The 69,634-nt window shown below is 52.8% G+C and overlaps 2 protein-coding genes and 2 long non-coding RNA genes across 9 annotated transcripts in view; 3 read left to right on the top strand and 1 right to left on the bottom strand.

Moving 5' to 3' along the window:
- TBKBP1 (TBK1 binding protein 1) overlaps window positions 1-12,822 on the top strand; it is a 17,671-nt gene extending 4,849 nt beyond the window's left edge. For 5 of the 6 annotated variants that reach the window (XM_023243525.2, XM_023243524.2, XM_045044456.1 and 2 more), the window contains 5 exons: window positions 136-311; window positions 476-537; window positions 9,195-9,313; window positions 9,562-10,289; window positions 11,229-12,822. In XM_023243525.2, the coding sequence (XP_023099293.1) occupies window positions 136-311; window positions 476-537; window positions 9,195-9,313; window positions 9,562-10,289; window positions 11,229-11,357 (1,214 nt within the window). In that variant the 3' untranslated portion in view covers window positions 11,358-12,822. The remainder of the gene's footprint in view (window positions 1-135; window positions 312-475; window positions 538-9,194; window positions 9,314-9,561; window positions 10,290-11,228) is intronic. The other variant, XM_023243522.2, reaches the window with a different exon arrangement.
- Window positions 12,823-28,685: 15,863 nt separating this feature from the next.
- Window positions 28,686-33,427, top strand: LOC123382030. Its single transcript, XR_006589786.1, has 4 exons — window positions 28,686-28,768; window positions 30,759-30,849; window positions 31,368-31,552; window positions 31,694-33,427. It is a non-coding gene; the product is annotated as an uncharacterized LOC123382030 (long non-coding RNA).
- Window positions 33,428-33,643: 216 nt separating this feature from the next.
- TBX21 (T-box transcription factor 21) lies at window positions 33,644-44,562 on the top strand. The gene is given in 7 exon segments (XM_023244122.2): window positions 33,644-34,236; window positions 41,521-41,675; window positions 42,027-42,148; window positions 42,693-42,851; window positions 42,989-43,050; window positions 43,288-43,460; window positions 43,463-44,562. Coding segments are annotated over 7 exon segments (1,605 nt in total). The 5' UTR covers window positions 33,644-33,745; the 3' UTR covers window positions 43,906-44,562.
- Window positions 41,299-43,682, bottom strand: LOC123381973. Its single transcript, XR_006589661.1, has 3 exons — window positions 43,545-43,682; window positions 43,076-43,146; window positions 41,299-42,484 (listed from the first exon to the last, which is right to left on the bottom strand). It is a non-coding gene; the product is annotated as an uncharacterized LOC123381973 (long non-coding RNA).
- Window positions 44,563-69,634: the final 25,072 nt, after the last annotated feature.

Raw genomic sequence — 69,634 nt, 5'->3', positions numbered from 1 at the left:
GGGGTATTTGTCCTCTGGCTATCTTCTGGATCTCTGATGGGGCGGTCCTCACCGGTTTCAGCCTTTGCTGACCTGGGAGTCGGTGGGGGGCGCCAGCAGCTGGACCCAACCTGACATTATCCTCTCTCCTGCCAGCAGGCTGGCCGGGCCCCACACCCAGTGTGAGTGAGCTGGAGCGACGGCGTTTGGAAGAGGCTCTGGAGGCTGCCCAGGGTGAGGCCCGGGGGGCTCAGCTTCGGGAAGAGCAGCTCCAGGCCGAGTGCGAGCGGCTGCAGGGAGAGCTGAAGCAGCTGCAGGAGAGCCGGGCCCAGGTAAAGGACCCCGCCCAGCGCTCCCCGAAGGTCTGAGAGCTGCTGGAAATAGCCGTTAGAGTCCCCGGACGTCCTTCCTGGGTTTCGACTGGCTGTGGGAATGGTAAAGAGGGGGGTCTGGGCAAGGTGACATCGGCGTCTGACCTCCCGGTCTTCCTCCCTAGGATCTCGCCTCCAACCAGTCGGAGCGGGACATGGCGTGGGTGAAGAGAGTCGGGGATGATCAGTAAGTCGCATCTGAAATCCTCTCCATCTTAACCTCTGTGCCCTGAGGGTGGCATTTCCCAGGTCCCCGCTTTGGGTCAGTTCTCCCCTCTGTTGTTTGGAGGGCCCCTCTTCCAGCATCAGGCCTGTGGGGTTTGGCTTGCTTGTGTGGCTCTTCATCCTTCACAGGAAGGAGGCGAGGTTCTGGGATGTGCCCCCCGCTTTCTTCTGACACCCAAGCTCGTGTCTCCTTGAGGTGTCAGGGGTTGAGGCATTTCCTCAGCTGCTTTGCTGCTATGTTCTGGGTCCCCTGGTGAGTTTCTGGGCCTCTCTGAAGCCCCATTTTTTCTGTGCCAGTAACAAGGCCAGTTAGTTGGGTTAACTGCCCCCTCACTGATGAGGAGGAAGGAGGTGGCGTCTTTCAGGGTCTGTGCTTTGTTTCCCACCTCAGGAGAAAGCTGAGGCCGAGAAGAGGGGCTTACCTGAGTTCTACAGCAGCCGAGGGGGGAGTTAGGACAGGCTCCACTGGGTGGCCCCTGTAGAATCTTGCTGAGAAAGAAGGGCAGCAGGAAGGAGGGAGGGAGCTATGTCAGTGGGGAGTCTAATGGCAGTGGCCTCTGGGGCAGCACTGGGCAGCAAGGGAGAGGGTGAGCGGCAGCCTGACATCAGTGAGCCTGATGCTTTTCACATCCGCACCCTGAACTCCTCCTCTCCCACTTTCTGAGAAATAGAGAGCAAACCTCCTTCCGCCTAAGCCCTCTCCCCTGAGACCAGTTGTGTGGCACAGACTCCCTACTTTCGTTGGAGGGGAAGCATGAGGCCCAGAGAGGGACAGGAACTAACCCTGTATCACACAGTATGCCCAGCTATGGGACCCCAGGGTCCTCCTTCCAGCAGGCTTCCTTCTCACCTTCCTCCCAGCTTCTGGCTACTTGGGGATACCCCTCACCTCCCTCTGCACCCTGGGGCGAGGGCCTGGGTGGAGCTGTGATAGTTGGGGTGGGGGGCGGTGAGAACCAGTTTGTGGGAGTGGTGGGTGGGATCCCTCAGCTAGGCTGCTGGGGAGTGTTGAGGGCTCCTGTGGAGAGGGTCTGCCTTAGCTCGTGGCTGAGGCTCGGAGCCCATCCTAGCCCATGTGCCCAGACCCAGAACACACACACACACACACACACACACACACACACACACACACACACACACACATTCTAGAACCCTAGTTTGCCTCAGAAGTTATACTGTAGGGCTCTTTATGGGTCACTGAGTCCAGCCCCCTCTTAGCAGACCGGCAGTGAAGGCTCCCTCCAACCGGTTGAACCCAGAGAGAGGACTTTTTTGGCAGGGCTGGAATCTGAACAGCCAGACTTTGAATCCTTCCAGGGATGCAGACTGGCTTTGCTTTAATGACTTCACCTCTGTGGCCCCAGGTATCCTTCACGGGCTCAGAGGTCAGTCATTAATGAGAGGTGTGAGAGGAAGGCGTAGGGGGTGGGGGGCCAGAGAAGGAGTGGAGGACCCCAAGGGACCAAAGCTGTATGTGAGTGAGTGAAGGAGAACTCCCATAAGGTGCCTTTGGAGGTTGGATCATCCACGCTGCCGTTGGGGCCAGAACAGCCTCTTTCCCTTCCCACCCCCAGGGCACCTGCTCCACCCAGTTCCTTTGGCCACAGTGGCTTTGCCCAGGGGCTGGCCAGACCACTCTTACCAAAGGTGACCTCCAGCTCCTCCCCTCCGTCCTCACCGTTGGGACTCTGCATGGGTGCCTCCTGGACCTCTCTCCCCGGTGCGAGTCAGGCTCTGCCTGCCCCGCCTCACACTTTTCAGGCGGAGCATCTCTGGACAGCCCCAGCTTGGCAAGAGTTAATTCTCAGAGGAAGTCCTCACTCCCCCGGCAGTTTTATTTTCTTATAAACTCAGCTCCTTTTGGTAATTGCTTCCCGAGTGTTCCCTCCCCTGTCCTCCCACCTGAGGCCTCAGTCACCTGCTCTCAGCTCACTTTCCCCCACCAGCCCCTCCTCTTTCTTCGACTTGGTCCATACCCTCCAGGCGAGTGAGAATTTTACCTGTGGGCTTTCCCAGGAGAGGAGTGCAGGGCTGGGTTATCCAGATCGGGGTAAGAAAGCTGAAGAGGGGGTCAGAGAAATTCCTGAATCCAGGCCACCCCTAATGTGGGAGTCGTGCGTGTTCCTGAAAGTGCTTACCTGTCTCAGTCTGGACACCTCCAGGGCAGCCAGTTTTATTGTGGCAGTCCTGGCTGTTCAAAGGCCCCCCCTCGTAGTGCCCTTGCCCCTGTGAATCCCCACCCCACCGCACAGTGGTCCTACTGGTACTAAGTGGACAGGCCTGGGAGGCAGCCCTGGCCCCAAGGATTCCAGTCCCTTCCATCCCAGCCCCCAGCCCACCAGCTCCAGTCATGCGTGTTCCTCCGAAAGTGGGCACCCCGACCAGGCCACTCTGCCACCTTCCATGGCTGACCTCTGGGCAAGATTGCCCTGCTGTTTGCTCAGCCCAGCACCTGGTGGCTGGTGCCCAGGGGACAGACTGTCCCAGAAGAAGAGCTGCCGGAGGCCAGTCAGGGGCCAAAAGCAAGGATGAGGGAGGAGAGGCAGTGGAGACCAGCCTGCTCCTTAGGATGTGCAGGGAAGTAAGGACCCTGGGGGGGGGGGTCTCAGCCGAGGCGGGGGGGTGCAGAACCCACGGCCCCCTCCCTCCTGAGCCCAGCTCAGAGTCACAGGTCCTGAGTGTGGCCTTTCTGAGGGTGTGGCTAGTGCTGACGGTGGAGGGGAAATTGTGGAGAGGGGGTTCCTTAAGGGGGCTGAGGGCTCAGGCGGGCTGACTCAGTGAAGGGGGTGAGGGCCCAGTGAAGGAGGGGAGCCCCCCTGTGAGAAGACTGGGGCTTAGTATGAGTGATGAGGGAGAGAACGATAGGGCTTGCTTTTTTTCCCCAACGTGGGGGGCTCAGTGTTGCAGCCCTGGCCCTTTTCCGCCCCCCCCCCCACCCCTCTCTCCGCCCACAAGCCTCTGCGTGGGCTGCGGTTAGTGGTGGGGGAGAAGTGTGAACTCGGAGAGAGAGGATGGAAACTCTGCACAGAGGTCAAGGGCAGTGTGGGGTGGGTCAGGACGGAAGTCGGAGACCCCCGTGTACCCTGAGCTTAACTTCATGCCCCAGAACCAGCAGCCCCAGGGCCTCCCCCTTCACGCTTCTCACCCTCCCTACTTCCTTTCTTTCAAATTTCCTTCAGCCAAGGCAGGGGTGCTCACAGGAATTAACCCCTGAGCACTTGCAGCCTTGGGACTCCCCGCGGGTGGGGAGGGGCTCGGAAGGTGAGGCCCACCACTCCCACCTGATTGTGGTCTGAGGGATTGGTGGGCTTTGAATCGGCCTCTGCCTCTTCCTTTGCTAGGAAGGCAGAGAGCAGCTCTTACCCACACTGTCTCCCTAGAAGGGAAACTGCACATCCTCTCCTCCTCGTTCTTAAACCAAAGCCATTGAGCTGGTTGGCGTCTCCAAAGAAGGATCAAGGCGGGTTTCTTTCTTTCTCTTGGGCATATTCCCAACTCTTCGTCCATATGCCAGACACCACGGAAGGCGGTTCACCTACACCATCTCATTTCCTTCTCACAGAAGATGTGGTGACAGTTCTGTCCCCTTTTAGTGCTGAGCAAACTGAGGTACAAAGAAGTGAAGTACTTGGAGAAGTTCAGCGTGAAGTTAAGTGCGAATACCCCGCAGGCCCTCAGCAGATGGGGCGATAGTACCTCTGTGGGGTTTCTCTGGTTTAGGTTCTTCCTCAGGTAGGAGGGCCCTTCTGGGAGGGGTGACCAGTGAATTACTGGCCCAACCTGATCAATTTTGAAAGTGGAAATTTCAGTATGTTAAAATGTCAGAATCTTAGTAATTCTGCCAGGGCCGCTAGTGGGAGCCAGGACGGTCCGGGGCAAGTTGGGATGCCTGCCTCCTCCACCCCCCCGGCCCCCCACCTTGGTTCCCAGTCCCACTGTGAGCTGCTCAGCTTGGCTGTGTCTGGGGAGGCTTTCTTGACACTGTGAACTTTTAGCTGTGCTGGGAGCATGGCAGGGGCTGCCATGAAGAGCCGGGCTCTGGGGACCGCAAGTCATAGCTGGTCGAGGAGAGTGGAGGGGCTCAAGGCGCCTAAAAGGAAGTGGTACAGCAGTGGGTTGTTGCAGAGTGACTTCCTCCTCCCCTGGCCCGCAACCTCAAGTCCGCTCCACGGCCCGGTGCCTGTGGTTCCCTCCCCGAGGGTCGGGCGGGAAGGCTGCTGCTGGGTGTGCCCGTGGGTGGTGGAAAGTTTGGTCCCTAAATTCCCCCACGAGAGTGAGGTGGCCGGGGACAGCTGGGGACGGCAGTGGGCAAAGAGGGAAGAGCCGGGAATGCTGGATTTCTGTTTTCCTCCTGATTCTGAGTCAGCTGGTGATTCTGACCACATGACCAGCTCGGATGCTGACCCCAATCCTAACCCTAATGCCGATCCCACCCCCGAGACTTGAACCCTGCCCCTCATCCTGTCCCAAGCAGTGTCCACAATCCTGACAGAAAATGAACTACCAACCCCAGCCCTCATCTGACCCTGGCCCCAGCCTCGATCCTGACCTCAAGGCCATCCCTAGTTCTAATCCCGCGGCCCAACCACTGGCCCTCACTGTGGCCCAGCCCAGCACAGGCACCCAGTGAACTTCCCTGGGGAAGATGCCACAGGGCCTGTGTGCCTCACCGCTGGCTCGGGGTAGAAAGAGCCCCTTTCCAGAGCAGGGTGCTTCGGCCTCTAACCTTCCTCAGCTCAGTTGCTTTATCAATCACAGTGAAGATTATTGTTTCTAGATGAAAATTTGAGATCCCCGAATTATTCATGGAAAGAATGAATGAAAGGATAAGTCAATGAAGGGTGGAAAGCCTTGCAGTGGAGGGAGCCTTCCTTCCTGCCAGCTCTGCCATTTGCACTCTGGCTCCTCCGAAGGTGCCAGCTCAGCAGGCTGAGGTGCCAAAAGCAGGTTTGAATCTCCGCTCTGTGACCTTGAGCCAGCTTCTTAACAGCTCCGATCCCCCACATATGTCTGGCACCTTCCTCTCCCCTCCCAGGGCAAGGGTGGTGATGCCCAGGCTACTGTAAAGCTCCCCAGCTCCCTCTCCTCCTGCCCCTCCTCCTCCCCCTCCTTCGCCTCCTCCCCTTCCTCCTCCTCCTCCTCCCCTTCCTCCTCCTCCTCCTCCTCCTCCTCCTCCTCCTCCTCCTCCTCGTCTTTCCCTTCTGCTACCTTCCTGTCTCTCCTTCCTCCCTTTCCTGATCATCTTGGAAGGCAGCATATAGCCTAATGGTCAGTAGCCTGGACTTTACCGTCCAGGAGGCCAGGGCCCAGTTTCAGCAACTCCACTGCTCCTAGGCTTTATGGCTTTGCAAGCCTCAGGTCTCTTATCTAGAAAATGGAGATCATGGTGGCAACACTGCAGGGTTGTTGAGAAGATTCAGTAAAGTTCTTTAGCATAATGCCTGGCCTATGGTAAGCGCTCGTAAAGGCTATCTACCGTTCTTTTCTCTCTAGGTCTCTCCCAGGTTCTGAGAGACTCAGAACTTTCTCTCATAATGTAAGCAATCGAGAAGTGCCCAAATTTAGCCGTCTGCTGCCGTTCACCTGACCCTTCCCAGACAGTCTCGATGGTGGAAAATAGCACTCAGGTGTGGGCCAGGAAGCCAGGAAATGGAATGTGTGTTCAGGTGCATGTGCGCAACCCTTGGTTGTGTAGTGCAGTTGAGATTTTTTTCCATTGAATTGGCAGTGTTTTCTAATGTGAGTCATTCAGGTCGTTAGTGTATTTAGCACCCTGGGCCTGAGCATCTTGAGGTGGGAAGAGGCGCCTGACGAAGGGGGGAGGTCCTGAGGGGCCCCACCACCTGGCCCAGGGTCCTAGGGGTCTTTGTGAGGCTGCCTGGGGCTCCAGGGGGACAACAGTCACTTGCCCTCCCCCATCCCGCTCCCCCTGCCCCACACCTGGTCAAAGCGGGGGGAAGGTCTGGGCGGTCTGGGCCAGGGGCTTCTTCCTTCCATTTCCTGCTGTCCTGTTTTTCCGTGAGGAGGGTGCCAGGGGCAGGGCGGTAGAAACTGGGGTAGCTCCTGACAAGGGGAGGAAGGCATGTAGGGGAGAGATAGGGGCCTGGGAACTGAGTGTGGCAGGTGAGATCTCTAAGGCTGGGTGTGAAGGCGACGACCTGTATCTGTCACCTGAGATACAGCAGTGAAGGCGGATGGGGAGAGAAACTTGCAGCTGCTTGGCCAGAGAGGGCGCTCCATCAGTGCCCTAAGAGCCCCTCCTGCTCCCACCTCTCAGGGGTCAGTATGATGCTCTCAAGCCCCCAGTCTGATAGGGGAGACATAGCTCCTGCACTCAGTCTGAAGCGGGGAGCCTGTCACTGGAGAGTCCCCAGTTTCATGTGGGACACACAGGCTAGATCCTCCTGTCTGATGGGGAAGATGCCGTTTCTCCCCACAGACACATGAGATCAAAGTCGGGGAACACAGGACATGCAACACGAGGGCTGAGATGTGATGGGATTGAGGGCTGCAGCGTCTTGGCCAGAGTTCGTCCCCCGAGGGACTCCTTCCTCTCTGCTCCTGTCCATCCCTGTGCACCCTCGGATGGGTAATGAGTGCTCCCTCTCCCTGGGAAGTGAGCTTGCCCCCCAGAATCCCAGACTCTTTTGCAGTAATTTGGCTTTGGCCCAAATGAGTTAAAAATAGTTTTGTTGTGGGAGGGGCTGTTGTCTCCCCCATCACCCAGCTCACCCCAGGATTAGCAAGAATCAGCCAGTGAGCAGAGAGCGCAGAGCAAGGGAGCTCGGTCATTATCTACCCTCTGCACCTCGGCTTTTCCTGCCCTCTGAAGCCCTAACCTCATGACTTCCCCTGCTCTCCTCCAGGGTCTCTCTCTCTCTCTCTCTCTCTCTCTCTCACACACACACACACACACACACACACACACACACACACACTCTCTCTCTCTCTCTCTCTCTCTCTCCCTCCCCCTCTGTGTCTCTCTCTGTCTCTCTCACCCTCTAGCACACTGTTCCTCATGCTCCTACTGGCCTCGCTCTTACCTGCACTCCCTCCTGTCCACATGCATCCTCTCTCCCATGACCATTACCTCAGGATGGGGACAGGGCGCACAGGGTCTGGACACCTGCCCCTCCATTCATGCCCAGCACCCTACAGCTCCAAGAGCAAGAGCGCCTCCCCTGGGAGGAGATCCATCTAGAGTGGCTGAGTCTCTGCCTGCCACTCCCCTCCAGCTCAGCTCCAACTTCCACGAAGCTCTGGAGTCCCTTCTGGACTTGGTAAGGCGGTGGAGACATCAGAGGAAACAAAAACCCCTGTCTCCCAGGCTCTGTCCAAGCCCTGAACAGAGATGAAAGCAGTGACCCAAGGCGACGCAGAGCTGCCTGTGAGGTCTGGAAGGGCTCCCTGGAGGTATGCAGCCCAGGCTGGGAGAGGGGAGGGGCAGTGCAGAGAGAGATTACCTTCGGTAGTTCTGGGTCAGAGTGACCCACAGAGAAAGGAAGAGAAAAGGAAGTGGGTTAAGTCTTGGCTAAGTTCAGAGTCTGTTCCAGCTCCATGCAGGTGGGTGCCCAGGAGGAAGTGGGAGGAAGAAAGGGAAGCAGAAAGGCGCATGGATTGGGAGGTTCAATTCATTCTTCACTTCCTGAACATCTACTGGGTACCAGGCCTGGGCAAGGCGCTGGGAATATAAATACAGCCACATAATGCACCCTTTCGAAGAACTCCCAGGGCAGTTCCAGAACAAGACAACTTCTGTAAGTGCTTATTGTGGGTGGCGCCCTCTGGAGGTGTGCAGTACACGGCACCTGTTCACAAAGATCTCCACCTAAAGGGCTCCCTGGAGGCCCTGGGAGGTGCAAGACTGAACACTCAGAGGCAGCTCTGAGGTGAAAGCAAGGGCAGTGGACCTGAAACTTGGCTGACTTGGGTTCAAGTTTACCAGTTGGTTCCTCTGCCAAACCAGAAGGCTGTGTCTTCACTTATGGAACGGGGGCTCCTCTTAGGCTGTAGGACACTGGTCCCCCGTCTTTCCAAGGTGAGGACTCCTCATGGATCCCCTGCCCCCAACAACACAGATTGCACTTAACTTTTACTGGTTGCTCTTTGAGAAAATTCACAGTAACTAAAGCTACTATAAATTCGGCGCAGTTTTTTTTTTTTTGATGAATCTGTGTTTTATTCGTCACCACAGCTTCTGGACAGATTAGAAAAACGTTCACACATCCCTGAATCAGATGTGCTCAGGCCATAGACTATGCTTGATGAACACATGGATTCAGGGACCCCCCTGGAATCACTGAGCTCCCCAGCCTCAGCCTTATAGTCTGGGAGCCACTGCCCTAGCCCCAGGTAAGGTTCACTGGGAAGAGAGGCGAGGATCCCTGGAAGAGGTAGTGTTGGAGGTAGAACTTAAGGCCAAAGGGAATTCTGCAGCTGGGGTAGGAGAGCCCTGGAGGGAAGGGAGAGCCAGCTGCTCGGGCACAGCCAGTTCTCCCTCCACGCGGTGACAGTAAGCCCCCTTCCTTTCTCCTCTTCTTCACCCGCTGCCTTCTGACCTCAGGGTCAGGGCAGGCTGGCGTCCAGCCTTGACTGGGCGGGGGCTGGGGTGTCCTTCAGGGTGAATTTGGCGCTGGCTTACACGGAGCTGACAGAGGAGCTGGGCCGGCTTCGGGAGTTGAGTTCCCTGCAGGGGAGGATCTTGAGGACTCTGCTGCAGGAGCAGGCCCGGAGTGGCGGTGAGAGGGGGCCTGGAAGGGGCGGCCCGGAGCTGAGTCCCAAGGTGGGGGGGTGGGTAGCTGTGGCTACCATCTCGCGTCCTGGGGCCACCCCTGCCTTCCTTTCCCTGCCGGGTCGTTTTTCACCCGCTCGCGTTCCGAGGAGAGAGGGTAGGGTGGACGTCGGGCGCCGGCACGCCCATGGCTCCCCAGTGCTGACGCCTTCTCTCCCCGCCACTGCCCTTCCCCTCGGCTTGCTTCTCTTCCAGGCCAGAGGCACTCGCCTCTGTCGCAGCGCCACTCCCCGGCCCCCCAGTGCCCCTCCCCGTCCCCGCCCGCCCGAGCGGCGCCCCCGTGCCCCCCGTGCCAGTCCCCCGCCCCCCAGCGCCGCTCCCCCGGGCCCCCGTGCCCCTCGCCCCAGCAGCGCCGCTCGCCGGCCTCGCCCTCCTGCCCGTCGCCCGTCCCGCAGCGCCGCTCGCCGGTGCCGCCGCCGTGCCAGTCTCCCAGCCCGCAGCGCCGCTCCCCGGGGCCCCCCACCTGCCCCGCCCCGCAGCCCCGGCCCCCGCCGCCCCCGCCGCCGGGCGAGAGGACGCCGGCCGAGCGCGCCTACGCCAAGCCGCCCAGCCACCACGTGAAGGCCGGCTTCCAGGGCCGGCGCAGCTACTCGGAGATGGCGGAGGGCGCGGGCTACGCGGGGGCCTCCCCGCCCTGGCTGCAGGCCGAGGCGGCCACGCTGCCCAAGCCGCGGGCCTACGGCGGCGAGCTCTACGGGCCCGGCCGGCCGCTCAGCCCGCGACGCGCCTTCGAGGGCATCCGGCTGCGCTTCGAGAAGCAGCCCTCCGAGGAGGAGGAGTGGGCCGTGCCCACCAGCCCGCCCAGCCCCGAGGCGGGCACCATCCGCTGCGCCTCGTTCTGCGCGGGCTTCCCCATCCCTGAGTCGCCGGCCGCCACCGCCTACGCCCACGCCGAGCACGCGCAGTCCTGGCCGTCCATCAACGTGAGTGGGGCGCCCGCTTGTCACCCGAGGGCCGGCCGAGGCCCCTCGCCTCTCAGGGGCAGCCTAGGCCCGTTACTTCTCTCTCCGGGCCTTTTGCTTGCGTAGGTGGGGCCCGCACCGTTACCTCTCTCTCAGGGCGGCGGTTAAGGGCACGGGCTTCAGAGTGACAGTCCCAGCTTTGATTCCGGAGTTCACCGCTTAGCAGCTGTGGGACCTCGGACAGGTCACTTATCCCACCTGATCCTCAGTTGTCCTATCTGCAAAATGAGGGCAGTGATTATATGATCTAATTCCATTGGAGGGTTCCTAACAGGGAGGCAGTGAGCCTGAAGCCCTCTCCTGTTAGACTGGTGATGGAGGCCGTGCTGACTGCCACAGGTCTGGGGCCCACACAGGGCCAGGCCTGCTCATCCAGTTCCCTCCATCTGGTCTCAGCGCCCCTGCTCTTTTCCGGCTGTCCTAGAAGACAGCCTATCTCAGGGCACTATCATTTCACTGAAATAATGAGTTTCCCGAATGTCAGAGCCAACCCTTGCCACCTGGAAGGACCAAAATATATTCTAAAGCCAGACAGAAAATTATTTTTGGGTTGTACATTGTTTGGGATTATCCATTGCTTTGAGTTATCTGGGAGCTGTGTCTTAGTCACTCTGGAGGCACGTCTGGGTCTTGGCCTCCCTCATTACCGTAGATGACCTGGCAGGCTGAGCACACGCACCTCCTGGGGCCGTAGGCCCTGGGTTGGGGGAGTGGATGCTGAGCTGGTGGGAGGTAGGCAGGGAATGGGGAGAAGGAGGAGTGGTGCTGGACACAGGGTGACCAGACCCTTTCTGCATGCTGCAGCCCTCCCTGCCCTGGGTCTCGGGAAAGGGCAGGCTGGGCTGTGGGGACCGTGAGGGAGGGCTGGGGACCATAGGTGACTCCCCTCTCTCTCCACAGCTGCTGATGGAGACAGTGGGCTCTGACATCCGCAGCTGCCCCCTCTGCCAGCTAGGTTTCCCTGTTGGGTACCCGGATGATGCCCTCATCAAACACATTGACTCCCACCTGGAGAACAGCAAGATCTAGGGTGCCTCCCCCACCCCCTGGCTGTTTCTCCATCTTCTCTCATCACCCCTACTCACTCACTCACTTTGAATGCTGCATGAATCTCGTGGGGGGCCCTTGCCCCTTGCGACCCCCAGATACCTCCACTAGCTACCGAGTCAACGTGTGTGCCGTCTTCCCTGGTCCAGGCACCACTCAGCCCTGGCTCTTCCTGGAAGGCCAGCCGAGGCTGTCCCCAGCTCCCTGGCTTCCACTGGGGAGGTGGGGATCTGGGCTGAGATGGGGAGGGGCGTACCCCACCCAGCCTCTCTCTCTGCCTTTCTGTTCTCAGACAGGGTTGGATCCGTCGCCACCGCCCGCCTGCCCGCCCGCTGCTTGGGCCTGGGGGAGGGGGAGGGTATCAGAGGACTCCAGGAGCTCCCCTAGCCACTCCCCGGATGTCCATCTTTCTCAGGCTGTGCTCTGTCCAGGGAGCGCCTCCCTGTGGGGTCCCAGAGCCTGCCTTGCACACTGATGCCAGTTCCTCCATCCCATGGCCAGCTCGGGGCTCTTGGCATGGGCCTCTCCCCCTTGGGGGAAGGAGGCATCTTGTTTCTTGCCATTCCCTGCAGGCCGGTCTTGTTCTCCTCTGCTCCCCTGGGGAATAAGGAGGGTGGGAGAGGAGAGGGAGGACCCTGGAGGACTGGAGGGATTCAGCCTAAAGAGGCTGCCCTGAGGGTGGGGATGAGAGGTGGGGGGCCATCCTGCAACTTGACCCTCAGGCCAGGGGAGTATCTGTGCTAGCCTCCCAGGCCCCTGCCTCCCCCTGGAGCCCCTAGCACCAAGACGCAGATTGTTAAGACAGATGCTCCCCTTCACCCTTACCCCTCTCGAGTCCCTGACACCACAGGTGCCCTGGAGCCCGTGTGTGACTCGGCCTCTGATAGCTGGGTGGGTGTCATCATCCCTGCCTCCCAGGCCAGAACCTGTGGATGGGCCCAGGGTGCTGTTGGAGATCAACTTCAAAAGAGCTAACCCCCTTCCCACACCCCAGCGACCCACATTCCCTCTGTGAAATCTACCTCAGAGTCGTACCCTCAGAAGGATGGGTAAGCAGGAGGCCAGGGGGTCCCCAGGGCTGAGGTGGGGAGCTTCCTATGGCAAGAGCCTGCTGCCCCACGATGAATCCAACCCCCCCACTGCGAGCCTCTCCCAGGTCTCAGCCCCGGGCTGGTGGCAGTGGGCGCTACCGTCAGTGCATGTACCATTCTGATCCAACACTTCCAGGCACCCCCGCCTCCTCACACCCCTCCCCTCCTCCTCAGTGCAGGGGAGTGAAGAGGTGTATCAGGCAGGAAGGGGCCAAGGACTCCAGAGACATGGCATTGTACCTTGAGTGTTCCCCCAGGGAGGGGAAATGAGAAGGGGGCCTGGAGAGGGGAGGTGGGGGCCCCTGAGCTCTCTGAACAAGTTTAAAGTCCAAATAAAACTTACCTGTTCCATCTGCTCTTGGTCTGTGCCCTCCGTGGCTGGGGTGGGAAGAAAACCCTTGGTAGCGGGAGGTCTGGCAAAACCCAAGGAACCACAACTATGGCAAGGTGGGCCATGTTTTCTTTATTTTGATGTTTATTTATTTTGAGAGAGAGTGAGAGCAAGGGAGGGGCAGAGAGAGAGAGAGAGGGAGAGAGAGAATTCAAACAGGCTCCATGTAGTGCCGAGCCCGCCCCGGGGCTCGAACTCACAGACCAGGAGATCATGACCTGAGCTGAAATCAGGAATCGGCCACTCAACTGGCTGAACCACCCAGGCACCCTGACATGGAGTGTATTTAAAAGAGATCCGGAGCAGTAGAGGGTGTCTTTGTGACAATGCAGCCAGCCAGCCAGCCCTGAGCAGCTGTCTGGGACTCGAATTTTCCCTCCCAGCAGGTCTGGCAGGTAGAGGTTCTGAAGCCTTGGGGCTTCAGCAGCAGCTGTTTCTTCATCAAATGATTTTTGCATGCCAGGAACCAAGCTGGGCCTCTAAGAGAAAGAACATCCGTGTTCCATGTCCTCGTGGTTCTGAGAGCAGGAGAGGGACTGGACCCCAGGCTCAGCAGCTGCCTTGAAAGCCCCACAGACTGGGAGGTCAACGCCAGGCCATGAACCTGTGACTTCTGCCCCAGACGGGGCGGTGCCCTCTGTGTGCAGGAAAGGCCTCAGCTGTATTCGCCGACTCTGGGTGCCTTTCATTTCCATGTGACCCTTTCAGGCCCAGGATTCACTTAAAAGGCTGCAACAGTTGCTCATCGAAGTCCCAAGGTTCAGCTCCAGATGCAGGATTCCTCCCCATTCAGCACCAAGGTCCAGACCCCAGTGGGGAGACGGCCCAGCTTCCCCTGCTCCTCTGTTGCAGTTAACGACTACAGCTGGCTTCTAAAAGTTCTTCCAGCCTTGATTCCATCTGCAGCCAAATCCTGAGTGCCAGCAAAGGTGAGAATAGCCATCCCTATGGGACATGGCTTCAGAAGCCATGGGAAAGAAGGTTCTGGAGCCTTGTGGAACATAGGCACTCAGTGCAACCTGGGTCTCCTCCATCTCGGTCAGCTCCTGTGGAAGAAGGCAGCACTCAGGTTTCTGGGTCTGGGTCCTCTTTGGATCTCTGGAAACATTTGCTAGAAGGGTATGAGTGAGTTAGGGGTGGTACAGGGACACGAGGCAAAGAGAAATCCCAGTCATTGAGGAAAGGGGGAAAGGATGACCCGGAATGAGCTACAGGTAGGGGCATGACCTAGGTAGCCACTTCCGGTCCTTGGCATGTCTAAAGGCGCGAGGGAACCCAGGTATCCCACACCTAGACATCTTCCGGGTCACTGGGGTGAAGGGTGCATGGGGACAGAGGGTGCATATTCTGGCAGTTTGTCTCCTTGATTTTTAGGGACTTGGGAAGGGGCTGGCTCAGTTACAGGGCAGAAGGTTGCTACGGGCTGGGTAGGGAAGGGGGGAAAGCTAGTGTCCCCAGCCCAGGTCCTTCAGAACTGCAGGCTTTCATTTAATGACCCCCCCCCAACAGGAGAGGACGTGAGAGGTGGGGAGGGGGGGCTGCTGAAGGAGGACTGAGGAGCCCTGCCCAGAACACTCATCGCTCTCCTCCCAAGTGGGATGGTGATCAGACAGGACCCTGGCTGCTCTGGCTATCTGTGGCTCTGTGGGAGTAATGCGGGGGGCATGAGGGGCTGAGAGAGTGTGGGGGCAAGGGATCCAGATCACCAGGCTTCTGGAAAAGTGAGGAGGATGACACAACTTTCATAGGGGTAAAGTGGAGGGAAGACCCCGCCGCGTCTGGAGAAGACGCCCAAGGGATCCACTCGCTCTCGCCAGCACAGACCCAGAGCCAGATGTGGTAGGGGTCAGGAGGACTTCTCAGAAACCAAGCTGCCGTGGGTCTGTCTCCAACTGCCCAGTGAAGGTCCAGTGCCCAACAACATTCTCTCCAGCTCCAGCTGCTCTGCCCTCAGTCCCTCCTTCACCCACGACCTGCCTCGTCTTTGGGGACCCTGCAGTCCTGCCCCTCCCCCACCAGGATTTCCTTAGCCAGACCTTCCAGGCCACGGAGACCCCTGTCCCTCTTCGGGGTCCCCGTGGAGGCTGTCAGGTGATCCCCTGAGGAACGAAACAGCTCCTTTCAGAAGCTGGTGGTGTGTGTGCGTGCACGCATGTGCATGTGCGGGAATGTGTGGGTGTGTGTGTGTGTGTGTGTGTGTGTGTGTGTGTGTGTGTGTGTGTGTGTCAGGGGAGAAGCTGATCGCTGACAAAGAGGAGGGGTGTGTGGGTGAGTCAGCCGTGTTAATGAGAGACGACTCACCCTGCTGATTAGGACTAATGCAGAACAGAGGGGGTGGGGGTCTCACTCAATGACATCTTTATAGGGTAGGGGTGAACAGGCCAGCTCCCGCAGTCCCGTTTCTCCCTCAGCAAGGACAGGAGCAGAGCAACCTTGGCTTCTGCAGGAAGAATTGAGGTCAGACACGAGGATGAACACAAGGAGGGCTCTCTCACTGGGACGGGGTGGGACAGGGTGTCGGGGAGCAGAGGCCAGCTCTTGGGAAAACTGAGGGATCTTCCAGCACCCTGCCCCTGTTCCTGCCCTTCCTCCAATTTCTCTGGGTGGATTCCAGAGAAATTCTCGGCTCTCGGGGCTGTGGCCCCTAGTTGCCCGCGTGCCTTTAAGGTCCAGCTGTGTCTGCAGGGCCTTGAGGAGGTTCCAGCCTGCAGCGCCCCCTCCCAAGGCAGCCTGGAGAGGAGGCTTTGGTCTGGGGCACTGACTGTCTATACAGATGTTAATGACCCAGGGAGGCCTGGCCAGGCGGAGGGCAAGAGGGGGCTGGGGCAGGGGGGAGGCCCCGGGCATCAGCTGGCTGCCCTGTCCCTGTGGCAGAGGCAGAAGCCCCTGAGAAGCCACAGCTTCACCCGCGCCCCCCCCCCCCGTCCATGCCAATTCTGCCAAAGGCAAGGGCACCAGGCGTGCCTCACAGATGTTCCAGTTGGCTGTGAGAGTGTGGGCATGGGGGGAGGGAGGGGAGAGGCTGGGAGTGGGGACAGGATGGGTGTTGGCCAACACCTCCTAATTTGCATTACCACTGACACCCTTCTTGACCAAGAAAATGGAGCTAGAAATAACAAGGGGGGGGGAGGTAGTTCCCTGGGGGGCTCTTTGAGGTTCCCTTTCCTTGCCTCCAACACTCCCACAGTGCAGGGAGGGAGGCAGGAGGTCAGGCCTTTTCCAGGCCCACAGCTGGCCCCTGTTGGGGGTGGGGGTAGTGCACCCCCTGTCGCTCCTTCCTCCTCAGAGTGGGCAGACGCCCCATCCTGACCTCCCACTTCCTTCGGCCCAGACACCCCAGATGCCCCAGACACCCAGCCCTGCCTCAGTCCTTCTTTGGAGCATAGTCCGCTCACCCTTCCCTCCTCCAGGAACCCTCTCCCTGGGGGCCCTTCTCCAAGACATCGTGAGCCGAGCTCTGCCCTCATTGTTCTCTTCAGTCTTGGTCCTGCTGCCCTGTCAGATTGGGCATTTCCCAGGGCAGGCCTATCCTGGGAACTGCTCAAGGGAACGTTCTGCATGACAAATAGTCCCCACAATAGCAGGGGGGCTCGTGAGTAGATTCTAGCAGTGGCCGGAGGTGGACCAGGGTTCCAGTGCCAGGGCTGTTGGGTGGGAGGGAGCGGGGACCCCCAGCTCTGTGAGAGGCCTGTGGTCCACTTTTACCTGGGGGGAGTTCCCGTGCCAGACCTCTCCTTTGTGAGTTCCTTGGAGAAGAGGACCAGGACTGTGGCATCTAGACATATTTCTCGCCCACCTCAGCGAGTACTGCGTAAACGCCCCCCCGCCCCCCCCCCCACACAAGCGCATTTGGTGCTCATTGATGTGCATTGAATTCACTTCTGTCCCCAACAGGATAGGGAATGCCGCGTGGCAGCCACAGCCTGAAGGTGGGAGACGGGGCCGAGCTAGGAAAGGAGGCTCCCTCTCGGCCAGAGGGGTCCCGGACCTGGAAGAGCCAAGTGGTGAGGGTGGCGGCAGAGCAGAAGGGCCTGGCAGGGAAACCAGGTCGCGAGAGACAGCCCAGAGAGCTGTGAACACGATGTGGGAAGGAGCGAACGGTGAACTGAGAACTCCCCCCGCTTCCCCCCCTCCAGAGATGCTATTTTGGAGGGAGAGAATATATATGCAGTGCAGGGGGCAAGGCAGGGGGAGTCTGCTGGCTTCCACGAGGGTCAGCCAGACCACCTGCTGCCTCCACTCTCCTGCCAGCTGTCTCCACTGGCCCTGGAACCCGTCCCCGCCTCCAAGCACTTCCCTCCCCATCGGAAAAGTCTTCTTGCTCTCTTGAACACAAGAGAAAGAAGCAGCAGCTAGGAGATTAGCAGCTGGCCCCTTGGTACCCCTTTGAGGGTCTCCTGAGGCCTCAGACCTAGGGAGAAGCTTCTATTTCCAGTCCTTCCTTGGAAAGAAAATGTGGAGGGTACTGTGAAGCAGGGGACCAGTATAGCTCGTGGGCCTCAGCACTTCTTTCCCCCGAGCCCCTACTTAGGCATTCTGCATGGATCCCCCCCCCACCCTTAACCTCACACTTAGGGAGCGAACTTGGTGTTAAAAGAGACCAGGGCAGAAGGCGCTTCCACGACCAGCAGCTGGCTTTGCCCACAAGAGAGCGGACCCCTCCAAGTGCGGGAGCCAGTCTTGCCCCTTCTGGGCCAAGAAGGCCGGACAGAGGTTGATGTCAAGTGGAGCCCTTGCTTGACATGAAGGGAAATTCCTGCGCCCCGGTTCAACCCCTCTGAGGGGCCTTGACTCATTTTGGGATGAAGGCTCCAATGCCCTGTGGGTTTCTGTGGTGGCTGGGGGCAGGGGGCGGACAGGGTGCACAGAGCAGGCGAGCCTGGCGAGCGGCGGAGACTTTTGTTTTCGTTTTTGGAGCCTGGCTCTTTCTCTGCCTGACAGTCCAGCCTCACCTGAAGGGGCAAGGCTGGCTGAGACGGGAGGAAGGCCCGACTTGTAGCCAGTGAGGTGCACAGTGAGGGCACAAGAGAGGGAACGTTAGGTCAGACTTCAGGAAGAACTCCGTGTGAAGACACTGAACCACGCTTCCCAGGTGAACCCAGGGATCTGGTCCCTTAGGTGTTTTCCACGGTAGATGCCGCCCTCCCTCTGAGCCTGGGAGCTGGGGCTGGCATTGGGCAGTGCAGGCCAGAGGCAGGAGATGAGCCATCAGCCACTGTAGGTGGTGGGGGTCTGAAGGCTCCAGGGATGAGGGTGAGTTCAGGGACAGAAGACATATGTCCTCAAGCCAGACTGCGGGTATGGGATTTGAGTTAGAGAGCCACAGGTGAGAAAACCTGTCTCTCCCCTCAGTCCTCCCCCACCCTGTCCTGTGTCGCTTTTCTCCTTCTGACCTCAGACCAGGGAGGGACGGGAGGACGGAGAGTGGCTGTGGTGAAGGGGCACTGGCCCCATCCCCCTGCGCCTGCGCCTCCGGAGGCCTGCAGGGGGAGGGGGTGGTGGAGCGAAACTCCCCCGGGGTAGAGGGACTGACTGGGTGGAGGTGTTCAGCAGAGGGGCAGGGGGAGGCAGAGAGCCCGTGTCGGCCCAGCCAGAGCCCCCTGCTCCAGAGGGACACCCAGCCCAGTCTTCCCGCCCGAAGGGAAGTAGGTGGATGGGGCTGATCGTGTGCCCATCGATCGTGTCCCTCCCCCTTCCTGGGACCCTGGGCCTTGTGGGTAGTGCAGGCGCTGAGCTCTCCTGCTCCCCAGACAGCAAAAGCAAACCGTGGCTGGGAGGTGACAGGGAGGACGGGGAGATGGTGTGAAGGGGATAGTTCACCCAGAAGCACGGGTGAGGGGCAGGGAAGAGGACAGTTTCCCCCTGGGGTCAAAGAGCCCCTTGCCTGCCTTGGCATCCCACTCCCTACAGGCGGGGACTGGAAGGGGCAGAGGGCCGAGTGGGACTTGGCAGAGGGGTTCTCAGCCACCACCCACCCTGAGCCCTCAGAACTCTGGGATTTATGTGTCTCTGGTCTTGGGCACTGTCCGAATCCCCTGCAGTGAGCACATGTGGGTCTCCTCCCCAGCAGCCAGCAGACTCAGCCTGTCACGCTTAGCTCCAGGTGCACAAAGGACATGACCGTCCCAGTTACACACACACACACACACACACACACACACACACCCTTCCTCACTTCCCAGGCCCCCAGTGACACCCACCTGCAGAGACGCACTTCTTCTCCCAACACACATGGCATACACACACAGAATCTCACACAACCGGGAACACAGTGCCACACGGGTATGTCCCAGGTGCCACAGGGACACAGTCACACACTGCCTCGCATTCACATATGACCTACGTGGCCCCTGGGAATGGTGCACACCAGCACACGTGTGAGGTCCAACACGCACGCTCCTGGTTTCCAAGCTGACCCCATTACCCCGTGGTGTGCTGGTCCGTGTTTAACAACCGGCTCTCCAGTCCAGGCTGCCGTTGTAGCCGGCCCTGAGCCCTGGGGAGGGGTGAACATGATCTGCTCTTTCAAGCTGGCTCGAGCCAGAGCCAGCGCAGGCCCACCACCCTGTTATCCTTCATAGAAATCACATGATAAAGCTTAACCACAAATGGGCAGCCCCCAGGAGGCCTGCACCTGAGCTGCACTGACTCACCCTGGGGCAGATGCTTTCCCCATGGGGGTGCCTCCTTTCCCTCCCTTCTCCCACCCCCTCCACTCCTGTCCACATTCCACTTCCTGTCCCCTCACTTGTCCTCTTTCTCTGTCACCCGGGGCTGTGGGCTGTGTTTGGCACTCAGGCACACAACTTTCGCCCTTGCTCCCCCCTCTCCCTCCCGTGGCAGTGGCCACCAGATGTGGAGGGGGACAGGCCCATAGCTAATTCAGGCAGGCTTCCAGGAGGAGGACAAGGAGATGCCCTGTGTTTCCAGAAAAACACAAACCTCTCTGCCTCCTTGCGCCTGGCCTGCCCCCCTTTGACTTATTCTTCTCCCTTGTCATCAGGACAAAGGGTCTGATCGACACACCCACACCTCCACCACCACCTGCCCAACTGCGGGCCTGTGAGGGGAGGTGGGGAGAGCCTCTCCTCCGAGAGTGTTCTGAGAGTGAGGACCTCGGCATCTAACTGTGCTCTGGGAACATTGAATCACTCCTCAGAGCTTCCGTTTCTCAATTTGAGAAGGAAAAAAAAAAAAAAAAAAAAAAAGGAAGGGTCTGGACCAGGTGGTTTTAATTTCCTTCTTGGCTCTGACATTTTGGCATTCTGTATTTCTGACAGTCTTCTAAAATCCGTTCTGTGGGAAGTGTCCCTTATTGCTAACCCCGATCTTTTCCCAGCTCATGAAGGAAGAGAAGAGGTGTGGTTCGGGACCGGGGGACAGTGGGTACCACAGCCGAAGGAGCTGGAGACTGGGCCTGGGTGTCTGTAGGTTTGGGTTTGGGGCCGGGCAAGCCATGTACATTTGGGGAAGCTTCCAGCAGGCTCTGCTGCCTTTGCTACAGCTCCTAAATTATTCCTGAGGAAGAGGAATACATAAGAGGAAATGGGGTGAGGAAACGGTGTGGGAGGGGGAAGGGAGGAGGAAGGGAGGGAGGGAGGGGAGAAAAAAAGGGAAGGGAAAGGAAGGGAAGGGAAGGGAAGGGAAGGGAAGGGAAGGGAAGGGAAGGGAAGGGAGAAAAAACATGAAATGAAACAAAATGAAAAGGGAAGAGGAAAAAAAAAAAAGTGTTCACCCTGGATCCAGGGAAGCAGCCAACCTAACCAGTAGAGTTGCCAGGTGGGCATGAAGGTGACAGGAGAGAGAGGTGTTCCTGGTGGTGGATAAAGGCTTCCATGTGCATCTGTGAAGTGGGGGCAGTGCTAGGCCCTCCTGAGCTGGGCTGTCAGTGCCCTGGGCAGGGGCAGGGGCAGGGGTCCAGGAGGCACCCCCTCCCTGTGCCCGGGGCCTCCTGCCCCTGCAGTGCTGCTCCTCTGAAAACAACTCAAACCACAAAATTGGCTTGTGGTTGGGTGAATATCAGTCACTGCTATTCAGCTTGGCTTCCTAGGATGACTAAAGGGGTTGGAAGCCCACCTTAAGAGCCCCCCAAATCTTCAGAGGAGTCAGAGGCAGAGATGGAAATGTGGTTTGTGTTGGAAACTTCTGCTGGGATCCGAGCTTCCGCATGGCAGGGCTGTAGGCGCTGTGTCCCAGCATGTCTGTGGGCCCTGGGGTTTGCGGGGGGGGGGGGGTCACCAAGGTAGGAGGTAACATTATTAATTCCTGGGCCGCTTCGTCCAACTGCTTGGAGCAGGGAGGGGCTGAGGATGAGGACACTCAGGGCCCCTAAGGGTGTCCTCTCAATCTGCGTCTTCCAGCTCCAATTCTCAAGGGAGCCAGGAGCCAAGCTGCTGCTGAGGGCGGGACAGAGCACAGTGGTCCTCTGGGCAGGGCCTGGGTATCAGCCTGGTGGCCCAGGTGGTGCCTGAGCCTGGGACCAGAGTGCTCAGTTGGAATTTCCCCTCCCTGCCCCCACCCCCAGGTGGCCATGTGACCTGGAAACAGTCCCCTCTGCTCTCTGGGCCAAGTTCTGCTGAGGGTCTTTCAGGCAGGGTGGTAGAGATGGGAGAGGCCAGGCTGAGAAGGGAAATGCCCAGCCCCGGGCCCGCAGTCAGTGTCATGTAGACAGATAGTTCTGGAGTTGGACAGGGTCTGACCTCTCCATCCTTCCCAGAGTCAGGGAGAGAGAACCCAGGTGATCCTGGGTTCCAGGTGGAGGTAGGGCAGGTAAGAGCTGGATATTAATTTTTGTAATTTTTTTTTATTTTTGAGAGAGAGAGAGCAAGCAGGGGAGGGGCAGAGGGGGAGGAAGACAGAAACTGAAGCAGGCTCCAGGCTCTGAGCTGTCAGCACAGAGGCTTGAACTCACAGCCTTGAGATCATGACCAGAGCCAAAGTCTGATGCTTAACCGACTGAGCCACCCAGGCGCTCCTGCTTTTGGATATTAAAACTCTTGGCCCCCTTTCCTCCCTCCTCCTTTCTGTGCATCCACAAGGGAGGAAGTGGCATCCCTTCATCTCAATGTTATGCAAAGTGGGGTTAAAGCATCCTTTAGAAAGTTTTGCTATTTTTATTGATCTGTAACATCCCAAAGGAAGAAGTGCACTTGCCATGCAAATGCAAGACAAGTATCCAGGCCCCTCCCCCCAACCCCATGCCACCCTCAGCCTCACCTATGGAGGAAGGGTGAGACGGAGTATCCCAGCTGCCTGGTCCTCCCGATTCCGGATTCCGGTTCCGGGCTTAGAAAAGGAGTCAAGTCAAGTAACCGGAGGCAGGCGGGTGGGTCCTACCCCGGCTCTTTTTTCTTTTTTTGGTGACTTTCTCATTAAGACTTGATTTCTTCTTCTTGAGATGAAAGGCTTGGATCCTTTCAGTGCTGACCCTTTGCACTTCTGTGATGCCAGTGAAGAAAGAGAAAGGGCAACTGTACCTGTACCCTTGACCCTTCTGCCTTCACCCCATCACCTGGGTCCTCGTAGCCCCCAGTGCCCAGCCCCGTCCCCGTCCTGGCCCTCACTCTCTTTCTGACTGGCCATTGTCTCAGTCTCTCTCTGTCTCCTGCTTTCACTCTGCCTCCCCATCTCTCTCTTTCTGTTTCGGTGCCTGCATTCCCCTCGCCTGCCCTAGGCTGGGGGTGGGCACACGTGAGTTCTAGATTGCTGACTCAGGCCATTCTAACCACACTCTCCCCAGGATTCGCTTTCCCCAAACTCCCCTGTCCTCACCTAGGGTCTGGGAACCGGGTCATCACGACCCCTGGTTCTTGTCCCTTTGAGACTTTATGCAGGTGGGAAGGTGGAGGGTCTGCACAACCTGTCTGGGAACCGACCCCCCCCCACACTGGCTGAGGGCTGGGGGTCTCCTGGTGGGCGGAAGACAAGTCAGTTTTCTGAAATGGGAAGTGCCTACCTCCTCACTGATTCCTGAATCCCCCAACCTCTGGGGAGGTCCAAGGTGGGGGGGCTTCTTCTCACTTTAGGAGGGGGAGGGGATTGGTTTCCTGACCTGTGATTCTGGGAGGGATGCAGAGTGCATGTGGACAAGAAACATAGGAAGGACATGCACGGAAAAAAATGTGTGTCACGCATAGACACGCCAGAAGCATGACATGTGTCCTCCTCCACCCCATCCTCACCCTTGGAGGTTAGCGGGGAGCCAACCCCCAGAAACAGCCACAGACGTGTGTTGAGTGTGTGAACACACACACACGCACGCGCGCACGCTCTGTGCTCTGGAGCACACATCCTGAGCTAGAGGAGCGGGACCGGGGAGCTGGGCTGAGTGGGGGAGGGGCAGGGCAGGGAGGGCAGGCTAGCTCCACCCCCCACCCCATGCCCCATGCCCACCGGCCGCCTCCCCGCCTCCCCATCTCCCCATAGCTGGCAAGGTCTCTGCCCCCTTGACTTTTCCCAGCTTCGAGGAAATACCTCCCTTTAGGGGAAAGCGAGATCGTGAGGGGAAGCAGGGGAAGCACTGACTCGGGCAGAGGCATGAGCCTGATTTTCCAGTCTGGGGCGGGGCGGAGGGATATGGCACTGGGGACGCCCAGGCGGTGGGTCCTGACTCAGAGCCAGAACCACAGAGCTCCTCTGCTATATTGTCGTCGGGGAACAAGAAGCCACCAGGTTTATAAGAAACTGCGATTCATCTCTGTCCCCTTCCACCCCTCTGCAAGGGACCAAGGTTAGACTCGAAGAAGAGTGTAGGCAAGGAAGAGACTCTGCCTCAGATTATCTTTTGGGAAATCTTCCCTGGGCTTGCTAAAGAAGGATAGTGGCAGGTTCAGGGCGGCTTAGCTCTTGAGAAGAGCTGGGGCCAGAGGATGGGACCCTTGATTTCCCCAAATAAGTTGTCAGAGAAAGCCCGCTCCTCACTCTCAGCCTAGAACAGGAGTTCTCTTTTTTTTTTTTTTTATGTTTTTATTTTAGAGAGAGAGGAACAGAGTGCAAGCAGGGGAGGGGCAGAGAGACAGGGAGACACAGAGTCCAAAGCAGGCTCCAGGCTCTGAGCTGTCAGCACAAAGCCGGAGGAGGGGCTCGAACCCAGGAACCGTGAGATCATGACCTGAGCCAAAGTCAGAGGCTCAACCGACTGAGCCACCCAGGCTCCCCAGACCAGGAGTTCTTAAGTCACACTCACTGTCTTCAGAGCTACTGCCGAGGCTGTGGCAGAGCTCTCTAGAACCGTAGACAGTCGGGGTGACATAGGAGGAGCGGGGCAGCTGGTAGCTCCAGCTGGCTCTGCTGCCCCCTCTCAGCCACTGGCTCACAGGTCCCAAGGTGAGAGCAGGAGGGAGAGTGAGTGCGGGTTCTGTTAGCAGAAGGGCAGAGCTGAAGGTGTGACGAACTTCGGAGCCGGCAGAGAGCGGGAGACAGCACTGCCTGGCAGGGAGCGTGCGCAGTGGTGTCCTCCCGTCATTTCTAAGAGCTGCCCAGGTCCCCTCCCAACTCAGACAGAAACACCTAACAGCTTGGATGTCTGGCAGTGGGCCCGGTTGCCAGGGGCAGGGAGTTCAGAGAAGTGAAGCATGCCCCTGCTCCCCAATCCTGCACCTGGAAACCAGGACTCCTGGATTCTTCCTGTCTGGACCCGTTTTCCGTTTTCCTCCACTGCTGCCAGGCCCAACCCGGCCTTGGCTGGGCATCTGAGGCGGTCCCTGCCCCTTTCAGTTCCTAAGTCTTGCTTCCCACCCCTTCTGAACCTAAGTGGGATGGGATTTGCTGAGGAATGGGGTTCATTTCTGCAGGGTCATCGGACAGAAAAGGACACAAGGACTGACTTCCCAAAGTACAGGGGAGCGCCCACCAGGTGACAGGGGAAGCCTTAGGGTCTCGCCCTTCTCCAGAGAAAGGGAAAGGACTCGGAGTCACAAGTGGGCTGGGTAGGATACCTTGGGAGAACAGAAGGATAAGGAATCAAAACAACGGAAAGCCTGGGGGAAATTAAGCATCGGTTTTCCTCATCTGTAAAATGGGCAGCACAACAGTATCCTCTTTGCAGAGGCGGTCGGGTCACTAGCTGTGTGACCTTGACAAGGTACTTAATTTCTCCCTACTTCAGTTTCCTTCTCTGCAGAACAAGGACAATGATCCCTGCCCAGCTGACCTCATAGCATGGTGACAGCTAAAGAAATCAAAGGCATGAATCGCTTGGGATGTTCCCTTGTCTCATCCTCCCCGCCCCAAGCAGCAGTGTGGAGCGTGGGATAATCAGGAAGGACTCAGGTTTTTCCACTTTCCAAACTCACTGGAGGTCCAGGGATGGGACAAGGTATAAGCTAGACTGAGCACAATGTCTTGGGTAGCGGGAGCCTGGGAACCCTGGTACACAGCTCATTCCTGGGGCCCTGAGCCTTGGGTGGTGGCCTTAGGTCAGTGTGTGTGTGTGTGTGTGTGTGTGTGTGAGAGAGAGAGAGAGAGAGAGAGACAGACAGACAGACAGACAGAGAGGGAGAGGTGAAAACAGTGGACCCAGTATCTCGATTCACAGCCTCTTGTCCAGTTACTGAGGACTTGCCTGACCATAGCCATCCCTCCCCAACCCACAGAACACGTCAGGCTCCGGTCCAGTGATTGGAAAGAAATGGAAGCAGGCATGGGAGGGGGGCAGTGATGGGCGGCCACACCAGCTTCGTGCCCCCTGTGGCTGGAGATGCGGGTCCAGGGGCTGTCTCAGGGCCCCACACAGAGTGCCAGCTGCCCATGGCCCTAGTGGAAGAAGGTTGGCAGGACGCCTTGTGACACTTTCTGGGTAACTGAGGGGGGTGGGCAGCAGACGACAGGCTCCCGGGGAAATCTCAGACTTGCGTGTCACAGCGGATCTTTGTCTGGGGTGGTAAGTGGGGTTAAACTCAAGGTCAGACCCAGCCAAATCCATTTTCATGCCAACATGGCCTCGGGTGTCCTCCGTTGCCGTGGGAGGGACCCAGGTGTCCACTGAGCTGAGGATGGCCCCGCTGATGCCTGATTTGTCCCTCCGCTCGGACACCGGTTCCTGGCCGGCTCCCGCCTGTGCCCGGGGTTTCCGAGGAACAGAGCAGGGCACGGGGAGCCACCGTTCCACTCCCACAGTGCAGGGCTACCGTCTCCATAGGTTGGAGGGATCTCAGAAAAGGAAATGGGACTGAGCTGCAATCCGAGGGGCTGTGGGAAGACAACTGAAAGAACTTCCCAACCGTAAGCAGATGGAGTGGGAGGTGGCTCTAAGCTGCTTCCGTGGAATGAACACACTTCAGTGGTGTTTCCGAGTTCTGTCTGATGCAGGCAGTCACCGATCTTCCATCTATTAAGTGCTTGGAGATCATCAACCTGTCCCGGGCTCCCGGGTCCCCTACCTCACTCCTCCTTGCCCTTCCTTTGTCCTGTGCCTTTCCTGGGACACTGTGACGCTTCATGGCAGGAGTTGGGAAAGAGGAAAAGGACGGAAAGAGGGAAACGGAAGCTCTGAGAACAGGCTGGAGGGCCAAGTGGACCCCAAGCAGGATGCAGGGGTAGGTGAATTTGTTCAGCCGGGCAAGAGACGTGGGATAAGTCAGCAGGCTGCCTTTGTAGCAGGAGAGCTTGAGGCCAGAAGGTAAGAACAGCTTCCCGAGGGGGTCACAGTCTCGGTTTCTAGAATAGAATGTGTATATGTGTCGCGGGCGGGGTGGGGTGGACAGAGGCTGCATCTTCCTGCCTTCGAGGAAGAAGATGGTGCAACAGGAAGGCCAGAAGGCAGACTGCGGGTAGGGTCCCAAAGCGTCCCCATGAAACAGCGCTGAGGGAGACAGAGGGCCAGCTGCTGGGCCCGAAGCCTTCTTGTCCTCACTCCTAGCTCACCCGCCCCTGCAAATGTTCCCCAGCTCCCCCACCCCATTTTGGCCCAAAGCCCCCCGGGGGAAGCTACATGGCGTTCTCACCGCGGACCCAGTGCCGGCTGCAGCTTCTTCCCTCTGACCTATTTTTTAATCATCTGATGGGATTTCACCCCACCACCCCCCCCCCCAACCCAAAGCCCTGGCCCCCTGGGCCCGTCAGCTCCACGGCGTGTCAAAACTGCCCCTGTCACTTTGCGTTGGTTTCTCAGTCCAGCCGGCCCCTCCCCCAGGGCTTGAGAGCGATGGCTAATTACCCAGCTGCTGAGCCCCTACCCCCCTGCCCCTCCAGTCCCAGCCCCAACACAGGGGCCCAGGACCGCTGGGAGGAGAATCTGGGCCTCCTCACCCTCCTGCTGCGCAACAGGAAGTCCTTCCGTCTGTCTAACCTCCATTCTTCCCTCTGACCTGCCCGTAGCCCAATCACAGGCACAGAGGGTGCTGGTAACGGATGGGACTTTGGGATACCCCTTGAGGGACCGAAAGGGCCGAGCAGTTTCCTGTGCCGGGTTTAGGGAAATCTTCCTCTGTGCTCCCCACCCCACCCCTGCTCCCGCCCCACAGAGAGGGTCACCGGGGACTAGTGGTGGAGCCCGGATCAGAACCCAGAGCTCCCCATCTGTCTTTCTATTTGCCTCTCCATTGATGCCTGTTTCAGTTTCTGTGCAACTCTGCCCCTACCCCTGACCAGGTGTGTCCCCTGCCATGTCCCCCGCCGTGGCCTGGCAGAGCTGCATCTGGTGTTTCAGGGCTATCCAGCTTGCTTTCGGCACCATTTAAGAATGGGACTTGTCCCCTCATCTCTGACCCCCATTTCCACCCACGTCCCCTTTTCCCTTTCTCTTTCGTCCATCCCTGGTCCAGCCCATCAGCGTGCCCCAGCTCGTCTCCACCCTACAATGTTAAGCAGAGGGACAAGCCAAAGGACTCAGGCCAGAGACGACAGGCCCAGAGCAGCCTCACAGATGGAGGCCCGGTCCCAGACAGACAGACAGATGTGTAGCAGGCGCACTGAGATCGAGGTAGATCTCAATACCCTGATAGATGTAGAGAAACAGAGACAGACAGACTCAGAGGCCCAAAGAGAGCAGATGAGGTAGATGTGGAGCCTGCACTCAGGACAAGCACACAGAGGTTTGACAGATCCTGGAGACAGAGGTGGATGTAAGGAAGACCCACCGCAACGCAGGCAGAGACACAGGGACCCCGAGGGGCCCAGAATCAGGCAAACATACCAGAGCAACAGAGACCAGAAGCCCTAAAGACCAAGAGAGTCGTGGGACAAACAAGGATGCCTAGGGCTCACAGGAAGCCAGTCTTAAGAGGGCCTTGGAGAGAGCCTGGCCCAGCAGGGAGTCTGCTGTCCTATGGTCAGAGGCCCTGGGGGTGGCCTTATATGAGAGGCACCCCACCCAGCAGAGCCCATGACCAGGAGCTGTCCCAAAGAGCGCAGGATGACAAGAGGGGAGTCTGGCTGTGAAGGGGTTAACTTGATTAGATCCCACTCACCCTTCTTTTTCTTCCCTCTCCTCCCTGTGGCAGTGCCCACCCCCCCCCCCAAGCTCCCTTTACCCTTAGCCCAGGGTATTCCCCTCCCCTCCTGGTAACCGGACCCTGCTTCCTGCCTGAGATTAAGGGCCTGTCTGCTGAGATTCCCCCGGGAAGGGGGGGGGGGACACAGCCTCTCCCCCGGGGCCTCCCTGAAGCTTGGGCTTGCCCATCCATAACCTGGCCTGCCCCCCCCCCCCATGATTACAGAGTTGCTCAAGTACCCAACATCTTAGCGTCCCTTCAGAAAGACACAGGAGCCCAGGCCTTGGAACACAGTGGGGGCGGGGGTGCTGTATGGAGGCACAGCAGTGGGGGTGGGGTGTGTGGGGTGTGGGTATTGTGTGAAGAGCTGGGGCGGGGGTGAGAACAGTTAGCGACCAAAAGAGATGGTCCCTGATAGGTGCCCATAGAGGGTGAAGGACTGAAATGGAGAAAGACCCAGGCATGGCCTGGAGCCAAAGGGTAAGGGCTATCCAGCCTTGAGGGGGTGTGGGGCAGGGAAGGGTGAGCCAGCCTGGGGGTAAGAACCCAGAGCCTTTGACCTTGAGATGAGCCCACACTGACCCCCCCGGGTGCTGGGTGCTGGGGACGCAGAACTCCTGCAGCTGTCATGGGGGGAGGGGTTCTACAGGTGCTCCCCTTCTGCCCTCCCTGGGTGTTAATCCGATGGTTCCGGCTGTGCTCTCTGAAGGACTGGCAATCTGGGCCGAAGGGGGAGGGCATTCAGGGCGGGTGAGGGGTGAGCAGAGGCAGATACCCAAGGAGCCCAGAGAGGCTGGACGTGGGACAAGAGAAGAGGTGTCGCTGTGGGGACTGTCACAGGGTTTGCCCAGCATGGCCCTGTGTGCTGTGTGTGGGTGCACACATGGGTCATGTATGTGCACAGAGGCTGCTGGGCTGCGAGGGGCAAGTGGGATGAGGGGCTCGAGAACTCTGGCCCTGGGATCACGTTGCTAGGAGCTCTTCAGGGGCAGTGGCTGAGCCTAATTGATCTCTGGGACCCCAGGATCCCTGGGGTCTGGCCCATCTCAGAGACATGAGTCTCCAGGGAATGGTGACTGGGCATTTCAGGAGGGGAAACCTGTCATCTCGGAGCTGGAGTCTTACGGAGAGGTTCTCATTAGGCCCAGGCAGGGCCCTTAGTGGAAGGCTGGAGGCTGGATTTGAGGACCCTTTGTGAGGGACCCACGGATACCACAGCGGGGAGAGGACAGCTTGGAAGAGAGGAAGAGAGGTGCCTCAGATCTGTGCCTGCCTCGGGGCGGACAAACCCCTCCCCTTTACATTACCTCACAACTCCCTGGAGACGCAGTTCACCCAGCTTGTCCTTGGAGAAGGTCTACTGGCTCTTTTTGCTGACAAGGAAACCAGAGAGGTTAAGCTGCTCGAACAGGCCACACAGCCAGCAAGGGTTAGAATCGGGGTTTCCATTTCCCTCTGCCCCACCCCCAGCACCCACAGTCAGCTCTGCCTTTGTAGACCTCCCTCTCACTCGCCCCTTGCCCTCTCTTCTGTCTTGCACGGCCCCCCACCCCGACTTGAGATTTCCTCAGTGGGGCACGGGTGGACTTCATGGTCCCTGCCCCTCTCCATCTCTAAATGCCTTTCAGAACAGCCCAGGCCTGGCACTGGCTCTCTTTCCTTTCTTGCCTCATCCCCAACAGGCTGTCCCCTTCTCTGTCACCTAGCCACCTTCTCACGGTCTCTCAGGCTGGGCCTGGGAGGGTGGAAGGGAGGCATCCTGGGTCCTGATGCCTCTGAGTCTCCACGAACAGCCACCCTCTCCCAGCTTCCCCCAGCTGGCCACCCAGCCCTCCCTGCCCTGTGCCCCGTGCAGTGTGACCACATCCAGGAGCCTTCTGGATCCTGGGGGAGCTCAGCGATCCACACATTTTAAGGAGACAGCCCTGGGTGGCTGTTAGATTCTGGGGTGAGGGACGAATTATCCGGTCCTGAAGCTTCAGTCAGAACACCTTCTCCACGTCTGTGGCAGCCATAACTCAGTCCTTGAACCCTCTTCCATCCACTGCAGCCAGGCGCACACGCCCAGCAAGGTCAAGGCACACTGACGGTCCTTCTGTGGCCCTGGGCTTGGGGGTGGAAGAGTGGGGTGGGACGGGAGCCGAGAGTGGGATGCACAGACTTTCTGGAGCCCAGTGTCACTCGTAGTCCTTCTTGAACGCACGGATTCTGGGGACCGGCCACAGGTCTGGGAATCAGAATCTCTGGAGGCAGGTCCCGGGAACCCACACTGTAACAGCCTTCTGGCGGAGTTCCCGACCCACAGGTGTGGCGAGTCTTGAAACGGCCTGACAAGGACCCTTGAATACATGCAGGGAACAACAGGGTGAAGAAAACTAGTGTCCAAGCTGGCCGGTTAGGGGCAATTTTCTTTTCTGTTTTCCAGTGCGATTGCACGGACTTTTCATTTGTTGTTCTTGTTCTGTCTCAGAATGGGAAGGCAGACACTCTTGTGGGAAGGACACTGGATCAGGAGTCAAGACACCAGGGCTGCAGCCCTGGCTTGGCTGCCAACGGGATGTGTGAGTTTGGCGGGCCATTCAGTTTCCCACAGTCACCACCCAGCTTGTCTCCTAACATGGGATCTTTGTTGGAGACCATGACTCTCAAATCCTGGACACAGACCCTGTGTGTCTTTGCTCTGCCTCCCCCCCCCACCCCCCCGCCAGGGCCAGCCTTCTGGATGCTCAGCAGGTGCATGGGATGGGGGAGGAACTGGGAGGGGCAGTGATGGGGAAGTGAGGGGATCCCAGGGGACCTGGTGTCCTGAACCCCCTTTCCCACGCCTCCAGCCTCAGGGCCTGGGAAGAGGGTGAGGTGGCAACAGGAGGAGGAGGTGTCACTGCCAGGGTTCTCACCCAAGCTGGCAGAGGGGCGGGACTGGCGGTGGTGACGCCAGGGCCACTCGGCCCCCGCTTTTCACAAGCACTTTCTTTTTTGGAAGAAATTGGAGTGAGGGGGTGAGGAATCTGGGGTTGATGACCCCCTAACAGCCCATCAAGTTACAGAGAGACTGCCTCCAATCACCTTCTTCCTCCAGGGACTGTCCCCAGGTCCACCTGACTCTGAGATTCATAATCCCTTCTGCCCTGGAAACCGGGGCGGGAGCTCAGGTCATCCTGTTCAGAGGCAGGGGGATGGATCTCTTGACCTGAGGATTGGCGTGGAAGAGAGGAGGGAGAGAGAGAAGGAGGAACAAAACTCCATTTGGCCTTCCACAGTCAGGTACTTAGCAAAAAACGTCCCCCAAAAGAGATGTCAGCATTCAAGTCTCCTGGGGAAATTAGTCATTCAGGGAAGTGTTACTGAAATGTGTCGTGTTTCTCAAAAAGTAGCCAGGGGTCCCAAGGTCACCATCTCTTTCAGGCAATGCTGCCCCACTCGGAACAGCAGGCAGAAACTTCCCGCCTCCCTGAAGCATGGGGAAATGGTGGGTAAAAGGGTGGGAGGGGCCAGTCCCCAGTTCTGGTGCTGTCTTGTATCGGGTCTCCATTTTCAGGGGATGTGCTGATTCTCCCTCCCCCCACCCTCCCTGGGTCATGCCCGCCTCCTGGGGTCCCCAGCTTCTCCTTCACCTGCCAACCTGCCTCTCGGTTCAGCTCTAGTTGGGAGCAGAGAGTCCCCATGGAGCCCTAAGGGTGGAGCCCTGTTGGGCTGGGACAGCGATATAGAGATGGGGCCAGCCCCCAGGGGAGAAGTGAGGAGGGCTGGGAGGGTGCGGGGAGAGGAGAGGTTAACCTTTAACATGATGAAAATATGAAAGTATTTTTCAAAACCCTCTTTAAAATGTAAATCTTTATCTATATATTGACATGCAAAAAATTCCATGACACCTTATTGAGTGAAAAAAAAAAACACATTACAAAGCAGCACGTGTGGTGTTTATATAAAATGTGTGTGTGTGTGTGTGTGTCTGTGTGTGTGTGTGTGTGTGTGTGTGTGTTCGCGCATAAGACAGAAAGGCTGTGTGCAGGGAGTGACGTCTGGAAAGGTGCTCACCAAAATGCGAATCCTGTTTGCCTCTGCGGGATGGAGTTTGGGGTGGTTTATTGTAACAGTCCCATTTTTACTGCTTACATTTTCTAGGAGTGTGCTTTATCCGTATGTGCAAGAAAACTCCCAGTGATGCTGTTTTCAACTGGGGGGAAAGGATTGTTTTCATCCTAAGACGACTCTGTCACTCAACAGAAAAACAAACTAGAGAAAGAAAAGCCCTAGTAGTGGTCCTATCTCGCAGGCAGTCCTGCGGAACAAGTTGTGGGGTGGGGGGCGTCCTGCCCCGTCAGCGGGCTCTGAACCTGTTCCCAGCAGCCTTCCGAGCAGAGGGAAGAATAGACTGGAAAGTGCTGCACAGGTCCACCCTCTAGGGTGAGGCGCACAGCCCCTCTGAAAAAGAAATCAGTTTATTTCCCCCATTCTATGGTTGGGAGGCTGCCTTTCAGGCAAGGGAAGTGACTTGCCCAGGTCACACATACCTGAGTGACGGGCAGAGCCAGGGACGAGACTCTGAGCACGGGCAGCCCAGGGCTGCTTCCAGTGCCCTGGCCGCCCCCGCCGGCCCTGCAAACCTGAAGTTGCAGCGGGTGCAATCCCTTTCAGGGAGCTCTTCCCGCTGCCCCCAGCTTCCAGCTCCGCCTTGGGGCTGTTGGAACGAGATGCATGGGACACAGCCCAGCTGGGTCTCCGGCCCCCCCGAGGAAGAGCGCAAACACTTCAGGCACAGCCACCTAGCACAGAGCCTGGGCACACAGTGGGCATCAGTGATCTGCTGAATGTTCGCGGTCTAAGCAGTTCGGGCTGGGTGCAGACCCCGCTGCTGCGCCGAGCGGCGAGTGCGGCCGCAAGGCCCTGTGAGTCGCATCTGGGCCATCACCGGAAGGCTTCCTGTAGGAGGGGACCTTTGAGCTGAGCCTAGAAGGATGGGTGGAATTTCCACGAGGCCCCAGAGGAGAGAAAAAGGCTGGCGTTTCGGGTGGACGGGTGGACTTTTCCAGAAGGCAGTCTTTAAGCGCGAACTTGGCGGCGCGCGGGGACCCGCCACGCCGTGGGGGCCTCCGGTCCTCGGCGGCTGCTTCGAATTTGCCGAGTATTAGCCACGAGGGGGCGGGGTGAGGCGGGGCGGGGCCGAGGTGGGGGGGTGGGGGGGGAGCCCAGAGAGCTTCATAAAGCCACAGCAAAGGCGCCGCGACGCTAGTGACAGCGGCCCGCTGGAGAGGGAGCCCGGGAGCAGCTGCGCGCCCGCCAAACGCGGGCGCAGGACCCAGGCGTCCGAGCCCGGGCTCCGGTGGGGCCCCCCCCCGCCCCCGCCCCCGCCCCCGCCCCCGGGGCCCCGCCCCTACTCTCGAGACCCCCACGCCTGCCCCCGCGCGGAGAGGGGCCGGTCCCCGACGGCTGCGGGAAGGTGCCAGCCCGCCCCGGATGGGCATCGTGGAGCCGGGCTGCGGAGACATGCTGACGGGCACCGAGCCGATGCCGGCGAGCGACGAGGGCCGGGCGCCCGGCGCCGACCCGCAGAACCGCTACTTCTACCCGGAGCCCGGCGCGCAGGACGCGGCCGACCGTCGCGGGGGCGCCAGCCTGGGGGCGCCGTACCCCGGGGGCGCCCTGGTGCCCGCTCCGCCGGGCCGCTTCCTCGGAGCCTACGCCTACCCGCCCCGGCCCCAGGCCGCCGGCTTCCCCGGGGTGAGCGAGCCCTTCCCGCCGACGGCGAGCGCCGAGGGCTACCAGCCTGGGGACGGCTATGGGGCCCCGGACCCGCGCTCGGTTCTCTACCCGGGGCCGCGCGAGGACTACGCGCTGCCGGCGGGGCTGGAGGTGTCCGGGAAGCTGAGAGTCGCGCTCAACAACCACCTGTTGTGGTCCAAGTTTAATCAGCACCAGACGGAGATGATCATCACCAAGCAGGGACGGTGAGTGAGACGCGCGCCCGGAACAAGTGTTCTGTTTTGTTTTGTTTTATCCTTCTCGTGTCGGAGCCCTTCACAGTTCGGCTTAGACTTTGGGGGTAGCAGGGAGGGAGTTGTAGTGGGGGCAGGAAAGGTCTGAGTGTTGTTTTCTCCTAGGACATAGAAGTCAGAAGGGAGATGGAGAGTGGGTGCAATGAGAAGTTGTGGTGGGTTAGGGGGGAGGGTACCTTTGGTTTCACCCAGAATTGGGGTGCGCCCTTGGATCACTCTCTGCCTCAGTGGGGGTCACGGTGGGCAGAGGGGGACATGTGTGTTGGGTTTGACAGGGCAGGACCCCTCTTAGCGCCTATGTGTGGGGAAATGGAAGAGAGGGCAGGGTCTTCCTGTACCCAACCCCTCCTATCCCCCCCTGCTCCCTACCCACTCCCAGCCCTTTTGCCAGTGTTGTGCACAGGTCAGTTTTGGGAGGTGGGTAAGACTGGGATTTGGTGACACGGGGAAGCAGTCGCCAAGTTTCCCTTCCGGTAGTACTTTGAGATCATATGTCTGGTGTGAGTGTGTTTGGGGGGGGGATGTGGTAAAGTGTGTGGGGGGCACAGATCCCTTCAGGCGCAGGCCCTGACAGAAAGCACACATACCCATGGGCCTGAGCAGGTGACGCTGAGTCCCCAGGTCCCAGTTGGCCACCAGTCCCACTCTGCTCCCCGTGAGGTCTGTCCCCTGAAAGTCTGCCTCATCCCTGTCCAGATACTTTCCAGTCAACCATCCAGCCTGGGGAACCCCTGGCTCCACGGCTTAGTGTCCTATGAGCCCAGAGCATGCAGGGTAGGGTTTGGGGCTGAGGGTGCTGCTTCCGGAGAGAGCCTCCTGCGTGAGGAAAGAAAGAGAAACTTGCTGTTAGTGCGTTATTTGTTTAGTAAGCAACACCGAGTGCGCCCGGCCTGTGTCTGGCATGTGAGAGTAGGCACCCACCCTTCCCAGTGGGGGCCTGTGTGGGCAGGGGACCAAGGAGGGCCTCTGTGTGGAGGGGCTGTGTCATCAGTGCGCCCGAGAGGTGTTGAAGGGCAGATACCCGGTGTGGGGGCTGGGGAGGGAGAAGGGAGAGGCCACCAGGCTGGGCCAGGGTTGGGGGGTTGGCATTCAATGTAGACATTGCTGGGATAGTCTTCCCTCCCAGTGATTTCTGTGGGGTGGCCTGGGATTGAGGGACCTGTCCACCAGTCACAAACAGCTTCAAGTTGCTGAGTTGTTTCTCTTTCTCTGGGATGAACCCAGGGAAGTTGGCATTGTCTTTTATTATGGCACTGGCCTTCATCCCCTAAACCTTCTGATGGTTCCTCTCTGTGCCCCCCCCCCAACTCCGGCCCGCTGGGAGTGCTCCCAGGCACAGCCCAGGCTTCTAGTCCCATCGAGTTTGAATTGGAGGGGACCCAGAAGATCCTGTCCAGTCCCCTCCCTGCACAGACAGGGAAGCGGGCTCAGAGACACTAAGAGACTCTTCTGAGGTTGCACAGCATGGCCGTCACTGGCAGAAGTGGCACCAGAATCCAGACGGTACCCGCCTGGCTTTCTGTCTCCAGCCCCTCACGGCCAGGAGTAAAAACAGCAGCCTATACTGTCCAAAGGCGTTGATGCGTTCAGAGTGCTTTCACTTCCATTATTTTACAGTATGCTACGTAGGTCAAGCCGTCTCCCCATTTATAGGTGGGGGTGCTGAAGCCTAGGGACCGAGTGGCTCGCACTGTGTCACCCAGCAGACCTGAACTCAGGCCTCCGCTCTCCTCAGATGGTCAGGAAGCCCTTCCCACCCTGGGGGAAGGCCCTGGCCTCCCTACAATGGGCCCTTCCAGCCTTGAGGGGTGGGGTGGACGGAGCATTGGCCAGCACGTCAGGGACCCAATGGGCGCCGGACGGGCGGCGGGCTGCCCGCGGCCTGGCGAGGGAGGTGTCTCACAGGGATGTGTCTCTGCGGGTCCCCATCGCTACCCTGTGGCCTCCTTCTTTCCTTCGTGTTCTTGCTGAATAATTCTCTCTTGATGAGTTTTGTTGTCTCCCTTTGAGATCCATACACCTACTTTCTTTTATTACGAAAAGTTCCAAAATATACAAAAGCAAAGAGAAAAACCTTACAGGCCTCCACCTACCCATCACCAGCTTCGGCAGTAGTCACCCCTGGTCCAATCTTGTTTCTTCTTTATTCTCACTCACCTCACTTCCGCCTCCCACTCCCCAGTCTGCAGCTTTATCGGTGATGATGTTAAGGATTTAGTAAGTAAATCCTAGACACTATGAAAGAGTTTTCATCCTTCAAATTTCTCGATGCGCGTCTAAAAATGGCTTTTGCAAAGTAAACACGGGGCGCCCGGGTGGCTCAGTCGGCTGAGTGTCAGACTTCGGCTCAGGTCATGATCTCACCGTTTGTGAGTTCAAGCCCTGCATCGGGCTCTGTGCTGACAGCTCAGAGCCTGGAGCCTGTTTCGGATTCTGTGTCTCTCTCTTTCTCTGTCCCTCCCCCACTCATGCTCTGTGTGTCTCTCTCTTTCAAAAATAAATAAACGTTAAAAAAAAATAAAAAATAAAATAAAAGCGAGCACGATACTATTAGCAAACCTGAGAAGAAATTCATAAATAGCATCAAATTTCCCAGATCATTTTGTAATTGTGTGTGACTGTATTTGTCACAATCCTCATGCTTTCGATCCATCCTGAGGGACAGCTTCGGACACTCTGAGGTCCCTGTTAGAAGGGGACCTCACCATTTCCTTTGATGCCTCCCTTGGAGCAGGCCTCAGGGGTCCCATGGTGGGGTGGAAGGGACAGAGAACATACCATCCCCAGTTCAGTCCCACTGGCCCCAACTCAGCCCCGTACCTGAACTTGGGCTCCAGCGATCTGGGAAGTCGGCGGCCATTTCCTTGTGCTACTGACTTCTGAAAAGTAAGCCTTGGGCTCAGAGAACGGCACCCTTCCTATCCTGCTTTGGAGAGCTGGCCTGTCCCCCCCGTGGGTTCCAGTGACCTGCCAGTCACCACCGCATCACCCACGGCCTTCTTCCTTTTTGAAAAATCCTTCCAGCCCAGGCCCACCCACAGCCCCACAGCCTTTTGCCTTGGGCTGACTCACTCCCTCCCAGATCCTTCCTCTCCCACCCACCCTAGACCCATCCCTCACTATGGACAAGCGACAGTCACTCTCTCCTCCATGGGCAGTAGCAGCAAGGTGGGGAGCGGCAGTGGGGGTGGGGATGGCAGTTCCCAGAGCCAGAGACTGACCCAGGCCTCTCGGGTGGGACTGGGAGGGGAAAGTGAGATAAAATGTTGGACCGACCAAGTGGAGACGTTGGAGTTGAAGTTTGTGTGTTTGTGAAGTTTCGGGGTGCCTACACTGGACTTGCGCTGTATTTCTGTGTGGCAGCGCGTGTGTGTGCTGTGAATGTGTTGGTGTGCAGAGAATAGTTGATGGTAGATATTCTCAGTAGAGGAAGAGAGAGGCGGGTGTCTGTGTGTGTGGGTGTGTGGGTGTGCATTCATTGCTGGCAATCCCCACTTTTCTGGGTGTGATTAGTTGATTATTATAATTAAGATAACTTTGGGTAGTTCTGTTGTTAAGGAGCTCAATTCGCATTTGTGTATGTATGTGTGAATTTAGGGGTTGATAAAACAATTTCAGTGCTAACCGATCCTGGATCACTGGCCTCCTAGCCATGGTGGTTTTCCCTTCTCCATGTTCCCGACTCAGAGAACTTAGATCTTTAAAACAACTAAAAAAAATTTTTTTAATGTTTTATTTATTTTTGAGAGAGAGAGAGAGAGAGAGAGAGAGAGAGAGCGTGAGCAGGGGAGGGGCAGAGCGAGAGGGAGACCCAGAATCCGAAGCAGGCTCCAGGCTCTGAGCTGTCGGCATAGAGCCAGACGCGGGGTTCGAACTCACAAACCGTGAGATCATGACCTGAGCTGAAACCAAGAGTCCAATGCTTAACCAACTGAGCCACTCAGGTGCCCCTAGGACAATTTTTTTTTTTTTTTTAGTTCTAAGCCTCTTTAATTTGGACTCACTGGCTTAATTTCTCTTGGGGCAGGTGAAAACAGCTTTGTTTTCCATCGGCTGTTTGCTAGTGACTATCTAATTTCCATGAAGTTGGATCTGAGGTTGATGGGGGCGGGGGTAGGGGAGATCCTTTGATGCCTGAGCACATTTTGCATTTCGATAGGTACAAGGTAGTGCTGGGATATCCTCCTAAAAGGTGATACTAATCTACACCTGCACCAGTAGTGTGTGAGAGGACCCCTTTCCCCACAGACTCAGCAGCGTTGGATATCAGTTGTGAACCACTTTGCCAACATGACTGACGAAAAATCACCTCCTTTTAATCCGTACGTAATGACGGTGAATTGGAACATATCAGAGGCGTTCAGGATGGGGTGGAGGGTGTGGTGACCCTGCGAATCATTTCAAGATGGGATAGTCCTGAGCCCTAGCTCAGGAATTTAGAGTCTCGGGCCCTGTCCTCTGAGGGCACGATGGTAAGTGGTCTTTTCGGTTTTTTATTTTTTTTTATTTTTTTTAACGTTTACTTTATTTTTGAGAGAGAGACAGAGCGCGAGCGGGGCAGGGGCAGAGAGAGAGGGAGACACAGAATGCAAAGCAGGCCCCAGGCTCTGAGTTGTCAGCACAGAGCCTGACGTGGGGCTCGAACCCACGAACCGTGAGATCTTGACCTGAGCCGAAGTGGGACGCTTAACCGACTGAGACCCCCCCCAGGCGCCCGTAAGTGGTCTTTTTGAAGGGCTTCCTTTGGCATCAGACCGTGTTGCTTCCCAGCAAAGTGTCATGTAAATCAGGGGCTATTTTGGGATTCCAGCTGGTGGTGATTCTAGACTTTTAGGGTGAAATGAGACCTCCCTTCTCTTCTCCCTTTCCCCCATTCTCTTCCTGTATCTCCTGCATTTCCGTCTACCAGAGCTAAGCAGGGTAGAGAGATGGCCCCCAGGGCATGTATGCTGCAGTCAGGAGCCCCCGACACTGTTCTCCCACCAAGGATCCGTCAACACGGCTCTCCAATCCTTGGCTGCTTCAAGTATAAACTTGGAAGTAACATTGTCCATTTCAGGGGCTCCTGGGTGGCCCAGTGGATTAAGCATCCAACTTTGGCTCAGGTCGTGATCTCACGGTTTGTGAGTTTGAGCCCTGCATCGGGCTCTTGGCTGTCTGTGTCGGGCTCGCTTCGGATCCTCTGTGTCCCTCTCTCTCTGCCCTTCCCCTGCTCACGCTCTCCCTCTCTCAAAAATAACTAATAAAAAAACAGAAATTTTTTAAGTTACCTTTCAAAGGGTGCTAAGTAGAGACACAATGAATACGTTCCTTCTCTTCCTTTATTCCTACAAGTTTGAAGGGGAGCTGGTTATGATACAAAAAATGTGTGCGACCCAACTGCGTCATAGAAGGAGTCAGAAGGAGTCGGTGGTAGAGACGAGTTGAAGATATCGCCCCAACCTTAATCGTTCAAGGCCTCATCCATCACCGCTGAGCCCCCGGGCTCCAGAACTCTGGACGCTTGCTTGGGGTCCTTCAGCCGGGCCTGAGGGCCTGAGGGCTTTGATAGCTCGGGGCCTGGGAGAGGGTGGGGTGGAGGAGGGACCGGATGAGCTGAGTTTCGCATCTTTCAAACTTCTTAACAGCTCTCAGAGGAAAAATGAACAGGAGTTACTGTCCCCACTTACAGGTGAAGAAACTGAGGTTTGCTTTGGGAATTAACTTATCTAAGGTCATAGGGCCAGTAAGCCTCTTTTTTTTTTTTTTCTCAGCATAGGAGAGTCCAGAGAAGACAGGAATGTCGGGAGACCTTCCCAAGGTTCTTAAGGGTGTCGTTCTGGGAATGCCTAAGGACTAGGATGCCCCCCAAAAGTGTTCCTAGGTCTCTAGCACTCTCCCTCCCCCAGGTCTCCTGACTCAGGGACTGGTGTCTTCCTTCCCACCCTGCATGACTTCTTGTAGGAGGAGGGGAGAGGTGTGTGGGAATGAAACGTAATTCTGATGAGGGTGAGATTCTGCCATCCTGCAAAATCTGCTCTTCCTGCTTGGGTTGGAAAAGAAAAGCCAAGCCATCAGGATCGGTGATGGTGGAAGTGGCGAGATGGGTGTGGTGTGAAAGTGCTTCCTTCTCCGGCTCTCTTGCTCTGGCTCCATAGAGGATAATACAGCATCCCAACCTCGACTCCCTCCACTTTTCCTGGGAGCCAGGCCTTTGAGAGTGGGGACTGTGCTCAACAGAGTCCTCTGCCAGGTGGCTGGGAAGTTCCACCTAGGATTTTAGCTACTTCTCTGAAGGCTGAGGCCTGGGGCAGGCCATCCACAGACATCTGGCCCTGGGAGGGGGCTGGGGGCAGGGGGAGCCTGGGGGCCACAGGGCTGGGAGCATCATGGCACCGCGAGGACCACAGTGGAGAGGATGGGGTGGGGACTGAGACCGGATGAGGGCTTGGGAGACTGAGGCATGAGGGCCTATGGGGAAGTGCCTCTGGGGGGCTGGCTTGTGGCTTTGCTCCCGGCTAGGAAGCAAACTAAGATTCGAGACCGTGTCCATCAACTGACCCTCTGAAAGAAGAACAGCGAAAAAGCCCTGATTCATAGTGTTTGCTGATTTCCGTGGTGTAACTATCCCTATGGTGGCTGATTTCAAGCTACGCTTGTGGTATCCCTGGATGCAGAGTTGGGAAGAGACGTGCCGTAGCACGGTTATCTAGTATTTTCCTCCAGGTGGGAACAAGAGATGTAAGTAACCTCAAGATGGGGCGCCTGGGTGGTTCAGTCAGCTAAGCGTCTGGCTTCAGCTCAGGTCAGGATCTCACGGCTGGTGAGTTCGAGCCCCTTGTCGGGCTCTGTGCGGACCGCTCGGAACCGGGAGTGTGCGTTGGGATTCTGTGTCGCAGGCTCTCTCTGCCCCTCCCCCGCCGGCTCTCTGTCTCTCAAAAATAAATAAACATTAAAAAATTGAAAAAAGAAAAAAAGTAACCTCAGGAGCAGAGATAACAGGAAAATGTAGTAAACGAACTGAGAAGCGATGAGTTTTGCGTATTTATCACCTCGGCTGGTAATGTATTTAATTGTAAGTTGATATAATTTCAGTTTTAGTTATGGCATTGTTTAGCGACTGGCTGGCATTTCCGCTTGGCTCTCTTGAGGGGTGGAAGCTGACTCCAGCACATCGCGGAAAGCCTTGGCACTGGGGTGGCTGTCTGCGACGTTGGGGGGCTGATGGATGTTGGTGGGTCTTTCTGTTCTCCCTAGGCGGATGTTCCCGTTCTTGTCATTTACTGTGGCGGGGCTGGAGCCCACCAGCCATTACCGGATGTTCGTGGACGTGGTCTTGGTGGACCAGCACCACTGGCGGTATCAGAGCGGCAAGTGGGTGCAGTGTGGCAAGGCTGAGGGCAACATGCCAGGTAGGAAGCCCCCTGGAGAACCCTGGATGCTCTTTTTCGCCGAGACTGAGCGCCCCCTGGTGGACCCAGGAGGAACCCGCGAGCCACTGCCCGCTACACCTAAGCCTGAACTCCCCATCCCACCCTTGTCCCCTCCCACTTCTCACCCCCGTTCTGTTTGTCCTCTCTTCTCTCTTCTGCCTTAGCCTGTCTTCTGCTCAGTCCTCTGTGCCCACCTCCCCTTGCCCTGACCCATCTAGTCCTGCCCCTGCAGCCTTTTCGACATCCCCCTCCGAACAGGCAAAGAAGCCCCATCTCACCAGGGCTCTGGTCCCCCGGGGGCTGCATGCCAAAGAGGTTAACTGTCCACAGGAAACCGCCTGTACGTCCACCCAGATTCCCCCAATACTGGAGCCCATTGGATGCGCCAGGAAGTTTCGTTCGGGAAACTAAAGCTCACGAACAACAAAGGGGCCTCTAACAATGTGACCCAGGTGGGATTCCTCGCCACCCCCCACCCCTCCTGGCTGATTCTGTTCTGTGAAAGTCCCTTTTCTTCCTCTCTGACTCTGGTTCTTTTCCATGCACCGTGCGGGGAAGATGAGGTGGGAGGAAGCTGAGTCTCAGGGGCAGACACGGGGTTGCATTCAGGATGACATGGGCCAAGCTGGCCCTGGGGCTTTCTTCATCAAACCCGAGGCCGCCATCACTTGTGTGCCATGCTGGGCATAGGGTTGGTGCCCGCCGCCTCAGGAAATGGACGCGGAGTCTAAGTTGAACAGAGCCTTGAGAAGCCTTGCTTGTGCTAATACCTTGGTCACAAAGGACATCTGTGGGTAGGAAACAGGGCAAGAGGGCAGAAGTGGTGCCCTGGAGAGGCTGGGCACCAGAGTTAGAAGGCCTGGGGGAAGCTACGTGGTAGCAGGGCAGGGGAATGGACGCTATGACCTCAGGGTCCCTTCTAGCCTGGCCACAGGACCAGCCGTGGGTGGGGGTAGAGGACCCGTAGACCCCCACAAGCATCTGGCTCTCTCTCAGATGATCGTGCTCCAGTCTCTCCATAAGTACCAGCCTCGGCTACACATCGTCGAGGTGAACGATGGGGAGCCGGAGGCGGCCTGCAACGCCTCCAACACGCATGTCTTCACCTTCCAAGAGACCCAGTTCATTGCCGTGACCGCCTACCAGAATGCAGAGGTGAGGGCTGCCGGGCGGGGCTGAGCCTCGAGGGACAGGAGGGGAGAGGGAGGCCCACAGGCTTCCCTGGTGGGGAATTCGGAAGTTCTCTGGCACCAGACTCAGGACTCAGGTGCCTCTATTTCCCCTCTCTCTAGATCACTCAGCTGAAAATTGATAATAACCCTTTTGCCAAAGGATTCCGGGAGAACTTTGAGTCGTAAGTGCCACTGGGTTCAGCTCACCTTTGCAGAGGGCCTCCTCTTGGTTCCTCCTGGGACTCGGCTCCAGACTGGTGTTGAGCACGTCTCCTTCCCTGGGGGTGGGCAGGGGTGGGGTGGATGCTGGAGGGCCGGCAGGGCAAGAGGGTCCAGGGAGGGACGTGCAGTAGGCAGGCTTACAGGTCAGTGGTTCTGTTTGTGACCGCTTTTCTTGCCTCCTTTTTTTTTTTTTTTAGCATGTATGCCTCTGTTGACAGCAGCGTCCCCTCCCCGCCTGGACCCAACTGTCAGTTGCTTGGGGGAGACCACTACTCTCCTCTCCTACCCAACCAGTATCCCGTTCCCAGTCGCTTCTACTCCGACCTTCCCGGGCAAGCCAAGGATGTGGTTTCCCAGCCTTACTGGCTGGGCCCCCCCGGGACCACAGCTATGAGGCCGAGTTTCGAGCGGTCAGCATGAAGCCTGCATTCCTGCCCTCCGCCCCTGGACCCACCGTGTCCTACTACCGAGGCCAAGAGGTCCTGACGCCTGGAGCTGGCTGGCCTGTGGCCCCCCAGTACCCTCCCAAGATGGGCCCAGGCAGCTGGTTCCGCCCCATGCGGACTCTGCCCATGGAACCCGGTCCTGGAGCTTCAGAGGGACGGGGCCCGGAGGACCAGGGCTCCCCCTCCGTGTGGACTGAGATCACCCCGCTGCGGCCGGAGTCCAGTGACTCAGGACTGGGTGAAGGAGACTCTAAGAGGAGGCGTGTGTCCCCCTATCCTTCCAGCGGCGATAGCTCCTCCCCTGCTGGGGCCCCTTCTCCTTTTGATAAGGAAACCGAAGGCCAGTTTTATAGCTATTTTCCCAACTGAGGGGATGACATGGGGAAAGGCAGAGAAACAGCGTTATCAGGTTGGAGGACGCCAACTAATGCAGACGACAGACTCAGGACTGAGAGGCCCCAGCTCCCTCTGTCTCTTCTCCTTTTGTAGTTGGTTGAGGAAGAGGGGGTCCTGGGGTTCACTTGCTGCTTCCGGCCCACGATGAAACCTGAGAGGAGTGTCCCCTGCCCCTTCCTCGGCCCTAACTACAATCATTTCCCTGGTGCTGCTTCTGGCTGTGGGTTCCCAGCTGGAGAACAGAGAACGGAGAACAAGACGGTCTTGGCCACAAAGGAGCTTTCTGCTCTTCTCTGGGACTGGGTAGGGGTCCGGTGGGGCTGGCTGGGAACTGGAGACCGTCTTCCTTTATAGAACTAACTTTGCGCGGTTGCGTTTGCGCCGATGACTTTGGGCGGCTGGCCCGGACCCCCCCTGCGCAGAGACAGTGGGGTCCCAAGGAAGGGCGGGGAAGGGGGGGGTTGGTGCACACCTCAAGAAGCGAAGTCTTTGGGGGTGGTGATTATGGGGGCACGCACGCTTTTTTCTTTTTCTTTTTTGGAATGGGGAGGCTATTTATTGTACAGAGAGTGGTGTCTGGATATATTTCTTTTGTCTTCATCACTTTCTGCAAATAAACATGAAACTGGAGAATGTGTCCTGCTTCAGGGCCCTGGAGGGGGACGTGGATGGGGACTCACCCCGCTGGGATTTGCAGGTGCACCAAAGCTCTCCAACAGCAGCTGCAGTTCCCAAGGACCTGTGCCGCCTTCTAGAAACCCAGAGTGGCTTCACTCAGGGGATCAACAGAGCAAGACCACATGTCCTGAAGGTTGATGGTTGATTCCACCTTGTAAGGCACCTTGGGACAGAGGACGGTTCCTCTGCCTGACCTGCGGAGGAGGGGTGGGAGGGCGAGACCCCAGGACAGGGCTGGGTGGGGGCTGGGAGCTCTGTGGGGAGAAGCCTTGATTTCTCTTTGCATTTTTTTAAAAATTAAATTTTTTAAAAAATGTTTATTTATTTCTGATAGAGTGTGAGCGAGGAAGAGGCAGAGAGAGAGAGGGAGACATAGAATCTGAAGCAGGCTCCAGGCTCTGAGCTGTCAGCACAGAGTCCGACTTGAGGCTCGAACTCACGAACGATGAGATCATGACCTGAGCCGAAGTCAGAGGCTTAACCAACTGAGCCACCCAGGCGTCCCCTAAAAAAAATTTTTTTTTAATGTTTATTTTTGAGAGAGACAGGTTAGGCATAAAACCCCGAAGCAGGCTCCAGGCTCCCAGCTGTCAGCACAGAGCCCGATGTGGGGCTCGAACTCACAGACTGCGAGATCATGACCTGAGCTTAACCTGAACACTCAACCAACTGAGCCACCCAGGGGCACCTCTGCAGTTTTAGCAGCTTTGGTTCTCCATCGTCCTCTTAGGGTTGGTTATTCAAAGGTTAAAGGAGTAAATATAAATTGAACCACACGAAATTGCTGTTTTTGTAGGTCAAGAACAGCTAAATATGGCAATTTCATACGATTTGAACTAGCACATGTAAAGGGTTTAGAACAGATCTGATAAACAGCACTCAATCTGTAAATTATTGTTATAATTCTCTAGCTCTGTTTCTCTCTTTCCCTCTCTCTTTATACACATACTGAACTGTATTTGTAAAATAACACCCGCTTCTTTTAAAGAATGTAAGCAATGCATAAAAGTAAAAAGCACTAAATTATCCCAAATCTTACCACCCATCAATAATTATCATTAAATGCTAACTGGGTTAGATAGATAGACAGAAGTATATTTTTATAACGTTGGAATCATACTGAAAATGCTTTTTTAAAAACAAAATTGGGGAGCCTGGGTGGCTCGGTCGGTTGAGCGTCCGACTTCGGTTCAGGTCATGATCTCACGGTCCGTGAGTTCGAGCCCCGCGTCGGGCTCTGTGCTGACAGCTCAGAGCCTGGAGCCTGTTTCAGATTCTGTGTCTCGCTCTCTCTGCCCCTTCCCCACTCACGCTCTCTCTCTCTTTCTGAAAATAAGTAAATAAACTTAAGAAAAAAGAAAAAAGAAAAAGAAAAAGAAAGGAGCTTATGCGAAATGTCCAGAAGTTAGAATTACTCCATTGGCCTAGTCCCAATCCAGGGTATCCTCCACTCCGATGGGGGAGGCGGGTGTCACCATGGGCCCTTGGGTGTTCTCTCACTTCTGTTGGAGCTTGGAAATCTCCATTTCTGTCACAGTTCACATCCCCTCCTTTCCTGGTCTCTATCCAGAGGCCATTTTCATCACCTCCTAGTTAGAAGAAGGAAAAGATAAATCCATCCTCCTTGGATTTGGAAGCTCATAATTTTGTAAATGACATGAGTGGTTCTGTCATCCTGCGCTGAGTGCAAATTATTCCTCCCACCCCTTAGGCTATCACTCCCTGGAGTTATTAAGTGTTGGTATAAAATTAGGCCTATTTCCTTTTCTGGGAACTGTTGTCAGTGATTACAGTACTCTTCTCCCCCACTGTTTTTATTTTTATTTAAGTTTATTTATTTATTTTTAGTAATCTCTACACCCAACCCGGGGCTCCAACTCACCACCCTGAGTCGCATGCTCTTCCCACTGAGCCAGCCAGGCGCCCCACCCCCCCACTGTTTTTAAATGGTTTTGTTCACTTCATTAGATATATTTACACCCTCTATTATCTTTTTCCAAAAGTGTGGGGGCATATGTTTTGATGCTTTTTTATTTGACTCATAAAGGTTCATTACTACTATTCCTTCTCTACTAAATGTACCTTTTACTGAAAAGCAAAAATACTGAAAATACTAAAATACATCTTTCTATGCATGAACACGGGATATTTCTTCATTTATTTAGGTCATTCTTTTTTTTTACTTTTTTAATGTTTATTTATTTTTGAGAGAGAGGGAGAGACAGAGCGTGAGCAGGGGAAGGGCAGAGAGAGGGAGACAGAGAATCCAAAGCAGGCTCCAGGCTCTGAGCTGTCAGCACAGAGCCCGACGCGGGGCTTGAACTCAAGAACTGTGAGATCATGACCTGAGCCAAAGTCAGACGCTCAGCCAACTGAGCCACCCAGATGCCCCTCTTTAGGTCATTCTTAAGGTCCTCAGTAAAATTTTATAGTTTACAGGTATAGCTTTTGTATATCTTATATTTATTCTTAAGTATTAAGGTTTTTTTCTCTATACAGGGCATTTTTAAAAAATACATATTTTCAGGGTGCCTGGGTGGCTCAGTCAGTAAGCATCCGACTTCAGCTCAGGTCATGATCTCAGGGCTCGTGAGTTTGAGCCCTGCATCAGGCTCTCTGCTGTCAGTGCAAAGGCCGCTTCAGGATCCCCTGTCTCCTTCTCTCTGCCCCTCCCCTGCTCATGCCCTCTCTCTCTCTAATAAATAAACATAAAAAAAAAAAATACGTATTTTCTAATTGTTAATTATAATTGATTTTTGTATGCCAATCGTAAGATCCAGCCATTTTACTAAACTCTCATTATTTTTTAGTGATTTGCTATAAATTCATTACTTTCTTTATGGCCAATTGGATTATTTCAAATAATGACAGTTTTATTTCGTCCTTTCTAATCATTATACTTCGAATTTCTTTTTCTTAGCTTATTGCACCTGCTAGAACTTCAAGTGCTAGTTTCTTGCCTTTTGGGGGATTCGTTCCCTCCTATTTATGCCACTTTTCCCCTCATATTGGTTTGACATTTCTATTATTTTAGTGGCTACTTCATACATCTTAATATGTACCTTTAGGGGCGCCTGGGTGACTCAGTCGGTTAAGCGGCCGACTTCAGCTCAGGTCACGGTCTCGCAGTCCGTGAGTTCGAGCCCCGCGGCGGGCTCTGTGCTGACCGCTCAGAGCCTGGAGCCTGTTTCGGATTCTGTGTCTCCCTCTCTCTCTGACCCTCCCCCATTCATGCTCTGTCTCTCTCTGTCTCAAAAATAAATAAACGTTAAAAAAAAAATTGAAAAAAAAATGTACCTTTAACCTACTAAAATCCTAATGTTGAATGATATTTTACCCTGTGTTCTGTTCAATAAAACAATTTTAGATTAGCTCTCATTCCCCCCCCTCTTGATTTACTATTGTTTTCTCTCCTAATTTACTGATTTTGAACACTTCCAAATACATATACACACATATCTATTTGGGGGGGGGGTTGGTTTGCTTGTTTTGTTTTTTTCACATACGTGTATTTTTAAGTAAACTCTACATCCAACGTGGGGCTCTAACTCACAACCCTGAGAACAACAGTCCCATTCTCTACTGACTGAGCCAGCCAGGTGCCCCTTCAGTTCTTTTTTCATCCACACAGATGATACTCCTGTATTACTTTGTTGAGATAATACTTGCTTGGGCTTAATTTTATGTCACCATTCTCTTGCTCACTTTTCCTCTTTGCTTTTCTGCCTCTTTTTTTCTTCAACTAAATCCTTTACAACTTCTTTTAAACAGGCATCTTTGTAAATTCCTTAAAAGCTTGTTTCTTACAAAGATTATTATTTTTCTCCTTGTTGTTGGATGGTTTTTTTGCTGAGTAAACAATTTTAAGTGGATAGTAATTTTTTCTTACTTTATAGAAGCTATTCCGTCATCTTTTGGCTTCTATTGTTGTGAAATCTGCTACTAGTGTAATTATCATTCTTTAAAAAAAATGTTTATTTTTGAGAGAGAGCAAGCAGGGGAGGGGCAGAGAGAGGGGGGACAGAGGATCAGAAGTGGGTTCTGCGCTGACAGTGGAGAGCCCTATGTGGGGCTTGAACCCACAAACCGTGAGATCAAGACCTGAGCCAAAGTCAGAGGCTCAACCAACTGAGCCACCCAGGTGCCCCAGCTAATTATCATTCTTTTGTAGGTCATCTGTCTTTCTCTTTCTGCTTTCCAGATCTTCTAGTTATATTTGGTGTGTAGCAGATTTATTATGATGTGACAAGGTATGAATTTATTTTTCTTGATCACATTTGGGATATATTGTACTTCCTGAAACTGTGTAGTCATGGTTTTCATCAATTCTGAAATTTCTTAATTATTATCTCTTTAAACATTAATTCTTTCCAATTTCGCCCTTTGGGACTCTAATCAGATAGATGTCAGAGATTTTCATTCTATTATTATTCACGTCTCTCAACTCTTTATTATGTTTTTTCTCTTTGTCTCACTTTGCTGCTTTCTGTATAAATTCTTGAGATATATCTTTTCGTTTAATTCTACTTTCAACAGAATCTAAAATGCTGATTAGCCTACTCACTGAAAAATTTTTTTTCACAGTTTACAAAGTACTTTTCATAGTTATTTTGTGCATCTCCGTTAAGTTTTTTTAATGTTATGCTTTGCATTTCTTTATTTTTATTTTTATTTTTAGTAATCTCTACACTCAATGTGGGGCTGAAATTCATGATCCTGAGATCAAGAGTCTCATGCTTTTCTGACTGGGTCAGCCAAGCACCTCATGCTTTGCATTTCTATAAATTCTATTTTTTTTCCAAATTGTACAATCCTGATAATTTCCTGTTGTATGTTTTCCCTTATAACTACATTCTTTATTTCTGTAAATATTCTACACACAACCATTCTGTATTTTGTATTTGACAATTCCAGATAATACTGGAGGTTGTTTGTGGGGGGTGTGGTGGTAGTGTTGTCTAAACATGTTGATTCTTCTGATTATCACTCGCAATGGATTTGCCTTCTTGCACACGTGGGTATCTTTGTAAGGTCATGTTTGATTTTTAACCCATGGATGTCCTGTAAGATTAACTTGGGGAAAATTTCTTCCACAGATGTTGCCTCTGATTCAACAGATGGGAACACCAAATTATGGCTGGACTTTTCCCTCTAGCAATGTAGTCAAATTTCTTGGCTCAGGGCTCCAAAAGAGTGAGACAGAAGCTTCCAGGCCTACCCTTTAGAGCATCACTCTACTACATTCTATTGGTCAAGGCCAGCCCATATATAATGAGAGGGGGAATAATTTTTCAGTTGGATGATAGGGGTAGCATGTACTGCCTAACCATCATTCTAGGATTTTTTCCCTTCACCGTCATGTTGGTAGATTGAAATTGTCCATGGGACATTTCAACGGATATGGCAAGTGCCACAAGTGAGGGCACACTTCTTCCCAGATTGCTATTTGTTAAACCTTCATTGCCACACCACTGGAAGCTGGTTTATTAAGTTGGGGCACTCACAATGAAATCTGAGAGGAGTTAGAGAGGTCTTCTCTCCTAGGATATTATTCAGTTCTCTTAAGTTCTCCTTTCAAATTTCTCCCTGGCTGACAGCATTCTAAGAATGGGATATGAAAAGAGAAATTGGGGGTCCAATTTTTTCTTTTACACGCTCTCTGCCTTTAATTTTGCCTCACCTTTCTTAGCCACTGTCTGTGACATACCCAAGTCCCATGTCTATTCTCATTTTCTTCGGAGAATAACATTGTTCTTTTTTTTTTTTAAGTTTTTTTTTTATTATTATTCATTGAAGTAATCTCTACATCCCACATGGGGCTCAAACTCATGACCCTGAGATCAAGAGTCATACACTCTTCTGAATGAGCCAGCCAGGCACCCCACAACAGTGTTCTTTCAGGACATATGTGACTGCTCAGGGTAGGAAGCGGTCAGGGGAAGCTCAATACCCATGATTTCAGATTTGTAGCCAATCCACCAATTTTCAACACCATGCCTCAATGCCACCTGCCATTGTGTTTGATACTCCTAACACCTGAGTCTATTTTAGGTTATTTGGTGGTAAATCAGCTCACCTATTGCTAATCCTGTTTGTAGGCATTTCAGGGTACAGCTGCATTTTAGGTTGTCATTCCATCTTGCTTAATCAGATACTCCTCCTCCTTCTTCCTATATCCCAAAAAATTGTTGAAATGTGTTGTCTGCCTTTTCCTCTGCTATTCTCTTTGCTTCTGTGGTTCTATGCATTAAGAGAACCTCTAATTTTTTTTTTTACATTTATTTATTTTTTGAGAGACATAGAGAGACAGAGCACAAGTGGGGGAGGGGCAGAGAGAGAAGGAGACAGAGAATCCGAAGCAGGCTCCAGGCTCCGAGCTGTCAGCACAGAGCCCGTCGCGGGGCTCGAACCCACAAACCGTGAGATCATGACCTGAGCCAAAGTCAGCCGCTCAACCGACTGAGCCACCCAGGCGCCCCAAGAAAATCTCTATATTATCATGTTAATAACTAATATACATATTTAAACTAAATACTCTTCATTGATTTTGAATGAAAACTTGTAAATCTTTTAGTCATCATAAGCTGGCCTCCCTCCCTCCCCATTTTATTTTATTTTTTAAAGTTTATTTATTTATTTTGAGAGACAGAGAGAGAGAGAGAGCGAGCAAGCAGGGGAGGGGCAGAGAGAGATGGGGAGAGAGAATCTCAATCAGGCTCCTTACTGTCAGCACAGAGTCGGATGCAGGGCTTGAACTCATGAACCGTGAGATCATGACTGAGCTGAAATCAAGAGTCAGACATTTAACCGACTGAGTCACCCAGGCACTACCCTTTCTCCTCATTTTAGGAAAATTTTTATTTAATTTTATCTCTGATTACCTTCAGTTAGTATTTATTTTTCTAGGATGTGTGTAATTCTTTGGCTTTGTCTCTATCCTTTGTTCTCTTCCTATTTTTATCTTTTAAAACATATATTATGTGCTCTGGGAAAAATTTTCAAATTTATCTTAGTAATGGAATATTAACCTGGGGATGATTGAAGACTAATTTTTAAGGAGACAGTGATCCAGAAGTTTAAATACTTGTACTTATGATTTACATGAATGCTTTGCGAGAGTCTATGGCTACAGCTATGTCTTATATGTTGTTTTATAAGAGCTAATAATGACAAGAGTTACAAATAGCTGGGTTTTAAAGTAACTGTTGGGGTTAAGATGTGAATTTTGATTAAGCACAAGTTTAATCTTTTCTCAGACTCAGTAAAACCCAGCTAATTTGTGTTACTCATACTTAAATTACCAATGGTTTCTCCAAGTAGGGAAGAGGAACACAGGAATTATTTCAGGAAATATCTAAACACACACACACACACACACAACTGCCTATGCTTATATCCTTATATGACAAGTACCCTTTTATTTAAAAAAAAAAAGTTTTATTTATTTAAATAATCTCTACACCCAGTATGGGGCTCAAACTCATGACCCTGAGATCAAGAGTTGCATGCTCTTCCAACGGAACCAGCCAGATGCACCCTATAAGTATCTTTATGTGATGAAGGAGAAATTGTGGCATAGATATGTGGCTGAATCATATCCTAACACACCAAATCAGATTGATCTTTCACAACACTAACTTGGTTTTCCTTCAATTCAATTGTGCTCTTTAGAACCTTCATTGAGAGTTTAAATTCTGCCATTGGATTTTAGTTTTCTTTTCAATTTCATGTTATCTCATCTATCTCCCCTTCATCTTGGCCTATATTATTGTATCTCAATTCTCTCTTAACAGATTTCTTATTTCTTTGAGGATGCTGAAAAGTTCCCTGGAGTTTTCTTTTGGATCTTGAAATGGCAAGGTAATTGTGTGAAGCAATTTACTAATTGGGATTATTAGCTATAAATCAGTTAAATGAATAGTTGAACTATAATACTTTGGGGGTAGAATAATAGATATTGTGTCTTTAGACCATACTCTTCTTTATGAAAACTCTACCCACACCCTCTTCTTTCCAGGGGTCAATCCCTGAAGACCATGTTTATACAATGTGGCCCTGCTCTGCTTCATACCTCATCATAGCTGATTGGAAGAAGGTTGATACATGAAGGAATTGGGTTGAAGAATCATTTGGGATTCTTAAGTTTGGGATATTGCTTAAGTTTGGGTTGTATAAACTGTGGTGCAGTGGGGCAGCCAAGTATATGAAGATTCAGAGAATGCAGTTTTGGGAGGACAGGAGCAGATGTGTGAAGAGATAAAGTAATAAAATATGAGGGAGTGAGTGATAGCAAGAGCCAAAGTGAGAGTGAGGAAGAACTTCCTAGTTCTAGTTCCTCTTAAGTTCCTACTAAACTTCCTTTCTCCTCTGAGCCACACCCATGTGTTAATGATAGTTTCCGTTTAGTTTGGAGTGGGAGTCTGGGACTACTAAGAGAGCTTTGATTAAGACATCCATTTCCAATTATAATAGGCAAATCACGTCATTGTGAGTAAGAGGATGAAGAAATGCAGCACATTCAGTTCCTACAGTAGGAGGATGTGTATCCAGCTCACCCCAAAGTAATATCAGATGATTAGGAAAAAAGGTGAAAAGGTGTAGGAGTGGGTTAGGGTTGGGGGAGAGAGACCACATCCTTATTTTGCCCCTGTGGAAATTGTTTTATGATCCATGAGAAAGTTGATCTTGTCATTCCTAAGCATTACTAAAGTGTTATTAAAATGCAGGTTTCATATGAGTATATGGTTGAGTCATATTTTTTCACCCACCGTGCCAATCTTTGCCATTTAATTGGTGTATTTATACCATTTATACTTAATGTAATTACTGATATGTTGTGAATTAAATCTGCCATTTTATTTTTTGCTGTAGGATTATTCTCTCTTTTTTCATTTCTCTGCTTTCTTTTTTCTAATTTCCTGAGTTACTTGAATATATTTTTAGAATTCCATTTTGATTGATCTATGCTGTCTATATTATATCTCTTTATAAATTTGATTTTAGTAGTTGCTCTAATTATTACCTTATATATTATGTATGCCTTGTAACAGTCTTCTGGTGTTATTTTACCAGTTAGAATGAAATCTAGAGGCTCCTGGGTGGCTCGGTTGGTTGAGCGGCCGACTTTGGCTCAGGTCATGATCTTATAGTTTGTGAGTTTGAGCCCCACATCAGGCTCTGTGCTGACAGCTCAGAGCCTGGAGCCTGCTTCAGATTCTGTGTCTCCCTCTCTCTCTGCCCCTTCCCCGTTCATGCTCTGTGTGTGTGTGTGTGTGTGTGTGTGCCTCTCTCTCAATAATAAAAAAACGTTAAAAAATTTTAAAAAAAAGAATGAAATCTAGAAAACTTACTTCCCTTTACTCTTCCCATTTTTAGTATAATTGTCTTAAAGATTTCCTCTATGTATATTTAGAACCACATCAGATCGTGTTATAATTTTTGCTTCAGCCATCAAACATAATTCAGAAAATTCATGCAGAGAAGGAAAGATTACTGAATTACTCATACTTTTGCTTATTGTGTTCTTCCTTCCTTCTTGATGTTCCAAAATTCCTTCTTTTTTAGTTTCCTTTCTGTTTAAAAAACTTTCTTTCTTTCTTTTTTTAGGGCAGATATGCTGGTAACAAATTCTCTTAGTTTTTCTTTATCTGAGAATGTTTTGATTTCTTCCTTATTCCTGAAGGATATTTTTGCTGACTAATAAGTTTCTAGGCTGACAGTTCTTTTCTTTCAGCACTTAGAAAATATACCGCCTCCTTCTGGACTTTATGGTTCCTGATGGGAAATCCACTGCTATTTGAGTTGTTTTCCCCCTGTAGTAAAGATGTTATTTCGTTCGCACTGCTTTCGAGATTTTCTTTGTCTAGTTTTCAGAAGATTGACTGTGATGTGTCTTGCTGTGCATTTGAGTTTTCCTATTCCGAGTTCACTCAGCTTCTTGAATTTGTAGGTTTAAGGCTTTTGACAAGTTTGGGACATTTTTGCTGTTATTTTTTTTTGTGTACTTTTTCATCCCTGTCCTTTTTCTCCTCTTTTGGTGAGACTGTGATGACAGGAGCTTTAGCTCTTTTGTTATAGCCCCACAGGTCCCTGAGGTTCTGTTTGTTTCTTTGTTTTCAGTCTATTTTATCTCTGTTGTACAGTTGGATAATTTTTATTTTTCTATCTTCCAGTTCACTGATTTTTCCTCTACTCCTTCCATTTTACTATTGAATGCATCCATTGAGTTTTTAGAATTTCTATTATATTTCTCAGTTCTAAAATTTCCATTTGGTTCTTTTTCATGTCTTCTATTTCTTGCTAAAACTTTCTATTTCTTTAATGAGGGTTTCTATTTTTTTCATGTATTTCAAGTGTACTTGTTGAACCATTTTTACTATGACCACTTTAAAATATTTGTCAGATGATGTTAACATGCCTGTCATCTGTGTTGCCATTATTGATTTTCCTTTTCTATTAAATTTGACAACTTCCTGGTTCTTGATATGACACGTGACTTTGTATTGTAATTTCTTTTTTTAATGTTTATTTATTTATTCTTGAGAGAGAGAGAGGAGAGAGAGAGAGAGAGAGAGAACATGTGCACAAGCAGGAGAGGAGCAGAGAGAGAGGGAGACAGAGAATTCCAAGCAGGCTCTGTACTCTCAGTGCAGAGCCCCATGGGACTCAAACTCATAAATCATGCAATTGTGACCTGAGCCAAAATCAAGAAGACACTTGACTGACTGAGCCACCCAGACATCCCTGAAATACCTACATTTGGGCATCATGTTGTGATACTCTGGATCTTATTTAAACTTTTTGTTCTATCTGGTTTCTTCTAACACTGCTCAGGCAAGGAAAGAGGTGGCATCCCTTTCTTATTTCCAGATGGAGGTGAAAGTCCAGGTTGTCATTTCCATTGACACTGTGTGTTGGGGTGGGTGGTGGGACTGCCCTCAGTGGGGATGAAATTTCTGCCTCTATATCTAGCCTTGCCTTGACACCAATCCAATGGGTTGGAGGAAGCGAGAGTCAGTCACCTCTTTACAGCCTGGCAAGGTTAGAAGTCTAGACTTCCTATTTGGTCTTTGCTGGCATGTGTGGGAATTAGGCCACACTTTTTACTGTACTGTTTGGCTCTAGCAAAGTGACTATTTGCCCACAACTATCTGCATTGCTAAATTATCCTTTTCCTGATAGCCTTTCACTGAAGAGAACAGGCCTCCACAGGGTTTGTTTGTGTCTCTTGGTGTTTCCATTTCAGGTTGCTGGCTTCTCCAGCACCTAGTCTGGGATATATGGAACAAAAAGAAAACCCAGAGACCTCACCCCTGTGTTGTTTTTCAGGTCACAATATCCCTATGCTAGTCTGCCTTCTTCTTTCCATCTTTCAGAGCCTTTTAATGTATGTTTTATATATAAGATCCAGCAGTTTTTTGCTATATTTAGTGGGAGGAATAAAGAAAAGTATGTCTCCTCCATCTACCTGGAAATGGAACCATCCCCAATAACATACTTTTAATTGCAGTATTTTATATTATGTTTTGACATATGGTAGCAACTCCTCCCTTTTTTCCTTCCCTTCCGTTCCCCTCCCTTCCATTCCCTTTCCTTTCCTTTTCTTTCCTTTCCTTTCCTTTTTAAATTATCTTCGTTATACTCATGCACATATTTGCCAGATTAACTTTAGTCTCAGCAGTTCACATTCCCTCTTAAAAATCCCATCGTGGTGTGCCTGGGTGGCTCAGTGGGTTAAGCGTCCAACTTCAGCTCAGGTCATGATCTCATGGTCTGTGAGTTCAAGCCCCTCATCAGGCTCTGTGCTGACAGATCAGAGCCTGGAGCTTGCTTCAGATTCTGTGTCTCCCTGTCTCTCTGCCCCTACCCTGCTTGCACTCTGTCTCTCTCTCTCTCGAAAAAAAAAAAAAAAAAAAAAAAAAAAACATTAAAAAAATTTTTTTAAATCCCATTGGGATTTTGATTGGGATTATGTTAATTTATAGATTATTGGAGGGAAGTATGTACTACATTAGAATATTGAGTCATTCCAACTAAGACCAAGATCTCTACTTTTATTCATGCTGTATTTCATGTCCCTCATTGAAAATTCAGAGTTTTCTTGTACAATTCTAGTTAGATTTATTCTTACATAGTTACATAGGTTTTTTTAAATTGTAAATGGCATATTAACTAGCACTTTGTTAAGTGTTAGTGTATATAGAGTCATCAGTTTCTGTACATTTATCTTATATCTGGCCACTGTACTCATCTTTTCTTTTAAGTATATTTTTAAATTTTTTTGACGTTTATTTATTTTTGAGTCAGAGAGAGACAGAGCATGACTGGGAGAGGGTCGGAGAGAGAGGGAGACACAGAATCTGAAACAGGCTCCAGACTCTGAGCTGTCAGCACAGAGCCTGACGTGGGGCTCGAACTCACGGACCGTGAGATCATGACCTGAGCTGAAGTTGGACGCTTAATCAACTGAGCCACCCAGACGCCCCTCATCTTTTCCTTTTTTCCTTTTATTTATTTATGTATTTATTTATACTCTTCTTTAATTCTTTCATTGACTATTGTCTTTTTCTTCTACCAAGCATCCCCTCTCCCACATTTCTTCAGGTAACTCCCCACCTCATTTCTTTGAGTGACTTCTAAAGTGCATATGTAATCTGATACAAGTCAATCACAACATGCTCATGTTCCTGGATGAAAGGCTTGTATAGCCAATCAAGACCCTTTCTGGGAGTTTTTGGCTCTAGTTGACAGGGAAGAGGTTTGTCAGATACAATTGTGGATGCCACTAGTAGCCGATGTTCTCTAATTGCATAAAAAAGCCATTCTAATTTGGAAGACAATGAAACTGAAACAGAGTATGAAACTAAGACAATTGAGTGAAAGAGAGAGAGAGAGAGAGAGAGAGAGAGAGCAGTGTTTGTGTTTGTTTCCAATATACCCTTGTCATTCCTATCCCATGAGCCAATAAGCCCCCTCTTTTTTAAATTACTTTGGTTTTGTTGTTGTTTTTAAAGTTTATTTATTTATTTTGAGAGAGAGAGAGAAGGGAAGGGGCAGAGAGAAGGAGAGACAGAATTCCAAGGAGATTCCAAGCTGCTAACAAAGAGCCTGACGTGGGGCTGAACTCACCAATCGCGAGATCATAACCTGAGCTGAAGTCGGATGCTTAACCGATTGAGCCACCCAGGCACCCCTAAGATTTTTTATTTTTAAGTAATCCCAATGTGGGGCTCAAACTCACAGCCCTGAGATCAAGAGTTACATGCTCTACTGACTGAGCCAGACACATCCTCCTGGATCAGCTAGTTTAATCTCCTGTTGTACTTTAGGGCTCAGACTATGTGCCAAATGGTATTGAAGTCATTGGGGATTTGATAGAAAAACATTAGATATTGAATGTGATATACTACTGGTGGTCTTCAGTATGGTGTTACAAGATAAAAATATTTCTTTTCTTTTCTTTCTTTCTTTATTTATTTTAATTTAAATCCGAGTTAGTTAATATATGGTGTAATAAGGGTTTACTGATTTACCACTTACTTATATCACCCAGTGCTCATCCCAGCAGGTGTCTTCCTTAATGCCCCTTGCCCATTTAGCCCATCCTTCCACCCAATACCCCTCCAGCAACCCTCAGTTTGTTCTCTGTATGTAATAGTCTCTTATAGTTTGTCTACCTCTGTTTTTATATTATTTTTGCTTCCCTTCTCTTATGTCCATCTGTTTTGTATCTTAAATTCCACATGAGTGAAATCATATGATATTTTTCTTTCTCTGACTGACTTATTTCGCTTAGCATAATACCCTCTAGTTCCATCCATGTAGTTGCAAATACCAAGATCATTCTTCTTGATTGCCAAGTAATATTCCATTGCACATATATATACTACATCTTCTTTATCCATTCATCAGTCAATGGACATTTGGGGTCTTTCCATAGTTTGGCTATTGTTGATAGGGCTGCTATAAACATTGGGGTGCATGTGCCCCTTTGAAACAACATTCCTATATCCTTTGAAAAATCTTTCTTTTAAACTGGCCCATCGGAGGAAGTTGGATAATTAGCTTTGTTAAGAAAGATCTAGGGGCGCTTGGGTGGCTTGGTCGGTTGAGCATCTGACTTCGGCTCAGGTCATGATCTCACGGTCCGTGAGTTTGAGCCCCGCGTCGGGCTCTGTGCTGACAGCTCAGAGCCTGGAGCCTGTTTCAGATTCTGTGTCGCCCTCTCTCTCTGCCCCTCCCCTGTTCATACTCTGTCTCTCTCTGTCTTAAAAATAAATAAACGTTAAAAATTTTTTTTTTAAAAAAAAGAAAGATCTAGTGTCTTTGTGACCAATGACCTAAGACCACTGAGAGTTCTGTGCTACATGTAATTGCAAAAGCTGAATTTTCTTTTCTTAAAAAAATTGTTTTTAATGTTTATATTTAAGAGAGAGAGAGAGAGAGAGAGACAGGCAGAGCATGATTAGGGGAGGGGCAGAGAGATAGGGAGACACAGAATCTGAAGTATGCTCTAGGCTGTCAGCACAGAGCCCAGTGCAGGGCTCAAACTCGTGAACTGTGAGATCATGACCTGAGTCGGTTGACGATGAACTGACTGAGCCACACAGGTGCCCCTGAATTTTATTTTCTATGCTAAAGTTAGGAGGAACCAGAGAAAACAATAGTTTATAACTGTAATCTGATTGGTTTTTTTCCTCCATCTTTCCCATCTTTCTCTTCTGCTACCTCAGTGTTGGGTAACTCCCCTCATAGTCCCGACAGCTCTCTTGGCTGATAGCCACTCCTGGTGCTACAAGCTTCCTTGTTCAATATCACCAAGAAAGAGCAAGACAATGTCCCAGCATTTTCAGCAAGAGTCCTGTGAGTCACTCTGATTGGGATGCTATAGATCATGTGCCCCTCCCTGAGCAATCATTTCCACTAGGTAAATTAGAACATACCGATTGGCACACCTAGCTATGAGAGTAGAAAGCAATCCAAGATTAAATCTCTTGGCAAAGAATGGTTGGGGGAGGAAGATGTCTCCCAAACGAAATTCAAGGTCTCAGTCCAGAATGGATGCTGGATAGTGAACCCCAGAAGTCCACACACCAAGGAAGAATCTTAAAAGGCCTAGATGGACGGTCAGAGCCCGTTGCTAAGAGACAAACCACAGGAGACAGGCTCAGAATCAAGTTTCATGACTGGGCAGGATTTCTGGCATTGGTGACTTGTGCACATGGCATCCCTAGGAATTGAAATGGCAGACAGCCAACTAGGATTTAAGGGAGTTGTATCACTAGAGAAATCCCAAGCCTGGCAAATGGGGGCCTCTGATTGCTCAGCCCTGAGATAATTCCAACTCTAACTATGCCAGCAGGAAGTGGGGCACTTGAGCAGGACACCTCCCGAGAGGGGAATTCTCTTTAAACTCCTCTCAGGTCTGGCCATGAAGGACAACGGTTGAGGTATCTCCAGGCAGCCGCCAAAATTAGGGGCAATCAGACGTGCTAAGAGACACCCGATTTCACTGCCAAGGAAGTGAGTCCTTGCAGGTCCTGTCCTTCTGCCTGTGGTATTTTCTAGACTGTAGACCTCTGTTATTTGCCTTTCCTCGTTGTCTTTAAAAAATATGTTAACATTTTTTCTTACAAAAATATTAAGTGCTCACTTTTATGACACCAAATAAAATAAACAGAAGATTAAGTGAGACCTTTGTCTGTTTCCCAGACCCACCCCCTTTGGGTCTACTCCTACTCTCAGAAGGTTAATCCATTAAAGAGGTATGTGGGGGCGCCTGGGTGGCGTGGTCGGTTAAGCGTCCGACTTCGGCCAGGTCACGATCTCGCGGTCCGTGAGTTCGAGCCCCGCGTCAGGCTCTGGGCTGATGGCTCAGAGCCTGGAGCCTGTTTCCGATTCTGTGTCTCCCTCTCTCTCTGCCCCTCCCCCGTTCATGCTCTGTCTCTGTCCCAAAAATAAATAAACGTTGAAAAAAAATTTTTTTAAAGAGTTAGGTATGTGTCCTCCAGAGGTTATCCTACATACATGCAAGTACAAACATACACCTAAACTGCACACGAGAGTAAAATTGAAAAAGTAAGGTCTCCCTCTATCAACCCTGAGGCCCATTCCTCAGAAGGAATCATTTTCAACCACTTCTCTCTTTAACCTTCTGATAGTATTTCCATAATGCCAGAACATATGTTAATATCTCTGTGCCTAATTCATCCAATTTAAACAGCATGTCCTGACTCACTGCAATGAAAGGTGATGAATTTAGCTTGCTTCCACTGTTTCCCTTCTTTCCCTAATCCTTACCAGCCACATATTTATTTACTTCTTCTACCATTTACTTCTAGGGCTTTTTTTTTTCTTTTTAATTTTTTATTTAAATTCTAGTTAGTTAACATGCAGTGCAACATTGGTTCCAGGAGTAGAATTCAGTGATTCATCATGTATGTATAACACCCCGTGCTCATCATAACAAATGCCCTCCTAATACCCATCACCCATCTAGCCCATCCACCACCCACCTCTCTCCAACAACCCTTAATTTGTTCTCCATCGTTATGAGTCTCTTGTGGTTTGTTTCTCTCTCTCTTTCTTCCCTCTCCCATACGTTCATCTGTTTTGCTTAAATTCCACATGAGTAAAATCATATGGTATTTGTCTTTCTCTGACTGACTTATTTGGCTTAGCATAATACACTCTAGCTCCATCCCTGTCATTGTAAATGGCAAGATTTCATTCTTTTTGATGGCTGGGTAATATTCCATTGTGTATATATATACCACATCTTTATCCATTCATCAGTCAATGGGCTGATGGGCTCTTTCCGTAGTTTGGTTATTGTTGATAATGCTGTTATAAACATTGGAGTGCATGTACCCCTACTTTTAGGAATTTAATAATATATTTAAACATTTATTTCCCAACTTCTTTGGATTGTTACATGTATAAAAATGACTTTATTTTATTCTCATACTTGATTGATATTTTAGCTGGGTATGATTTCTCCCTAATATCAGGATTAAGTTTAGCTATAAATAAGAGACCCAAGATAGTAGTGGCTCAAACAAATTGAAGTGGTTTTTTTTTTTTTCCCTCATGTAAAAGACTTCTGGGAACTAGGCTCCTCCCAGTTTTCTACTCTGCTACATGTAAGATATGGTCCTTGTCCTCACGTCCAAACTGATGGGCTCATATTGGCTTTCCAGCAGCAGGATGGATGGAGGAAGGTGCAAAGAAGGAAGCGACAGCCAGAAGTTAATCACACGGACACACTTAGCTTCAAGGGATGCTGGAAATGCAACATTGATTCTGGCTAGCTATGTGCCCAGCTAAAATCCCAAGGTTCTATTACTGAGGAAGAGTTACATGTATGTTGCAGTGGCTGTCTGCCCTCCTGTTCCCCATCCTCTGGGGGAACGGATGCTGGAGACAAGAGTAGTCTTGCCATTCCCTTCGCCGTCTGCAGGTTTTGCAACGGGGTTGCTGATGAGATATCTGATGACAATCTGATTTTCATTCCTTTGAAGGGAATCTGTTCTTTCCCCCTGGGTGGTTTCAAATGAGAGAGAATTACATATGCAGAGGACAAATCATTTGCTGCTAACCTGAACTTGTTCTTTTATCAGATGCCTTCCTTCCTGTGCCCTCTGTGTTCACCCACTCAGCCGATGTGGGTGTTTGCCAGCTTTGTGTCTGTAGTCTCCCTCTCATTCTCCCAGGGTGACGGTGCCCTCCTGTGGCTCTGGCTCCCACCAGTTGGGATGAATCCCAATTATCCCCATAGCTTAATCTTTTTCTTCAACCTCTGGATCCAAAACAATCTAATCATCTACGGATATGAGTGACCCACAGCCACCCCCACCCCTACGTGCCAATCTAAACTCACCACTTCCTCTCACTGCATGGAACGTCCTTCTGTGTCCCTCTTTCGAGGAACTGCACAACACTTTGCCCTTTCACCCGTGATAGAAACCTGCCACTTTTGTGTGGTCTATGCCTCTATATGTCCCTCCCTCTTCTTGAATTTCCTCTTTCCTTTCTTCCCTTGGCTAATTCCCATTCATCTTACATAACTAGGTTGAGGGACACGTTTTGGGTTCTTTCTTCCTCAGTCTCTGGGGGGGGGGGTGCCCCTTTCTTGGGTTCCCAGAGTATCTGGAGAGTCCTTGTGTCCCATCATCATTGTGATGCTTTCGAATTATCCAAACCTTCGTCTGGATTGTGAGTCATCTGACTACAAAGACGAGATCTTGTTTCTGAATCCCCAGCATTTAGTAGAGCATTTGGCACACAGAAGTGGTATCTTCCATTTTATGCTGTCTGGCTCGTTTCCCACATACTTCCTCATAACTGTACCCCTTTTCCTTTGGGGGAACTCCCTCCTTTACTCCACATGTTCCTGAGGAGCTATAAGCTGGGCTGCTCCACCCTGCTTCTGCCTCCTCACTACAGGTGGATGTGTGGCCCGGGCAGAGTCAATCACAGTCTCCCACATCCCTGGCAACAGGTATCATTGACCTGAGCAGGGCCAATCAGACCCTTCCTTGGGGTTAATGTACGGACAGGGGAAGGAGGTCCCCTTCATGCTGGGATTGCTAGTTGAGGTGAAACAGGCCCGGGGCTGTGGGTGGCCACCTTCCCTCTACATGAAGAGAGTCTCTGCGGAACAGAGCCAGGCAGAGATGAGTGGAGAAAAGACAAGGGCAGGGATGAAGTTCTGGTGGCCTTGAGTCCCGAGTTCCAGCTCTGTTGGCTTCTGTGCTTCTTCCCTCACTCCTTTAGGCTCTCACAGTACCTTAGTTCTGACTAATGGAGAACTCTGTAGCAGTTTAATGAAAACCCTAATAAACAAAGCGGGCCATCCCCAGTGCCCCTCTCCCTGACCTTCACTCCCTCTGAGCACGTCAAGACGCCTCCTCCTCTATGTTCTTTGGAGAGGGCCATACCACCCTTGGCCTGAACTTAGGGGTGTCAAGTTGGAACTCCTTAGCCTGGAAAGTGAGACCTTTGCAAGCTGACCCCAACTCCCAGCCAACGTCCTGCCCTCCTCCCCAGCAGCCTCTGTGCCAGAGAAATGCTGGCTCACCACTGTCTGCACATGCCCTGTCGTTTCAGACTGCTGCATCTACGTCTGAGCCCCAACGTGGATTGCACTCGTTACCCCCCGTGAATCCCAGTCCACCCTCCAAGACCAACCTTAAGGGGCACCTCCTTTCCAGCCTCCCTGGCCCACCGAGGCAGATTCCAGCCTCACTTGCTGTAGCAGTCACCACCTTATACATCAGCACACTGACTGTAATGATCATTTCCTCATCTCTCCTTCCCCTGCGAGACAGAGTTCCTTAAGGGCAGAGGGCTGCTCTTCACCCACTTCTGTAGCCCTGTCTCCCCCTACCCACGGTGGATTGTCAGCTAACATGTGGTGAGTGAGTGAAGGTCTTAGGACGGGGCTTCATTTCCTTATCTGTAAATGCTAGGAAGAGAGTTCTTCTGACCCCACACACCCCCACGTTTCAGGTTTCGGAAGAGAGGCAAGTCCTATGACCATTCAACAGGACCCACTCCACGCTAAGAGGGTGGAGAGTGGGAAGGCAGTGTGGATGCCACCTGACTGGCCTGCGTCTACACTGGCTTCTGGTTCAGTTAGTGATGGGGCTGTATTGTTTTAGAGAACTCTGATGCTCCGCGAGATTCTGAGTTTTGAGCAGCCCTGTCTCCTCCCTCACTTTCCACCTCCCAGTAGTGTTAGAAAGAACCAATAAGGTTAAAAAAAAAAGGGGGGGGGGTTCTTGGAAATCTCCCAACCCTCTATTCCCATGGTGGGGCAGACTCATCCCCAGGAAGTGCGCGGTGAGCTTTGGGGGAGTTGGAGAAGAAGCCTGGGGAGATTCTCCCTGTTGTACACACACATGTCCTCTGAGTGTGCCTTTGTGTTGCTGCATGAGGCTTCCCACACCAGTGAGGGGCAACATGACGAGGGTCTAGAATCCAGAGCAGCTGTGTGACCTTAGGTAAGTCACTTAACTTCTCTGGGCCACAACTTCCTCATCCGGAAAGTAGAGATGATATAGGGTAGCTGTGAGGAATAAATGAGATGATATTTGTTAAATAGATAATAAGTGCTGTGTCCAAGCGTATTTAGAATATAGCAGAATTTCATGCATTGCAATCCAACTTTGGGATCCCAGAACACTTTTTTTTTTCCCCCTTCATAAAGAGACCCGTGTGGGTGGAGTGAAGGCAGCGGTGGTGGAAATGGTCACGGAAGCAGCTGGGGGAGGGGGCGGGTGTGTGGAAAAGATACAGTGAAATTTCTCAAGTATCCACAAGAGGGCACCCAACGGTGCAAAAGAACCCACTTCGTGATGGAGAGCGTACGCATGGGTTTGAGGATCTGTACCAAAACAGGTCAGTCAGACCCAGACCACAAATGTGGTGATAATGGCTGACAGTGCTGGCCGGTAATGATGAATGACTCATATGGAAACATCTCCAAATTCAGGCTGTGTGTGCCCCAGTAAACACCACCTCTTACTCCTCAGAGACCCAGATATCCCCAGCCTTTTGCGCTGTCCCTGCACCTGCTATTCTGAGGACTGTCTGGATATTCAGGTAAAGGAGGGTCAGGTGTTTGCCTAGATACGCTCGTCCGCTCACCCCGACCTCCACCCCTGGGAGCCAGACCCCCTGCCCCCCCCCAACACACACTAGCATCACCCCCTGGGCCCTCAAATGGTACCAACACTCACACCATGGTGGATCCCTCTCCAACCGCTCCCCTAGCTACCCCAGCCTGACCAGAGTCTAGGTTGGTCGCTTGAGTCTAGCTCTGATCCTCACCTATGGCTTTTCAGAGGGAACTGTAAGGGAGCTGGGGAGGTAGTGGGATCAGAGACTTCCCTCTGCCAGCTGAGAGGGTGACCGCTGGGGTGGGGAGAACATGCCCAGCACCTGCTTCTGTAGAGCAGAGACATCACTGCCCCTGGGTCGCCCTAGTAACGGGTAAGAAAGGCGGAGGACAGGGAAGGGAAGTCGCACAAACTCTCTCTCCTCTCCCTTCCTCCCCACCATCCAGGCCCAAGGCCACCTTTCCCGCAGCGATGTGAGCACGCAGCCCTCTCGCGCAGAGAGGGCAGAATCACTCCCGCCCCCTGCCGGGCAGGACTCCCCCACACGGAGGGAACAAACCCCTGGGCTCTAGAAGAGACCCGGGTTCTATGCCTGGCATAGGCATCTCCCTGACCTGTTCCCTCATCTGTACGGTGGGGATCACGATGCCACCCAGCTCGGGCGGGCAACGCAGTGGCAGACTGGTTCCTGCAGGAGATGGAACCGCGCTTGGAAGGTTGAGAAGAACAGGGATCCTGCCAGCCATAGGTGGGAATGGAAAGAGTTCCTAAAACGACCTAACAGTGTAGTTGGGGCGGGAACAGAGCCGAGAGTGCAAACCTAAGTTCCCTCTCAAAAGACCGGGTCCCTCATCTCTGTGGTCCCCTTACCATCAGTCCCTGAGACAGAACCCAGCGTCCTTCTGTGAGTTGACGGATCCCCTCTCTAGTTAAGGAGCGTCGGGCCTCTGGGGCCCGGGGACCGGAGTCGCGCCGCCCAGCCCGGCGATCGGCTGCAGCGGGCCCGGTGGCCGCGGGGCGGAGCCCAAGGACCGGAGACGCGCGTGCGCGAGGCCTCGGCCGCGGGGTGGGAGCCAGCGCGCCGCGTCCTCGGTCGCCTCTGCCCCGAGCTGCGCTGACGGGCTCGGGACGCGTCCCCAGATCCCGTGGCCCCGCCGCGGGGGAGCCCGCCTGGGACGCGGGACGCGAGGGCGCGGGGAGCCCGGGCTCCGGGGCGGGACCGAGGGGGCCGGAGTCATCTGCGCACACCAAGGCGGGTCCCCTCCCCAGCACGGGCACCCGGGACCCTGCCCCCCAGCCTGCACCCCCCACACCCCCCTGCAGAGACGGCGGGCCCAGGGCACCCCTACCCACCGCCGGGAGTGACCGAGGCGGGTGGGGAGACCATAGGAGGACACGGAAAAGGCACCTCAGGCGCCACAAATAAAAGGACGACGGGGCAAGAGGCGGTTGGATTAGGGGAGCGGGGACTTTGGAAGAAAAGGGCGGTGGGGTCGGTGGGAGGCGTTGGAGGCGCGAGTCACTGCAAACATCATTTTATGGAGGGTCTGTGGACCCTTTCCGGGCTTCAATTCTCTTTGCGTGCACTTGATTAAATCGCTGCTGGTTGTTTCTTGCACATAAAAGTGATGCGAATCGATTGTAGAAAGTCTGAGAATTTGCAACACAATTCAGAAAATTAGAAATGGCTCCTAATGTTATCATCCAGGGACAGTCATCTGTAACCAAACTGTATGTAAATGTGTATCCTGCTTTTAAGCTGTAGCATTCTATCAAGGTCGCTTTCCCATACCCTCAAATAATTTGTGAAAGCATTTTTGAAGTTGTATCATCTTTCAGTGGAAGAGGACAGGCCCACTCGTTCAGCCAATTCTTTATTTGCTGGAAGGTTAGGCTGTCAATCTCTAAATAGTCTTCCCAGGCTGCAGCCAACATCCCGGCACAAGAGTCTGTGCCAACACATGCTTCGTCTTTAGGATCAGAACTAAGAGTAGAATCATTGAGTGAATATACAAATTCTTTTTCTCAAATTCATTCGAATTCTAAAAGAAGTACCAGGTCCTTGCAGAAGATTAAAGCAGTCCTCAGGATACAAGAGAGAACACTGAGCTCCTACCCCCACTCTGTCTGGCTGCCCTCAGGTGACACTCACTGTTCCAAGCTTTTTTTTTTTAATGTTTTATTTATTTTTGAGAGAGAGACAGAGACAGAGACAGAGCACAAGCGGGGGAAGGGCAGAGAGAGAGGGAGACACAAAATCCGAAGCAGGCTCCAGGCTCTGAGCTGTCAGCACAGAGGCCGATGTGGAGCTAGAACTTGTGCACCTGGAAATCATGACCTGAGCTGAAGTCGGAGCCACCCAGACACCCCCACGGCTCAAACTTTTGTACTGAAGGTTCGAGATTTTCCCATAGGCACTGAGAGAGAAACATACCCTAAGGGGAATATGTGTATATCATAGGGGAACAGCAAATCACACAACCAAAGCTCAGATTTGTTTGAAATCAAATAAATCACTGTAAGAAAAATACATATTCCCGGTAGACAAAACCAGCTAATCAAATAACATCAGGAACGAAAGCAGAGTCGGGACTGAGGGCCTGGTCTTGTCTCCCACTGTCCCCATGTCTGCTTTGGTGGTCACAGGGATAAAAACCTGGTGCACTCCCTGTGAGCGGAAAGCCCTCAGACCCTTGAGGTTGGGAGGCCCCAGAGTGTGTTGGTGCAGGTTGAATGGGAGCCCTGATGCCAGTGCCATTACAGCCCATGATTCTGGAGGACAGGGGCCCAAGGGCCCGAGGAAGGAGTGGCCTATTTGGTGGGACCTGGAACAAAGACTTGAGGTCTTCAGCTCACCTGGGAGCCTAGGCTTCCAAGCCAAGAGGTGTCTTCCCTGCCCAGATCTGGCCATCCCTGACTCCCACGGCCCTGTTGGATTGAAGAGCTCCCCTCCATATGGCTGGGGGATAACTGCCTCTCCTTTCACCCTCCCCCGGTAGTATGAGAGCCCGGAGGCTTCCTCCACTTCCCCCAGACAGAAAGACACTCTTGACGCCAGCCCTCAGAGCTGAGCTGAGAGAAACCACAGGGTTTGGTGCATGTGGGCAAAGAAAGGTTACAGATCATTTGAGATGAGCCAGAAGTCTGAGAGATCATGTAGCAGGGTCCTGGGGAAAGCCGAAGCATTGGGTCACCAATGAAGGGGACCCCCAGGCTCTCGCACCCTGAACTGACCTCAGGATCTGCATCAAGGAACCAGGATGGAAGCAGATGTCCAGTAGCTCATCCAGGGGCTACCCAGCACCCTGTGCTTTGAGTGTCGGTGCAGGTGGGCCCACGTTCAACAGGCAAGTCTGGGCTTCTAACATGGTGGGGGTGGCGACTGTCGGTGTCTGTGTCTGTGTCTATGCAAGGAGTGCCCATCTTCTCCCAGGCCTCACTGCATATAGGACAGCGCCCTCCCACAGGCCTTTCCAAGGGCCTGGCTCTGGACCAGTGGAGAGCTGAGTAGGGTGCCTCGGGTCTCATTCCCTCTGCCAGTACAGAAGGCAATGTCCTGCGAAGCCCTCTCAGCCCCGGCTCTGACTACACCCCAACCTATCCTTCAGGCCAGAAATCCTCGTAGAAGCCTACACTGAATCCCCTTCTCCGCTAGGTCCCCGGTGTCCCTGCCTGGCCCTGTTCCATCACAGATGGGACAACATCATCTCTGGTCTCAGGGATGGCAGGGCCCTGCCACCCAGGTCTTATATTCTGGTGAGGTGCCAAGATAGATAACAATACAGAAAGACGGATTAGTCCCGGGTGTGGGGAGAGAACCTTGGCCTGGGAGTCAGGTGCCTTGATTTTATACTTTTGTCTTTGTAAAAGGGGGCAATAGTGTTCACCATGTAGACTGTTACAAGGATTGGAAACAGCAAGTCATGTAAGGTACTTCAGCCCCTCCCCAGTGAGTTCCTTTTCTGGAATGTTTTTCCACCTCCTACTTAAGGGACTTTTAGATGATGCCTATGACAGTGCTTGCAGAGCTGTGTTTCTCACACTGCCTGTTGACGGTCGTGGGTCTGATGAGGTGGGCTCCCTCCCTTCTTAGATCTGAGGGCAGAGTTGACATCCCCCCAGTGAACCCCTAGGGTCCCCCCCCAAACCGAGGCACATGAAAGGGCATGTGATGAAAAGTCTCAGTCTGTGCCTAATTAAGTGCTCAGGTGTTCATCATTATCATAACAATTGTGTTTTTTCTTTCCTAATATTATTTGATTAGCTGGTTTTGTCTACCGGGAATATGTATTTTTCTTACAGTGATTTATTTGATTTCAAACAAATCTGAGCTTTGGTTGTGTGATTTGCTGTTCCCCTATGATATACACATATTCCCCTTAGGGTATGTTTCTCTCTCAGTG

Source organism: Felis catus, chromosome E1 (assembly GCF_018350175.1).
Source record: "Felis catus isolate Fca126 chromosome E1, F.catus_Fca126_mat1.0, whole genome shotgun sequence".
Classification (NCBI taxonomy): domain Eukaryota; kingdom Metazoa; phylum Chordata; class Mammalia; order Carnivora; family Felidae; genus Felis; species Felis catus.
This window is presented reverse-complemented; position numbering and strand designations above follow the sequence as displayed.